The following is a 72,089-nucleotide window of genomic DNA, read 5'->3' on the forward strand; positions in this document are numbered from 1 at the left end:
TCTGTGGTGCTCTATTTCTCTCCCAAACTCTCCGTCCCCTTCTCTGCTACCCCAGGATGATATTTATACTCAACAGGCGAAGAAAATCCTCCGTAATAACTCACAGTAATCTCTCTTTATTCGGCAATGAAGGGTAATATTCTCGGAATATTTCATTTCCAAAAATCCTTCTCCTACACGTCTGCTGCTATTGAATCTACCTTATTTACCTCTGACATGCTCCAAACTGTTGTTCGAGTCACCTAACATGTGTATAACACGCTCGAATTCTCCAAAACTCAAGCAAACCCGTGAACTACTCCGCCGGTGAACGTGTTGCTCTGTTTCACTCCATGACACGATTGAGCCAATTCTGATTCAAACGAACACCCATACCAGCTTTCTATTGTCATATCACGTCTACCCATGAAGTTTCAGCGATTGAGTTAACCTCTAACCCCTCCAAATTCCGATCGAAAAATCCACAGTTTGAGAATGAAAATTTCCCTCCAAAACAAATTTAAACGAAGAAAAAAGGGTTGTCCCTTATCCAACAGCTGGGGTGCGAATAACAAAGAAGGTGCCCCTTAGTAAGTGAGGTGCCCCTTAACCAACAGTGAGAGTCCGAATAACACGTGTCCTCCAAGGGTGCCCCGGGAAACTTTTCGAGCCGAAATTTCCAAAAATATTTATTTCCAAAAAATACCTACAAACACACAAAACACCATAATAAGGACGAAAACGAGTACTAACAATACGAAACATTGAGGACAAATTAGACACATAAATGCGTCTATCAGGTACCAAAGACCAATGTTCAAGTATCAATCAATTTCAATCAACAACCAAAGGTTGGATTTACCAATTGATCGATTCAACGCACAACCTGTGATATTTCAATTATATAACAAAATATAATGCGGAAAAGAAATAACATAGACACCAGAAGTTTTGTTAACAAGGAAACCGCAAATGCAGAAAAACCCCGGGACCTAGTCCAGATTGAACACACACTGTATTAAGCCGCTACAGACACTAGCCTGCTACAAAATAACTTCGATCTGGACTGTAGTTGAACCCCAATCAATCTCACACTGATCCAAGGTTCAGTTGCTCTCCTTACGTCTCTGATCCTAGCAAGATACTATGCACTTGATTCCCTTAGTTGATCTCACCCACAACTAAGAGTTGCTATGACCCAAAGTCGAAGACTTTAATAAACAAATCTGTATCACACAGAAAAGTTTACATAAATAGATGAATATGTCTCCCGCATAAATACCTACGAGTTTTGTTCCGTATTTTGATAAATCAAGGTGAACATGAACTAATCGATGACCCGGACTTATATTCACGAAGAACAACCTAAAATTATCAATCACCTCATAATAATCTAAATCGTATGATGGCGAAACTAGATATTATGGAATCACAAACGATGAGACGAAGATGTTTGTGACTACTTTTTATCTTGCCTATCAGAGAAATTAATCTCAAGCCAATCTTATGATTGTACTCAAATACGATAGAAACAACAAGATCAGATCACGCAACTACAGAGAAAATAGTCCGGTCTGGCTTCACAATCCCAATGAAGTCTTCAAGTCGTTAACCTACAGGGTCTTGATAGAAACCTAAGGTTAAAGGAGAGCCGACTCTAGCTTATATAACTAGTATCACACAGGAGGTGTGGAGATTAGGTTTCCCAGTTGCTAGAGTTCTCCTTTATATAGTCTTAAAATCAGGGTTTGCAATCAATGCTACCTTGGTAACTAAGCATTCAATATTCACCGTTAGATGAAAACCTGATTAGATTCAAGCTAATATCTTTCAACCGTTAGATCGAATCTTAGCTTGTTATACACACATGAAATGTAACTTTACTTAGGTTTGAGTAACCGTACCTAAACGTGTACAAGTTGTTGGTTCAACAGTAGTTAACCATAGGTTAGCCATATGAGCACTTTCATATCAACCTTATTCTTCTTTACCATAACTGGTTCAAATGAACTAGTTAGAGAGTTGTTCAATTGCTTAGATATCATAAAAGTATACAAGACACAATCGAAACAAAAACAGTTTTGATTCACTCGAATCGATTCATGAACATTATAGGCACGGTTTGCAAAGATTGCATTCCTTAAAATATAAATCTTAGTTCACGAATTAAACTGTTTTTATAAAATAACCTACTTAAGTACGCATACTGGTACGCAGACTTAAGTACTCGGAATAAGTTTGTTTTCAGTTCACAAACTCCAGCAGAAATTCACGGGATGTGAATTTCTGACAGTACGTGTACTGGTACGCGGACTTTAGTTCTGGTTATCCTGAGCAGCAAAGTACGCATACTTTGGTTCAAAGATATTGGACTTACACACATATGAGTTGTCTCACAATGTTTATATCCAACCATGGTTATGTATTCTAAACTCTCATTTCAATCATTGAAACATTCTTAGAGAACGTTATATAGTTGTTGTTCACAAACTATTTTTCGTCAAAGCAATTTTCAAGTGATTGAAACTAATATGACTTTCGTCACTAGTAAATATGAACTTGGCCAAAGCGAAAGTTTACCAACACATATTTCGATAAATAGATAAGCGAGATAAACTCAGCTCGAAATAGTACATGTGTATAATCATAGTCTATATAGCAATACGACTTTTGTCTCAAGATAGGAGATAAAGTAGACTCTTGAGTGATAGATAAGTTCAAGTCTCCACATACCTTTTGTCGATGAAGTTCCACCAGTTCCTTGAGTAGTTCTTCGTCTTTGCATGATGAACACCGTGGAGTCTAGAGCTCAACTACACTTTCTATCCTAGTCTGAGACTTAGCTATTAGTAAACTAGAAATCAAGACTTATAGTTTTGGCAACTAAACTTGACAAACAAGCTTGAGATAGCAACGCTTGCGAGTTCGACCGAGCGTGCTCTAACAATCTCCCCCTTTGTCAATTTTAATGACAAAATTATCAATACATATGGAATACAAAATGAATAAACTTTGCAACTTCTCTTCCACATGCATGATCTCCTTGGTTCTTCAACATTACTCGAAATCTTCGTCACTTCCAAGTACTCCAATGATTCCAAAGGTTGTAAGTTCAGCATCATCGTTGTTGAAAATCCGTAGCCATAACAATGAGAAAACAAAAGCTCTCAATCATTGTTATATAGTGTCATAGTATTATTACACAACATCAAAGTTCAATTATATCACAACTTCGACAACAATACTATGGTGATATGTATCACTCCCCCTTAGTCAATACTAGAGTGTCATCCAGTGAACATAAAACCGTGTAGAACCGCTGGTTCGATGGTGGAACCTTGGTTGGTTTAGGATTCACGGGTCGGGCCCAAAAGGGAAATCCTTATGGAATTAGGTTTTGGAAATAAAATTAGGTATAAAAGGAAATTAATCCTTTCCCTTTTTTTTTTATTTCTTCCCACAACCGACCACCATCTTCATCTTCCTCCCATCTCACGTCCGAGAAGCAGGAGAAGTTCGCCGGAATTCCATCGCCGGCGCCGTCTGTTAACCATCTGGCCGAATTCCGGCCGGTAACATCCAGGTAATTTTTTTTTTTACTTTTACTGGCTGATTTCATGAGTATTTCATGCTTCCATCATGTTAAAATTCTATACATGTGTATATGTTGACGTGAGTTTTGTAGAAAAACCCTTGTTTTATCAAACGTATGTTCGTTCGATCGTTAGTTTTGAAAACTAATAAAAAACCCTGATTTATGGGAGAGTTTTTTTATATATATGTACTTAGGTCCAGTGATAAAACTTAGTGTATGAGCTTTCATGTGAACCAAAATTTTACCTTAACAGATGTGAGCTTTCACAAAACCGAAATAAATCCCGTTTTAGAAGACGATGCTCATTCGAGGAAAATAGATATATATTTTTGTGTATGTGAACTTATATCCAGTGATAAAACTTTATTTATGAGCTTTCATGAGAATTAGTATTTTATCACAATAGGTGTGAGCTTTCAAAAAACTAGCATAAACCTTCGTTTTTAATAAAACACTAATACGAAGGAAAATAGATTTTTTATATATATGTAGCCGTGACACATTTTATGTGAAACATGATGACATATTTTATTCACATGCATTTGTTCTTATTAGATAAATTCTGAAAATTTATATGAACAAATTGCATTAATTATTGTTTTGTAAAATCAAGACATGGGTTTTGAGTAACCTTTAAACTATACAACTTATTTGTGATGAAGTCATGTCTTATTTTAAATATCATAGTTCAGTTGTGCGAATGTTCACATTATGAAAATTATGTACATGATTTTATGAGAAAATCATTTTCCATGAACTAATGAAGTGTTGTTCGTTATTGCAGGTTTCAAGGAACAAATTGATTTCGTGTGTTAACTCTTGTATTGCAACCACTATTGCTAGTGAAATTGAAAGAGGTAAGATTCAAGAATTACCATTTTGTGGATGAATTTATCTGCATGTCGATAACTCCATGCTCCTGGTTTCAGAAAATTTCGGCTTCCAGCAGTCGTAGTTATTCCTCCGGTTCTGACGAAGATCCCAAAGCTCTCATAGCTAAGTCGAGAGCCAAGGTAATTCGCGATGAGGGAGCAAAGCCCAGCGTACCCTCGAATGAGCGGAGAGTTACTTTCGCCGAACTCATGAAAACAAAAGCCGAAGACGATGATAAAGATGCTCGTCAGCGCACAAAGGATCGAATCCGGCGCAAAATACAGAGAGCCGAGGAAAAACGCTAATTCTTGGACGGGGTACCCTCTGATTATGATGCTGATGCTTCCGAAGAAGAAACCGCCTGGGGTTTGCCTGATCAGTGTGCCAGAGAATTCGAAAGTCCCATGAACATTGCAGCTGAAGCGGAAGAAGATTCAGATTCAGATGATAATTTTTATGTTTATCCAGACGTCACCAATAGTCATGACAGTGATTCCGAAGAAGAGGATTCCGAGAAGGATAGTGATGAAAAATCTGAGAAAGACAATGATGACGAATCTGACAACTCAGATGGATCTGACGAGTAGCTTTACTTTCGATCTCTTTTTTCTTTTTTAGTATTTGAATACTCTCAATCTTCGTAGTAGATGTCTTCATTCGAACAACTTTATTGAAGTATTTAGGTCTTCCTTTTGAACGAGAGATTTTATTAATGCAAGTTCTTCTTGATTGAATTAAGCAAACCGAGCCACTCTTCATGCCGAACTCATTGTAATCTCCCTTAACCCTTGTGGTTCTTCATCTTATGAAAATATCCAAACATAAGATGTATAGTACATGGGGCCGTGTGACTTGCCGATCACAATTAACCTTGGTCAGTCCCCAATGCACTATTTTACTTCCGCATCTCCAGTTTGACCTTGTTCAAGACTTAGGGTTCAGTAAAACTCGTAACTGAATCGGAGATAAGTGCCTGCCTTATCTTGTATATATCTTTGTAGATTTAGGATTTATCACTTGCGCCAATATTTCCTCCATTCCTAAGTTAGTTTCATTACAAAAGAAATTTCAATCATCATACCTCTCATATCATGTCTGCTGATAATACTTCTCAAAACGGACTTCAGTCGAAACATGGAGTAGAAGCGCCCATCTTGGTAAGTTTCACATCTTTTCCATCTCGTTCAGTTGAGGTTACTGATCGTAGAAGATGATTTGTTGCAGGATGACCAGAAGAATCTTTCTTCTCACAATTCAAGGCCCAAGCGGAATGCTAGAACTCCTGCCCGGTATAGGTCGGCTCCTGCTGATACTGGATCATCTGTAAGCAATCTTATAATCCTTGAAATTTTACCATGTCTAATTCAGGAGAAATTAAACACTTCCTCGTTCATCACAGGCGGATGTTCGTGTCGTTTTTGATGCTAGAAGGAGAAGAAGTGGAAATTCCGTGACTGTGGTCGAGGTTGAAGACAATGTCAATCGAGCATGTGAAGATTCTGCAGAATCCGTGGAGACAGAAGATAGTGTTCTCGCCTGTGAATACCCGACAGCTGGACTCTCGTTTGAAGCTCCATTGGTTAACACTTTCTCAGACAATGAGATGGTTGGTGGATTTGTCATTCCCAAGTGCCATGCACCTCTGTATACCAAGATCTGGAAAAAGTATGGGCATATTGCTACTACGGAAGTGTGGAAAGGTTTTCTACCCACTCTCTTGACTACAGTTGCAGGACTGCTACCGATCATTGAAGAAATGAACCAAATGCACCTGGGAGACGTCAAGAATCAGGAACTGCACAAGTGGGATGAGATGATTTCTAATTGTGAGATATTGCGATTCAATGTGAGCTAGCTTCGTCGTCGTCTTGAGATAATTAAGATCCATAAGGCGGCGGAGGCTGCTGATGCGATTTCCATGACCACTGCTTTACTGGAGGAGGAAAAGATACTGGCTTTGGATTCAGCAAGGGTTGAGAAGGCGGTTGAGGATTTTAAGGCAAAGACTAGGATCTTTCAGAAGAAACTCGACAGGGTTTCCTATAGGGATTATCTATTGCTGGATGGTTTGCTCTGAGTGAATGTTCAGGAGAGTTGTAATGTAGGTTTCTGACAAGGTAGAATAATCTGATAGCATGAGGAGTTTTTGTTCAATTGATGAATATTTGATGAACGAATGAGCATCTTGCATGCTCTTTGAAGGAAATAAATTACATTTGAGATGTATTTGAAATAAAGATTAATTATCTATTGTTGATCAAGCGTAATAGGTTTTGAGCCATTTGTCGTTGATAATATTTCCTTCCTTTCCTCCACTGAGTGCTAAAATTTTGTAGTATCCACTAGACACCGCTTTGATGATAACATACGACCCTTCCCATTTCGGAGAGAATTTTGGAGCAGACATGTCTTGTTGAATGTTCTTTGCTGTCTTTAATACCAAATCTCCTACTTGAAAAGTTCGGGGTTTTACCATTTTGTTGTAAGCCCTGGATACCCTCTGTTTATAAGCCTCCACGTGCTTTTCTACTTTAGTTATCCTTGATTCAACCATGTCTAGTTCAGCAACTCTTGACTTGGACACTTTAGCTTCATCCAATTGTATTCCGCTAGCCGCTGCAATCCTTGTTGAAGGAATTTTTATCTCGGCTGGGAGTATAGCATCAGCCCCATAGACGAGCAAATACGGTGACGTCCCAATTGAGCTCCTTGGTGCAGTTCTCCAAGCCCACAAAGTCATGGGAAGTTTCTCATTCCACGATCGTGGATTGTCATGAATTGTTCGACTAATAATCCGGATCAAATTGGTACTCTCCACTTGGCCGTTTCCTTGGGGATAGTATGGTGTGGAGAAGATCTGTTTAATCCCGTACTCCTTGAGTAATTTCTCGACATCTTGATTGGCGAAAGGAGTCCCATTATCCTCACACTTCTTGATGCACACTTTCGAGTTTTTCTTGCGCTTCTTCATCACCGAGGCATCGTGATAGAGAGGCATCCGGGTTACAATGGTATAAGGCTCCATGGAGCAAGAAGAAGTTCTTCATTTCTTTAAGGCTAATCGTCCCTTCTGTAATGGAGATGCTCAGTTCATGAATGATAGGTGCTCTCCAGTCATTTGCTTGAGCTTCTTCAGTTTGATTAAGCCACGTGGATGACAAAGCTCGTCTTTGCACTATGATGGATTTCTATGATCCTTCGAATTGCAACTTGGAGGCAAGAGTTGCTAAGAAATCAGCATGCCTATTGTTGGTTCGGCCAGTATGGGTGATGGTCGCGTCGACGAAATGAGTCAGGAGTCGTTGTGCTTCAGCCCTGAATGGATCAAGTGTTATCTCTTTGAGAGAGTACACCCCATTCATTTGATTGACTAGTAGTTTTGAATCTCCTCTGATCTCCAGATGCATTGCTCCTGCTTGTTTAGCTAAGTATAATCCTAGCAAGAAGGCCTCACACTCTGCTGAATTATTTGTACAGTGGAAATCCAGCTTGAATGAGTGTGAGAATACCTCTCCTGATGGCGAGACCAAGACTATGCCCGCTCCTCCAGTATCATTACCAGAAGTGGAGGATCCATCAAAGTACAACAACCATGTTTCTTCTTTAACGACTGAGATTCCTGTAAGTTCTCCTGGTACATCATCTGGTAATGTGGCGGAATCTTCTCCTGGGAATGCTGCTAGTAAATCTGCTACTGCTTGACCTTTGATTTCTTTGGGGGAAACACATACTATGTCGAATTCCGACATCTGAAGCAGCCACTTTCCAGGTATTCCTATCAGAGAGGTTTTGAGAGTAAAAACTTTATGGGATCAGCTTTGGATAGAAACACAACTCTGTTGGATAGTAAATAATGCCTGAATCTTTGTATTGCATGAGCTAACGCCAGGCGTGCTCTTTCAGATTTCGGGTATCTGAGTTGAGCATCCTTCATGGTTCGGCTGAAATAGTAAATTGGATTCTTCTTCGCCTTCTTGAGCCAGTAGTGCTCCAATAGCAACATCACTGGAGGCTGTGTATAATATCAACGGTCGACCCTGCACTGGAGACCTCATGACTGCAGGTGATAAAAGTATCTGTTGTATTTTCTGAAATGCTTCCTGCTGAACATCCGTCCACGTGAAACTCGCTCCCTTCTTCAGCAGAGGGGTGAACGAAGCAATAAGTTGAGCCAATCCTGGTATGAAGCGTCTGATGTAATTCACCTTACCCATGAAGCTCTGCAGTTCCTTCACAGTGCGTGGAGGAGGCATGGTGGAGATGGATTTCGCTTTGTCCGGATCGACTTTGATCCCTTTGGCAGTGACCAAGAATCCCAGAAAATTTCCAGAAGAAACTCCAAAAGCGCATTTTAGAGGATTCATCTTCAACTTGTATTCTCTGCATCTTTCAAAGACTTGTCTCATAACTTCTAGATGGGATGTTCGAGATTTCGATTTCACCACGACATCGTCAACATAATCTTCTACTTGCTTGTGCATCATATCATGAAATATTGTTGTCATGGCTCGTTGGTAGGTGGCGCCAGCATTCTTCACCCAAAGGGCATCACAGTATAATGAAAATTCCCAATGGGAGTGCGAAACGCGGTCTTGGCGGAATCATGTTCGAACATTTTGATTTGGTTGTACCCACTGTAACCATCCATGAATGAGAACATACCGTGGTTTCTGGTCGCATCAACGAGCATATCAATGTTGGGTAAAGGAAAGTCATCCTTCGGGCAACATTTATTTAGGTTTCTGAAATCTACACAACATCTGATTTGGCCATTTTTTTTCTTCACTGGGACGACATTAGCCAGCCAGGTTGGATACTGAATAGACTTGATAAATCCCGCTACCAGCAATTTTTGAATTTCGGCCTTGATTTGTTCCTCGACCTCGTGCCTGAACTGCCTGGGCGGTTGTTTGACAACCTTTGAGGCGGGAATGATATGTAGACGGTGAGTGACCAGTTTTTCACCCAGGCCATGCATTTATTCATACGTCCAAGTAAATATATCCCGATACTCCTTCAGTAGCTCTACCAGACCTGCACGCTCTTCCGGTGATAGCACAGAACTGACCAAGATCGGTCTTGGATCTTCCTCTGTGCCGATGTTAACCGTCTTAAGATCATCAGTGGTAGAGTTCGTGCCATCTTGCAACTGTTGTGGAGCTTCCTGAACTTCATCCTCGGGTAGTTGTTCATTCTGACACGATTCACCAGTGCGGGGAGCTCTTGATCAATCTCCCCTATTAATTGCTAATCTTTGTGTCGCCGGTAAATGAACCTTCCTTCTGCGTCATGAGTGGTCATAAGATTGGATCCTGAGATCGTAGTTTCATCTTTTCGGCGGTTGAACGATGTAGCAGGCGATTCGACTGGTTCCGCTTCCGAAGATGGTGATGATGCGGATGCCTCAATAGCCTTCCAACTTGGAAGTGGAGTAGTATAGATTTTATTAGGAGGTTCAAGGACGCTCTGGAATTCGATGAATTCAGCATCGTAAGACAGAGCATAAGGAGATGATGAAGCAGCTATGCGGACGATCTTGTTATTGAGTAATGCCTTCATGCATTGATGGTAGGTTGATGGAACCATCTTGTTGTCATGGAGCCAAGGTCTCCCAAGTATCAGGTGGTAGTCAGGATCTTGCTCGATCACGTGGAATTTCACATTTGATTGAATTGGTCCTACCCTCAAATCTATGTACGCGTATCCATATGTGTGACTTTGGCTTCCTTCAAATCCTGTCATTAGGATGGGATGGCGAATGATTTTACCTCGTGGGAATCTGGCCATTCTAAGAGTCTTCATAGTGACAATATTGCTGGAAGCACCGGTGTCGACAAGAGCCCTTCTAAATTCGGTGCCTTTGATGAAGCCAGTCACATACAACGCGCGATTATGCCCTTCGTCTGCGATGCGATCCTCCTCTCCAAAAGTGATGTTGTCGATTGAATGTTCAGATACCAGGGATACTTCTTCAATTGCTGGGGTTGGTAAAGTTATTTGTACGTCGGATGATATCTGGTTGAGTGCGGCAAACGTGTCCGTACGCTGTTCCCGTGAAAAGTGTAAAAGTTCACACAAATTTTCAATCAATTGTGCAACCTCTTGATCCACCGGCTTTTCATAAGTAGTGAAACTGTTGATTTGAGGGTCAGGCGTTAAACCAGTCCCCAGTGTTGGGACCTCCGAAGCAGAGACACCGCCCAACTCAGATGTCAGCTTGATGAAAAAATCGAGTATGTGATCTATTGTGTTCTTCATCAGATCCATGTTCCTGGTTTGGAATTCCCCAGAATTTGAGATAGCTCTGCCAGAGTCGGGGTTCCTCTGCCTTCCGTGTCGTCAGGTGTAACATGAGGAATCCTGCCATTTGAAAGATTTTGGATTGGGTCTGGATCAGTTGAATTAGTCCTAAGACCAACCATCTTGTGAAAATGAGATTGCAACCGAGAGATTGATCTCCCACTGTGGTCGCCAATCTGTGAGTGGGGAAAAACGGTTTGCTGGTTTTTACGGAATTGAAGAGTCGACGGTGTGGAGACTCCTTGAACCAAGCGAAATGTTGAACCTCACAAAGATGCTCTGCAATAAGGGAATGCTTTAAGTTCGAGAGATCAATCTGTAAGACCCCGACCTAAACCAAGAACAATGGCCGTTCCAGAGTCAATTCCGTCACAAGAGAGGATGGGTTGATCTGTAAGAGGGAAACTGAGAAATGCGTGAGATCAATGGTGATCTGAGATTGTAGGTGTGTTGTGAATTCAGTGTGAAAATGCTATGAATGATTCAATTTTTCTCAATTGAGAGTAATTTCTGTGAGTTCGTGTAGACGAAAGATTGTCTGTATGAACTTTGATGAGAAATTGCTCATTTTGGCGAATGTTGTTCGATTGTTCGAAAAACCTCTGTCTTTTCAATCAGGATTCAGAGACATTTTATAATGCCGTAGTTGAAAACACCATGATCCCATGAAGTGTGACAGTTGCTGGAATCAGAGAGTGGGAAATGGGGAAATCGTGTTAAAACCAATTACTCATCGTGCGGAGACTTGGTTAACTTTCCACCCACTACTTTGCTGACTCTTCCAACTGATTGCACGACTTGCTTACATTCTCATCGTGGGTGAACACACGTGCCGTAGACCGCCAGATCAAAACCCTAGTTAGTATCCCCCCATGTGACATGATTGAAATCTCGTGATTGTAGAGTCAGTTGCTGACTTTATGGGACGATGAGTCCATGTATTGCTGAGTTGAACATGTGTGCAAATGTTTCGGAACTCATGAATTTAATGTGTCTGCTGAGACGAGGTATCATTATAACCTAAGACGAGCAAAACTGTGTTGCTAAATTGTTGAATATTGACAGTTGAACCAATATTCTTTGATTTGAGCAAATATTGCTAGTCTGAGCGAATATTGTTAATTGAGTAAATATTGCCGGTTCGAGCGAATATTGCTAGTTCGAGCAAATATTGCTAGTTTGAACGAATATTGTTCTTTTGATGAATTGTTGGTAGATGGACCAAAGAAAATGTTAATTTAAGTTACTGACTGCTGAGTCGAGCAAAATAAATATGAATATCAATCATGGAATCAACATAAAATTATCAGAGTGTTCGAATTTGCACAGAATCACGTTTCTGCAGAGCTCTGGATTCAAAACCCTAATTTTACCGAAATGATGATTTATTGCAAATCAACACGGGACCGGCTACATGGGATAACGGGTTCACCATATAACGCCCAGATGCTCGAATGAGCAAAAAATACCAAAGTCTCTTGAGGACCAGTTGGTGAAAGAATGATTAAATACCGGTTTAATCATTTACTGAAATAATGCTCGTGTGAGCAACAAATCATAAAACCTGATGTAGAAAATATGAGGGGCCGACCAAGAGGTCGTGAGATCGTCTCTTGATGGTCATGGGACCAGTAGATGGTCGTTTGAGCGAACTTCCAATTGTTTGGAAAGAATTCGAACCTAATATGAGCAACTGAGCAAATTAGGTTAAAATCATTAAAACATGCGGGACCAGCTGTTTGCAAGCCTCAGGGTCACCCTTGGTCGGTCAAGGGGATGTGCCCGTGTCACCATAGTGTCCGTGCTTCAGTCCTGAGAATTTTGATATTTTCTGATGCACGTTTGAGCAACATTTGGAGAAAATATGCAAAATCCATGGTTTTGCTGAAACCGGCAAAAATACATGAGATGATGAAAATATTAAATAAACAAGGAATCACAAAGTGTGGGACCGGCCATGGATAGGGCATGGCCGGACGGCTGACACGTGGTCCCACATGCTTTTCCCAATTTTATGTGATTTTATATATTTTTAAGGGAAAATCCATGAAACTGGAGAATTTGGAGAAATTAGGGAACTTCCATGAGATGAGAGACATAAATTAAAATTTAAAATAGGGAATGGGAGTGTGAGACCGACAATGGCCGTGGCATGGCGTGCCGGCCAATGGGAGCGGGCCCCAAGGCACACTTCCCAATTTTATGTAATTTTGATGATTTTAGATAATTTTTCATAAAATCAAAGGGATTTTTTGAAAACCAAGATATTTTGTTGAAATCAGGGAGTTTTCATGAAATCAGGAAACCAAACACCAAATAATAATAAAATAATAGGCGTGTGGGACCGACTAGGGCATGGCCGGCCGAATAGAGCTTGGTCCCACAAGTTTTTCTAATTTTTTAATATTTTCCATGATTTTAGAGAAAATACATGAAATTAGGTAATTTTAGGGAAAATTCATAAAATCAAGGAATTTTCATAATTTGAGAAGGAATAATAAAATAATGAGACGTGAGGTGTGGGACCGGCCATGGCCAAGGCATGACCGGCCGGTCGGCGGTCCCGCGACACCTTTCCCTAATTTTACTATTTTTTGATAGAATCATGTGATTTAGATAAAAATACATGAAATTAGGTAATTTGCATGATTTTAGGGAAAATTCATAAAATCAAGGAATTTTCATAATTTGAGAGAAATAATAAAATAATTGAGACGTGAGGTGTGGGACCGGCCACGGCCAAGACATGGCCGGCTGGTGCTCGGTCCCGCGACACCTTTCCCTAATTTTATTATTTTTTGATAAAATCATGTGATTTAGATAATTTCTCTGAAATAAATGAAATTTGCTCGAACGAGAGGATTTTCATGAGATTGTGAAAATAGTAAAAATATGGAAAAATATAAAATTGGGCGCGGGACTAGTCAGGGCATGACTGGTCGGCTGGTGAGCCTAGTCCCCTGGCGCTTTTGTTTAATATTTTATTATTATTATTTTCCCTTCCTATTTTGCATAGGTTCCTCGTTCGTTCGTATTTTTGAAATGCTCGTTCGCGCATTCAAAATGCTGGTCTGTGCACTATCTGCTAATTACACTTGCACCATTTTTGTCATGGCTTATTCGATGCTCAGATGCCTGTTCTGTTGAATATTTATTACTAACCTGTGGAATTCTGCTGGGAAGAACCACAGATTGAAGTAACGAAATATAACGAGGAATCGTAGAATATTGTTGAATATTCAGGCGATTAATTGACGACTCGTAGAATATTGCTGGATATTCAGACGATGGCTCGTAGAATATTGCTGGATATTCAGACGATGGCTCGTAGAATATTGCTGGATATTCAGACGATTTAAGATAATTAATTGTTGGCTCTATACTAGAAGGGCTTCCTGTCTAGGAGCATTAATTATCTGAGGGTTGAGCAATATGAACTTGCTGGAGTGTCATATTCCTCTTGCATAGTCGGGGAAAATCTGGTTACATCCCGAAGATGTTGTCGCTCTATACTAGCAGACATGTTGTCTAGGAGCCGCCCAATCTTTCGATTCTATACAGTATGAGATGTGTCTTGGCCTCAGCTGAGAGACTGCACATCTTCATCTTCTCTGAGAGACTTTCTCCATCAGAGGTGGCATGAACATTCATGCATAGAGACATGAGTCTCGATACTCATCTGATTGTCGGATCCGGAGTAATTACTGAAATTGTTCAGTATTCATGAGATGTGTCGTGGCCTCAGCTGAGAGACTACACACCTACACGTACTCTAAGAAATAGCCTTCTCGGTCAGAGATTTATGACATGAGCTTTCATGCTTTAATGAGAGACAGTAGTCTCAATACTCATCTGGTTGCCGAATCTGGAGTATAGTTTTACAATTCTACCCTTTGTCGAAAATCCACCATCTACAAAGGATTAACTTGAATGGTACCAAAGACCAATGTTCAAGTGTCAATCAATTCACTCAACAACCCTAAGGCCATATACAAGAACTGATTGATCTTAACATACAACCTGTGATATTTTCTATTATATAAATAAAATATAATGCGGAAAAGAAATAACACAGACACCAGAATTTTGTTAACGAGGAAACTGCAATTGCAGAAAAACCCCGGGACCTAGTCAAGAATAAACACACACTGATAATAAGATGTTACACCAATTTCCTACTACCTATTCGGACTAGATGTAATACCTTCTTCAACACTTGTAGAACTCTTAGCAGAATACCTATTCTCTTTAGAAATTCTTCACATAAATCTTCTAGCAGAACCCAAGGTTCTCTTTAGAAGATACACCACCACGATTGATATGACTCGAAATTTTGTTTGCACAAAACACCGGTTTCATTTCCCTTAAGATGTAAATCAAGGTTTTGGAAATCTTGTGTTTATTTTGATAAAAACAATTACTAGGTAAAAGTAATATCAAAACAAACTTGTAGATTAGGGTTTTAACTTACAATCAGTATGCGTACACACAAGGAGTCCGTGAACCTGATTTCCGTAAGTAAACTTGGGTGATTCCAAAGATCAATTTCCAAGTTAAGAAAACCCTAATAATTCTACAACAAGAACAACTAGAATAAATCTAGAGATATCTTGTTTAAAACTTCTCAAGGATTTTTACGAGATGCCTCAATAGAAGTTTTTCTTTCTAGTCTCCGATTTCGACTAACAAGTGTTGGTATACGATCGGAAACTGAAATCTATCAAAATCTAGGGTTTATGATCAACAACTCTTGAATGGTTTTATATCATAAGAGAAAACCTTAGAATAGACAAGAGGTGAAAAACCTAGATTACAAGTTGTATGATCAATCACGAAGATTAAATCCAACTTGGCTTTGTGATCCCTAATACAAAGACTTTTATCTCACTCTCGTTCTCGAAGAACGAAAGACGTGGAAAACAACCTGCAGAGCTTACGCCAATTTTCCAAAGGGATGAAAAACGTGTTAATTCACGAACTCCTTATTTATAATGAACAATAGCTTGGAAGCTAAGCAAACCTATTTTCCTTTTTCAAGACTCTCCTAAAAAAGGGAGTCTTTCCTAAGTTACAACTCTTATCAAAATAATTAAATAAATAATTAATTTAGCAAATTGTATTTTTGTGAATAAATCACAAATTAAATTAGGAAGGAATCACAAACACTTTAATATGGTAATCAAAAATGTTTGGACCAATCTCCATCTTGCCTAGATAAGGAAACATCACCAATTTAACCAAAAATGCCTTTTAGTCACGTAATTGGGCCCAAATCCGTGAACTGTTGCAAACAGCCCATGCATTGTTTCCTACTAACGAATTGTAACAATCACAACACTTATAATTGTTACTTTAATAAATCACTCATAACTTCATCGTTATAACTCGGAATTGAGTGATTCTTGGCTCGTTGGATTCATAAGCTCATTCACTATAACATGGAATTCTTTATAAGGATAAAGGTTATTGTCTCATAGGTCATGAATCAAATAACCTCAAGTATATATACATAAATGTACATTTACCGTCATTGGAATTGTTCCATGGAGTGAGCATTAATATTGATAGATTAGAAAGGTAGAATTGAACAAGAATCCAAATGAAATCAATCACATACCTTTGTTGATGAAGTACTTGTTGATGCCTTCTTGAAGTCTTTCAATCTTCAATCTTCACCCTTTAAGGATAGCTTCGATTCAACTTCTTAGACCTAATTTAGTCCGAAACTATCTTTAGTATGCTAAATCAAGAATGCATTTTGGCAGCTAAAATTGAAAACTAACTTGACATACCAACGCTAGTGGGTTCAACCGAGCAGTGCTCTAACACATCTCACTATCAGAAGAATCAAAACGAATCTTCTTAGAGGGAAAGAGAACAGTCCAAACATCACCTTCTTTGCTAGAAAGACTTGATGAGGACATGATAAAATAAAAATGAAAAGCTCTCATCAAGGAGAAATCTTCATTTTTAAGAAGGATTGAAGATAGGGGATAAAATTTCCAAAAAGACCTTTGACCAAAACCCTAACAGAATTTGGTTTTCCCCAAGAAAAAGTCTTTACAAGCGAAACTGTTTAGATTTTTGTTAAAGGGAGAGCAAAAAACGATCAGAGGAGAGCGAAAATCGGGGTTGACTCACCAGCTAGAACCTATTCAATATGATCTTCTAAATAAGACCAAATTATCCCTTCTTAATATGATTTCCAAAACTACTTTTCCACCCTCATGAACTCCATTGGGAATGGATTTGGATCAAAAATTCGATTTGATTTAATAATTTTATAAAATAACTTATTTCATCAATTTGCTTTGTTCACCTGCAACACAACAGCTCCAACTCAAGTTCGATTTGATTTGATTTAACCACCACTGCATCACAGCTCAAGTTCACCTGCAACACAACAGCTCCAACTCCCATCTGCTCATCAGCATCTTCATCTGAATCTCAAGAACACCAACATAACCATCATAACCCAGTCCAACCAACACCATAGCCATGACCTGACTTCAATTTATCTGTGTTGTTCTCACATGAAACAACAGAAACAAATCAAACTCTTCCTTCACTGCAGCGGGATCATCGACACCACCAATTTCATCTTAGATTCCATGTCGAAACCCACACAAATTCATGGCAGCATCTCAGCACCAACTGCACAGTTTCAGCACCAAGCAACACTGCCACTGCATTTTCATTTGTTTCAAGTTCACCATGCTTAAGTTCTGACCCATTCACAAACTCATTTCACTGAACCATTCTGCAAAAACATCTCAATCTCAGGCTCAGCTGCATTCAAAACTTCACCAGCTCTTCAATGCTTACCAGCTGCTACTTCATTACATAGCACCACTCATAACAACACCACAAATGAACAGCTACTGCAATACCAATCTTCTCAGTCATTCTCTAATTCATCACATAGCAGCACCAACACAAACCCTTAACATACATCTAAACAACCTTCATTCATTCAGTTCAACTTGCAGCTGCAATTCTTCACTTTCAGATCCATCAGTTCCCATTATCAACATCACCAAAAACCCATCTGATATGAGCTATAATCCATCTGCTAAAACCCATTTTTGCTTCCGTTTTAATCTTCACCAAAGACCACCAGATTTAATTCCTTTTCCTCAAATCGACAACAGCAACGGCCCCAAACCTTATCTGCAATCCAAGAACATCTCAGATCCCCTTTTGATTTTAAACCCTAATTTCATTCTTCAGCTTCACAAATCTCTGTCAAAACTCGTAACAAATTCGAATCCAGTTAACACCCATTAAACCTTATTGCATCAGGCTCAAAGCTCTCTTTATCTGCTCCATCTTCGCTTTAATTTCGTCTTCCATCAATCTCGATTTCAATTTCTTTATTTCGACAGCAACCGATTCTTCATCTATCTCCTTTCTCTCTGCAATAGACTTAATGGTTCTTCTCATTCTGATTTACTTCCATCAGCAGCTACATAAAATCTGCTCCCATCTCACTGTTTCTCGGTCTCTAACAGCCGCCATGGATTTCTCTCGAGTTTGAAGGGGATAATGATTGAGAATTCATTTTCTCTCAAATCCATGGGTGTAATAACAATAATTACTACAGACACCCAGAATCCAGATAAGGGTAACTCAGCTCATACTTGCCCTGTCGGTTCCATAAAACTGACATGCTCATTTTCTTTCTTGCTCAACTGTCAGTTACTCACAACTGACAGTTCATTCTTCGCCTCCTTGCACGACCTAACTGCCTCCACATAGAACATGCATGTGAATTGACTTTTTTTTTGCGTTTTATGCTCCAAATGGACGATTTCTTCTTCATTTGCTCCAAATGACTCCATTGCTCCTAATAACTCAAAACTAAACAGAAGAGATGCAATTCACAAGGATACTAGCAAAGAAAGCATAAATACTAGATACGAAATTAGGTGTTTTACAACACTATCACGTTGCTATGTCAAGCATGTTTGTCAATGTTAGTGATCAAAACTATGAGTCTTGATTTCTAGCCTACATAGCTAAGTCTCGGACTAGGATAGAAAAGTGTAGTTGAGCTCAAGGACTTCATGGAGATTCATCATACAACAACAAAGATCTACTCAAGGAACCATAGAACTTCATCAACAGAAAGGTATGTGGAGACTTGAACTTATCTATCACTCAAAAGTCTATCTCTTCTATCTCCTACTTCTTATGAGACAAAAGTCGTATGCTATATAGACTGGATCATACACATTTGATATTTCGAGCCGAGTATATGTCGCCTATCTATATCTCGAAATCATGTGTTGGTAAAACGTTTCGCTTTGATCATGTTTATCTTCACCTAGTGACGAAAGTCATGAAAAGTTTCAATTACTTTGAAAATTGCTCTGACGCGAAACGGTCTGTGAATAACGGCTATATAACGTCCTCTGAGAATGTCTCAATGATTGGAATGAGAGTTTAGATTACATAACCATGTATTCCTTAATCCGAAGTTTTTGAACTTCGTTGATTGAGAGAAACCGGAGGAATTGTCTTTGCCAAGTCCGCGAACTGACGGAAGTTCTTGTACCGAGAATTTCTGCTGGGATTTTCCAAAAACTCGTTTGCGTGTAAGTCCGCGAACTGGCGAAAGTCTCTTTGCCGAGATTTTCTGCTGAGTTTGGAAAACTCCATCGGTTGTCTTAAGTCCGCGAACTTGTTTGTGAGCTTAAGAGGTTATGATCTAAATATGTGCTCTGAACATGAAACTTAAATTACTAAGGAATGCTTTATGCAAACCGTGGCTATAACCATGAGCGGATTCAATCGAATCATCTTTGTTTCAATTATGTCTTGTGTAGTTACATAAGATCTCATAGCAATTGAACGACTCTTTAACTAGTTCATTTGAGTCAATTGAACTATTTATAGTGAAGAAGAACTAGGTTAATATGAAATGCTCATATGGTTGACCTTTTGGGTTACTATGTTGAACCAACATACACGTACACGTTTGGGCATGGTTTTCACAAACCCAGTAAACGTCTACCCAAGTGTGTGTGACAAGCTAAGTTTTCGATCTAACGGTTGAGAAATATTAGCTTGAATCTAAATCAGGTTTTCATCTAACGGTGAATATGGATTGCTTTGTAACTAAAGCAAAACCCTGATTTGAAGGCTATATAAAGGAGACATCTAGCATTGTGCAAAACTAATCCCCACACGTCTGTGTGATACTAGTGCGCTCGCTAGAGTCGATTCTCCTTTAACCTTTGGTTTTTTTCTCTAAAACCAGGTTAACGACTTAAAGACTTCATTGGGATTGTGAAGCCAGACCGATACTAGTTTTATCGTGGTTGTGTGATCTGATCTTGCATCTTCTATCGTACGAGTACAATCTTTGATTGGCTTGAGATCGTGAGAGTTCTCCGATAGGCAAGGTAAAGAAGTCACAAACATCTTCGTCTCACTGTTTGTGATTCCTCGACAAACCGCCTGTAGTCAGGAAGGATTGTAGAGAGGTGATTGATTAATCTAGGTTGTTCTTCGGGAATATAAGACCGGATTATCAATTGCTTCCTGTTCACCTTGATTTCATATCTTAAGACGGAACAAAACCTAGGGTTTATCTGTGGGAGACAGATTTATCCTTTGATAGACTTTTCAGTGTGAGACAGATTTGTTTATTATCAAGTCTGTGATTTTGGGTTGCAGCAGCACTTGATTGTGGGTGAGATCATCTAAGGGAATCAAGTGCGCAGTATCCTGCTGGGATCAGAGGCGTAGGAGTACAACTATACCTTGGATCGGTGGGAGACTGATTGGGGTTCAACTCTAGTCCAGTCCGAAGTTAGCTTGGAGTAGGCTAGTGTCTGTAGCGGCTTAATACAGTGTGTATTCATTCTGGACTAGGTCCCGGGGTTTTTCTGCATTTGCGGTTTCCTCGTTAACAAAACTTCTGGTGTCTGTGTTATTTATTTTCCGCGTTATATTTTATATAATTGAAATAATACATGTTTTGTGCGTTCGTGATCATCAATTGGAAATCCAACCTTTGGTTGTTGATTGATATTGATTGATCCTTGGACATTGGTCTTTGGTACCGTCCAAGTTATTCCTTGTATTTGATAAAGACTCGCTATTGATTTTAGCTTGAGTAAAAATCAAATCAAGAGAGAGATATTAACTCCTTGAGATACTTTTATCTAGATTGAGTCTGACTGTCTAGTTGATTCTCTAGCAAAGTATTTCGGAGTTAGTCCATACAGATTGCTAAGCGAAATATTGGGTGTTGTTGTTAGACCCCCGCTTTTTCACCAGTCACTAGGATCGGTTACACCATATACAAGGATCGGTTCCATCTACACATGGTATTACTTGTGATCAGTTACACCAGTTACCAGGACTGGTTACACCAATTACAAGGATCGGTTACACAACACTCATGATTTGTCACATCAATTACAAAAATCGATCATACCATCACATGGTGATTACTTAGGATCGGTTACACCAATTATCAAAACCAGTCATACCAAATCATAAGTCTAGGCATTGTGATCAGTTATATCAAGATACATAACCTGAGTTAAAATCGGTTCTACTAACTCACACATTGGCCATCCAAAGATTTGCAATAAATAGCCGAACCAATAATCCTATTTATTTCCCTTTCAATTCACGAAACAAGTTCATGAATGTACTTCCTTTAAACAAATGTAAAACATTGTTTCCTAGGATAAAATATTCACCATAACCTATTCACATAATCATAGCAATATATACAAGACTATGTCGATGTCATATCTACGAAGTTCAAAAGATAAGCGTTATACTTCGTAGTCTAATTCCTTAATACTATGATGATACTATTATGATCATGTCACATAACTAGAGTAATATACAATATGTACAGTATATAAAGCTTCGAGCTATGTTTTCAAGATAACACGACTTGAAAGATACGTTAGGAATGAAACATTTCAAGTCAATATTACTAACCTCAAGTGGAAGGATGATGTCGTCATTATAGTTCGTTACTTCTTCACATTCTTCAGGTCTTTAGAGTAATACTTATATGTCTCAACATTCCTAGACTTTCTAGTCTGACCTAAACAAAGTTGACTATAGTATTTAATCAAGCGACTCTAGATGAGTTTTGATACTAAAATATGACAACCAAACTTGACATACCAACGCTTGGTGAGTTCAACCGAGCTATGCTCTAACAGAATAAGATTCAACTCTTTCATCTAACGGTGGATATTGTTTGCTTGGTTCCAAAGCTATCTTAGCTTAAACTTAAAGCAACCTAGGCTTTGAAGTCTATATAAGGGTAACTCTTGGAAACTGGGATATTTGAATCCTAAAACTACTTTTTGGTGTGTCCTAGTTGTATCTAGAGTCATTCTCTCCAGAAACCCTTTTAGGGTATAACGACTACAAAGACTTCATTGGGATTCATGAAGCCAAGTACAATTATCTTTTATCTTGATAACTCGAGTATCCTGATCTTTATTTTTTGTAGAGCTTGCTCTAACGATCAAGATAGTTAGTAATCATCAAAGAACTCTTCGTCTCATACTTTGTTGATTCCGCAAGTTTTATAATTGTGAGGTGAATACTAATCTAGGCTGCATTTTGGGTTGCATAAGTCCGGATTTTGAGGATAACCAGACTTTTTTCAAGTTGTTATCGATTTCCATCACCTAGATATTTCGTTTGATCTGATCATCTGTTTAGATTGTAAATCAGGAAATCAATCATAGGCTTAATCTGTGGGAGGCAGATTTGGTTTAAAGTCTTCGAATGAGTTGAAGAAACTCTTAGCTGGTGTGAGACCGTCTAAGGGAATCAATTGCGCATAGCCCTGTTGGGATTCAAAAGGCATAAGGAGCGCGACTGTACCTGGATCAGTGGGAGACGGAATTTGGGCTTAACGACATTCCAGACCGAAGTTAATTGGTAGTAAGATAGTGTCTGTAGCTGAAAAAGCGGGGGTCTAACAACCACACCCAATATTTCGCTTAGCAATCTATATGGATTAACTCCAATATACTTTTAAGAGAATCAACTAGACAGTCAGACTCAATCTTAATAAAAAGTATATCAAGGAGTTATATCTCAATTTCTCGATTCAATACTTACTCAAGCAAATAGAATATGCGAGTCTAATTGAATACAAGACACATCACTTGAACGGTACTAAATACCAATGTTCAAGTATCAATCAATTTCAATCAACAACCAAAGATTGGATTTACCAATTGATCGATTCAACGCACAACCTGTGATATTTCAATTATATAACAAAATATAATGTGGAAAAGAAATAACACAGACACCAGAATTTTTGTTAACGAGGAAATCGCAAATGCAGAAAACCCCCGGGATCTAGTCCAGATTGAAGGCACACTGTATTAAGCCGCTACAGACACTAGCCTACTACAAACTAACTTCGGTATGGACTGTAGTTGAACCCCAATCAATACTACACTGATCTAAGGTACAGTTGCGCTCCTTACGTCTGTGATCCCAGCAGGATACTACGCACTTGATTCTCTTAGCTGATCTCACCCACAACTAAGAGTTGCTACGACCTAAAATCGAAGACTTTAATAAACAAATCTATATCACACAGAAAAGTCTACGATAATAGATAAATTTGTCTCCCACAGAAATACCTACGAGTTTTGTCCCGTCTTTTGATAAATCAAGGTGAACATGAACCAATTGATAACCCGGACTTCCCGAAGAATAACATGGTATTATCAATCACCTCACAATAATCTTAATCGACGCGACGAAAGAAGATATTGTGGAATCACAAACGATGATACGAAGATGTTTGTGATTACTTTTATATATTGCCTATCGGAGATATCAATCTCAAACCAATCGTTACGATTGTACTCAATACGATAGAAATAGCAAGATCAGATCACACAACTACAAGAAAGTAGTATCGGTCTGGAGAGATAGCTTGGAGGGTACCAAAGACCAATATCCAAGTGTCAATCAATTTAAATCAACAACCAAAAGGTCGTACATTCTAATTGATTGAACAACGCACAACCTGTGAAATTTCAATTATATAAACAAATATAATGCGGAATAGAAATAACACAGACACCAGAATTTTGTTAACGAGGAAACCGCAAATGCAGAAAAACCCCGGGACCTAGTCCAGATTGAACACACATTGTATTAAGCTGCTACAGACACTAGCCTACTACAAACTAACTTCGGTCTGGGCTGTAGTTGAACCCCAATCAATCTCACACTGATCCAAGGTTCAGTTGCGCTCCTTACGTCTCTGATCCTAGCAGAATATTATGCACTTGATTCCCTTAGTTGATCTCACCCACAACTAAGAGTTGCTACGACCCAAAGTCGAAGACTTTAATAAACAAATCTGTATCACACAGAAAAGTCTACAGAAATAGATAAATATGTCTCCCGCATAAATACCTACAAGTTTTGTTCCGTCTTTTGATAAATCAAGGTGAACAGGAACCATTCGATTACCCAGACTTATATTCACGAAGAAAAACCTAGAATTATCAATCACCTCACAATAATCTAAATCGTATGATGGCGAAACTAGATATTATGGAATCACAAACGATGAGAGGAAGATGTTTGTGACTACTTTTTATCTTGCCTATCGGAGAAATTAATCTCAAGCCAATCTTAAGATTGTACTCAAATACGTTAGAAACAATAAGATCAGATCACGCAACTACAGAGAAAATAGTTCGATCTGGCTTCACAATCCCAATGAAGTCTTCAAGTCGTTAACCTACTGGGTCTCGATAGAAACCTAAGGTTAAAGGAGAATCAACTCTAACTAATACAACTAGTATCACACAGTAAGTGTGGGGATTAGGTTTCCCAGTTGCTAGAGTTCTCCTTTATATAGTCTTCAAATCAGGGTTTGCAATCAATGTTGCCATGGTAACAAAGCATTCAATATTCACCGTTAGATGAAAACCTGATTAGATTCAAGCTAATATCTTTCAACCGTTAGATCGAATCTTAGCTTGTTATACACACATGAAATGTAACTTTATTTAGGTTTGAGTAACCGTACCTAAACGTGTACAAGTCGTTGGTTCAACAGTAGTTAACCATAGGTTAGCCATATGAGCACTTTCATATCAACCTTATTCTTCTTTACCATAACTAGTTCAAATGAACTAGTTAGAGAGTTGTTCAATTGCTTAGATCTCATAGAAGTATACAAGACACAATCGAAACAAAAACAGTTTTGATTCACTCGAATCGATTCATGAATATTATAGCCACGGTTTGCAAATATTGCATTCCTTAAAATATAAATCTTAGTTCACGAATTAAACTGTTATTAGAAAATAACCTACTTAAGTACGCATACTGGCACGCAGAATTAAGTACTCGGAATAAGTTTGTTTTCAGTTCATAAACTCTAGCAGAAATTCACGGGATGTGAATTTCTGACAGTACGCGTACTGGTACGCGGACTTTAGTTCCGATTATCCTGAGCAGCAAAGTACGCATACTTTGGTTCAAAGATATTGGACTTACACACATATGAGTTGTCTCACAATGTTTATATCCAACCATGGTTATGTATTCTAAACTCTCATTTCAATCATTTAAACATTCTTAGAGAACGTTATATAGTTGTTGTTCACAAACTATTTTTCGTCAAAGCGATTTTCAAGTGATTGAAACTAATATGACTTTTGTCACTAGTAAAGATGAACTTGGCCAAAGCGAAAGCTTACCAACACATATTTCGAGAAATAGATAAGCGAGATAAACTCAGCTCGAAATAGTACATGTGTATAATCATAGTCTATATAGCAATACGACTTTTGTCTCAAGATAGGAGATAAAGTAGACTTTTGAGTGATAGATAAGTTCAAGTCTCCACATACCTTTTTGTCGATGAAGTTCCACCAGTTCCTTGATTAGTTCTTCGTCTTTGCATGATGAACACCGTGGAGTCTAGAGCTCAACTACACTTTTTATCCTAGTCTGAGCAACTAAACTTGACAAACAAGCTTGAGATAGCAACGCTTGAGAGTTCGACCGAGCGTGCTCTAACAATCTCCCCCTTTGTCAATTTAATGACAAAATTATCAATACATATGGAATACAAAATAAATAAACTTTGCAACTTCTCTTCCACATGCATGATCTCCTTGGTTCTTCAACATTACTCGAAATCTTCGTCACTTCCAAGTACTCCAATGATTCCAAAGGTTGTAAGTTCAGCATCATCGTTGTTGAAAATCCGTAGCCATAACAATGAGAAAACAAAAGCTCTCAATCATTGTTATACAGTGTCATAGTATTATTACACAACATCAAAGTTCAATTGTATCACAACTTCGACAACAATACTATGGTGATATATATCACTCCCCCTTAGTCAATACTTCATCTCACATGGAAACCACTCCCCCTTACATAATGATCCGAAAACCATATGTATTTGTAGTGTGAACTACACATTAATTCTCCCCCTTTTTGTCAATAAAATTGGCAAAGGTACGAAAACTAGTGGGATCCTAATGAGATTTCCATAGAGACACTTCATGACAAAAAGAAAGTACATATTAACTTTTTAGATGCAATCATATAGCCGAAGCTAAATGCATTTATCAAGGAGTTTATAAAGATACAAGATAACTCCTATAATATTCCACACCCGCACTCCCCACAAAGATTTGGCAATTAAGCACAAGTTCAATTAAGAACTCTCCCCCATAAAATGTCATTCCTAAAAGAACAACAAGAGCGACCTTACTTTCACAAGAAAAGAAGGATTTATTTGGACAACATAAATCACATAAAAATATGAATTTGTATCCAAAATACTCAATTAAGTTAACCACAAGAGAACCCATGATTAATTTAATCGGAAATGCTCAACATAAGAGAACTTACGGAGCCGCACAGTACATACATAAGAAATATGGATCTGGGAAGATCAATATTGTGGAATAGACAAGGATTCATTCTATTTTCCATTACTATTTGCACAATGACATACAATAGACATAATCCTTGTAAACAATATTTTTATCCTTTCTTCCATCAAATAATGACATAAAGGCTTTAACTTTTGTAAGTCAAAAGTTCATTCAATCTTTTATCAATACTTCCATATCGACATATGAAGGACTTTAACTTTTGACCACGTATGGGACAATCATAGTTCACGGACGCAAACACACATATCCCATAACAAATAGCAATATATAAAACCATAAAGATTAATACTGCAAAAATCATCTTCCAAACAAACTTTAGAATTTAAGCAAATAAATCTAAAAACATTGAAGATGAAAAACGTTGGACATAGCTATGTGTAATCACAATAATGGCTATTGCAAACACTATTTATTCTTCCTAAAAACACAAGAATAAAATTCTCATAAGAAGATTTTCTAGACAAAACGAAAACAACTCTTAGAGAACATTTCACTTACTTTGAATACTCTTCTCGTATTCCCTATATTCATCAAGCTCGTCCTCGATTAGATCAATCCTGGATTAGATTATCCATCTTTTCTTCAAGTCTTTTGGAAGAGGATTTAAGTTCAACCTTCAGAGCACGAACTTGTTCCAAGACAAGATTCAAGGTTAAAGCGAGCTTATCAAAATGACAGATCAAGGGATCCCCATCAGGAGAGGAGTCACGCTTGTTGGAGCACATCTTGAAAAAACGGGGGTCTAACAACACCACCCAATATTTCGTTTGGCAATCTGAATATACAAACTCCAATATACTTTCAAGAGAATTAACTAGACAGTTAGACTCAATCTATAAAAAGTATATCAAAGAGTTTTATATCTCTATCTCTTGATTCAATCCGCAATCAGCAAATAGGGATTTGCGAGCCCGATTGAATATAAGAGGATGTAGATGGTGGATTTTCGACAAAGGCTAAAATTGTAAACTCATAATTATACGAATCTCTGATTCAGCAATCAGACGTGAGTATCGAGACACGGCTCTCTCATCGAATTCTCAACGGAGAGTACTTTCTCTCAGAGTACATGTAGATATGTAGTCTCACGACTGGACAACGGCATATCTCATGAATACTGAACACTTTCAGTGATTATTTCTATATAGTATCACGAGATGGACGGCTCCTAGACAGCTTGCTCTGCTAGCATAAAGTGATAAGGTCTTCAGGAACAAACAACGAGTTTACCCTGACTATATAAAGGATATGACTTACCAACAAGCTCATATCGGGATAATTAATGCTCCTAGACAGCTTTCCCTGCTAGTATAGAGCCACAAAGTTAATTATTCCTAATTGCTCCTATTCCATGGTCGAATCCACGACTGGTCCCATGGAATGGCAATAACGATTGTTCTGATTCTATGATCGAATCCGCGAGTTGATCTCATAGAATAGCAATAACTATATTATCTCATTACTCCGATTTCATGATCGAATCCACAGCTGGTCTCATAAATGGTAATAGATAAATCTTAATTACTCTGATTTTATGGTCGAATCTACGATCCCATGGAATGGTAATGCTCACTTTATTATTCTGAATTCGTAGTCAAATCCTCAGCTGATCCTATGAATTAATAATAAACATCTTATTACTCAGTTTTGTGAATTATTCTCCGCTGAATTCCACAATTAGTAATAAATAATCAACAACCGGGCATCTGAGCTACCTTTAAGTAAGCCCCGATTCAAATGGTGAAGGTGTATTCAACGACGATACACTAACAGTCACCGCACGAACGAGTATTTCAAAAATACAATGAAACTATGAACCTATGCAAAATAGGGAAGAAAATAATAAATAATTAAAAATATTGATCAGGAGGCCAGGAGCACGGACACATGACCGACCGACCGTGTCGTGGTCAATCCCATGCCAGTTTTATATTTTTTATGCATTTTATTATTTTCCATGATTTGATGAAAATTCTCTCATTTTATCAAATCTCCTTCGTCTCGAGGAAACTCCTCGGTTTCATGGTGCTTCCATAAATCCATAAAAAATAGCATAAAATTAAGGAAAGGAGTGTGGGGCGTGACTATTGGCCAACCGGACATGCCTTGGTCCCAACCGGCCCCACACCCCACGGTTCCTTATTATTTTATTATTATTATTATTATTATTATTATTATTATTATTTCTCTAATTTTATGAAAAACTCCTTGATTTCATGGTATTTTGCACAAATCATCAAATAATAATAATAAAAAATAAACTATGAAAACTTGTGGGACCGGGCCTCGGCCGGCCGGCCATGCCCTAGCCGGTCCCACACGCCCCTTTGTTTTATTATTTTATTAGTAGTTTTCCTTGAATTCATCAAATTCCTTGATTTCATGGTATTTCTCTCAAATTAGGAAAAATTCTCTCAAATCATCAAAAATACCTAAAAAATATTATAAAATTAGGGAAACTCGTGGGACCGGCCCTAGCCGGCCGGCCATGCCTTCCACGGTCCCACACGCCCTTGTTTTTATTATTTTAATATTTTTTGCTTCCCTGAACTCATGAAAACTCCTTCAATTCATGGAAACTCCCTAAATTCATCAAATTTCTCAAAATTCATGAATTTTTCATAAAATCATCAAAATATTATAAAATTAAGGAAAAGGCACCACATGACCGTGGTCACGACCGTCCGACCATGCCTTGACCACGGCGGTCCCACGCCTCCTCATCCCTTATTTTATAATTATTTTTCATCATTTCATGGTGTTTTCCTCAGTTTCGTCGAAATCCTAATTTTGACATATTTTCTCGAATGGATGCTCAATTGCACACCAGAAAATATCAAAATTCTCAGGACTGAGACGCGGACGCCTTGGGGACACGAGCTTGCTATCTTGACCGACCAAGATTGGCTCTTTGGTTCACGGAAGCCCGTCCCATCAATTTTCACAGTTTTGACCTGATTTGCACAATTGCTCGTATTAGGTCCAAAACTCTTCCAAACACTTTGGATTTTCATGAAGTGATCGTCAGGCGGTCACGTGACAACCCAGGGCCGGTTTCATGATTCCATGGTCGGTCCCTCACCTCGTCATAATTAATTAGGTTTTCTCACCTAAGGCTCAGATGAGCATTTTTGAATAAATGATTAAGCCAACATTTAATCATTCTTCCACCAACAAATCGTCAACTCTTCAGGAGTTCTTTGTATTTGCTCACGTGAGCATATGGACACTACATGGTTGATCCACGGTCCCATGTAGTCGCTCCCTCCTTCGTCCCATGGTTAAAATTCTGACGAACCATGAATTGATCATCAATTGATCAAATTAGGGTTTCTGAATCCAAGGATCATCATTCCAGATTCCAACCTTAATAATTTTACGACGACCTCATGGTCATTAATTTTATTAATTATGCTCGGTTCAACGACCAGTATTCTGATTAATATTTTTGGTACGCTGCCAATAATCCATCAGACGAGCAACACATGCTCAGACGATCAAATATTCAACAATTCATCACATGAGGAACACTTGCTCAGATGAGGAATATTCGCTCAATATTGGTTCAAAAATCAATATTCAACGATCCATCGAATGAGCAATACTTGCTCACTCCATCGTAAGAACTACACCTCTGTCTCATGACATGTTCAATTCATGAGTTTCAGAACATCGTGTTCAACTCAACTACTACATGGACTCATCGTCCCATCAAACCACGAAGTCATCAATTGACTAACAAACCACGAGACGTCAATCGTGTCACTTGAGGGGATATCACTTAGGGTTTTGGTCTGGCGATCTACGACACGTGTGTTCAAACACACGATGGAATGTGAGCAAGTCGTGTAATCAGTTGAAGGAATTCACGAGGTAGTGGGTGGAAAATCGACCAAGTCTCCACACGTTGAGCAACTGGTTTCAAACACGATCTCCACTTCCCCACTCCTTGATTCCATCAACTGTCACACTTCATGGAATCATGGTGTCTAAAATTCCAACAATATAAATAAGTCTTTGAATCATGATTGAATCATCAGCATCAACAATATCATCAATCTCACGTCTCATCGACAACACGAGATCATCAACTCATCATTTGAGCAACTACTCTCAATTGAGCAATTTCAATCACTCAGAGCTTATCGTATTCGGAATTCACACACCCACAATATTTGATTACCATTGATTCCACACATTTCTCAGCTTTCCTCCTACAGATCAACCCATCCTCTCTTGTGATCGAATTTACTCTGGAACGGTCATTGTCTTGATTTAGGCCGGAGTACGACAGATTGATCTCTCGAATCTAAAGCACCCCCTTTGCAGCAGTGCATCTGTGTGAGGTTTAAAATTTCGCTCGGTTCGAGGAGTCTCCTCCGCACGGTCGTCTCCTCAATTCCTTAAAAACCAGCAAATCGTTTTTCCCTATCTACAGAGGATTAACTTGAACGGTACCAAATACCAATGGTCAAGTGTCAATCAATTCACTCAACAACCCTAAGGCCAGATACAAGAACTGATTGATCTTAACGTACAACCTGTGATATTTCTATTATATAAATAAAATATAATGCGGAAAAGAAATAACACATACACAAGAATTTTGTTAACGAGGAAACTGCAATTGCAGAAAAACCCCGGGACCTAGTCCAGAATAAAGACACACTGATAATAAGATGTTACACCAATTTCCTACTACCTATTCGGACTAGATGTAATACCTTCTTCAGCACTTGTAGAAATCCTAGCAGAATAACGATTCACTTTAGAAATTGTTCACACAAATCTTCTAGCAGAACCCAAGGTTCTCTTTAGAAGATACACCACCACGATTGAAACGACTCGATATTTTGTTTGCACAAAACACCGGTTTGATTTCCCTTTAGATGTAAATCAAGGTTTTGGAAATATTGTGTTTATTTTGACAAAAACAATTACTAGGTAAAAGTAATATCAAAACAAACTTGTAGATTAGGGTTTTAACTTACAATCAGTATGCGTACACACAAGAAGTCCGTGAACCTGATTTCCGTAAGTAAACTTGGGTGATTCCAAAGATCAATTTCCAAGTTAAGAAAACCCTAATAATTCTACAACAAGAACTACTAGAATAAATCTAGAGATATCTTGTTTAAAACTTCTCAAGGATTTTTACGAGATGCCTCAATAGAAGTTTTTCTTTCTAGTCTCCGATTTCGACTAACAAGTGTTGGTATACGATCGGAAACTGAAATCTATCAAAACCTAGGGTTTATGATCAACAACTCTTGAATGGTTTTATATCATAAGAGAAAACCTTATAATAGACAAGAGGTGAAAAACCTAGATTACAAGTTGTATGATCAATCACGAAGATTAAATCCAACTTGGCTTTGTGATCCCTAATACAAAGACTTTTATCTCACTCTCGTTCACGAAGAACGGAAAACGTGGAAAACAACCTGCAGAGATTACGCCAATTTTCCAAAGGGATGAAAAACGTGTAAATTCACGAACTCCTTATTTATAATGAACAATAGCTTGGAAGCTAAGTAAAGCTATTTTCATTTTTCAAGACTCTCCTAAAAAGGTAGTCTTTCCTAAGTTACAACTCTTATCAAAATAATTAAATAAATAATTAATTTAGCAAATTGTATTTTTGTGAATAAATCATAAATTAAATTAGGAAGGAATCACAGACACTTTAATATGGTAATCAAAAATGTTTGGACCAATAGCCATCTTTCCTAGATAAGGAAACATCACTAATTTGACCAAAAATGCCTTTTAGTCACGTAATTGGACCCAAGTCCGTGAACTGTTGCAAACAGCCCATGGATTGTTTCCTACTAACGAACTGTAACAATCACAACAACACTTATAATTGTTACTTTAATAAATCACTCATAACTTCATCGTTATAACTCGGAATTGAGTGATTCTTGACTCGTTGGATTCATAAGCTCATTCACTATAACATGAGATTCTTTATAAGGATAGAGGTTATTGTCTCCAAGGTCGTGAATCAAATAACCTCAAGTATATATACATAAATGTACATTTACTGTCAATGGAATTGTTCCATGGAGTGAGCATTAATCTTGATAGATTATAAAGGTAGAATTGAACAAGAATCCAAATGAAATAAATCACATACCTTTGTTGATGAAGTACTTGTTGATGTCTTCTTGTAGTCTTTCAATCTTCAATCTTCACCCTTTAACGATAGCTTCGATTCAACTTCTTAGACCTAATCTAGTCGGAAACTATCTTTAGTATGCTAAATCAAGAATGCATTTTGGCAACTAAAATTGACAACTAACTTGGCATACCAACGCTAGTGGGTTCAACCGAGCAGTGCTCTAACACATCTCACTATCAGAAGAATCAAAACGAATCTTCTTAGAGGGAAAGAGAACAGTCCAAACATCACCTTCTTTGCTAGAAAGACTTGATGAGGACATGATAAAATAAAAATGAAATGCTCTCATCAAGGAGAAATCTTCATCTTTAAGAAGGATTGAAGATAGGGGATAAAATTTCCAGAAAGACCTTTGACCAAAACCCTAATAGAATTTGGTTTTCCCCAAGAAAAAGTCTTTACAGGCGAAACTATTTAGATTTTTGTTAAAGGGAGAGCAAAAAACGATCAGAGGAGAGAGAAAATCGGGGTTGCTCACCAACTAGAACCTATTCAATATGATCTTCTAAATAAGACCAAATTATCCCTTCTTAATATGATTTCCAAAACTACTTTTCCACCCCCATGAAATCCATCGGGAATGTATTTGGATCAAAAATTCGATTTGATTTAATAATTTTATATTTTTATAAAATAACTTATTTCATCAATTTGCTTTGTTTAAATTTATCAACCCTTGCCCTGACCAATTTATTAATCTTCTGAAATTGAACACGAAACCGATGATAATCAAATATCCACGAAAAACTTTTTCCAAATCTCCGCATTTAGTATTAATTAAAAGAAATTCAATAGTATCTTCGCATTAGTTGTTCGTTTACCTAGCTGGTTTATCAGGTAATTACCATTTGATTCTAACATATACCGGGCATCAAATCAACTTCTGATTATATGAGGGTTAATTTTAGTTTAAATCAATTGATAGAGGGGTTTAACAAGAAAAGTTTGATGAGCGAAATTTTATGCCTAATTTAATTAGTAAATTAATGATTGTTTTTGTCTAGATGGGGTTTATGAAACCAGAACATTTGTCTCCATATAAGTAGAGTTATCATCATTGAGTATCGTATGTTGTTAATAATGGTGAATATTGCAGACAGGATCGACATGTCACATGCAATGAAGTTATTGACCGTTCAGTAAATAACTGATGTTGTTAATAATGATGGTGGTGTTTCGGCAGAGAAGACGATTCGTGGAGGAAGAAGATTTAGGTTAAAGAAGTAACATTAGGTATAATCAACAGGGGTAGTCTGGTCTGAGTTGGAGCAAAATTTCGACTAGGTCATGATTAGAGCGAGTCAACAACGATTTTCGCTCTCCTCGGATCCATTTTTGCTTTCCCTTTAACAAAAATAAACTGTTTACGTACACAAACGGTTCTTGACTAAAAAGAGTTAAAAGCAACAAAAGAAACAGAACTAGAGAGACAAAGATAGGGGATAAAATTATGATTCTTTCCCAAGAGAGACAAACAAGAATCATCTTAAGTAGAATTACAGAATGTAATTTCTCTAATCCACAACAGGACTAGAAGATTTCTTACGAGGGGATGAAGTATTCGTCATTCCTTGTTTCTGTTTTGTCTTTAGGAAAGAAGAGTTATGCACATCATTCTTCCCCCTTTTTAACACAGTTTCTAATACCTTGTTTGTTGATTTTTTTCAAGCTATGACAGGCTTTGGAAATCCTTTTTGAAAGAGGTAAGGATTTCATAGGGGATTTCCTTTTCATCTTCAGAAAACAAGGTTTAACAGAAGATAAATATTCTTGATCTTCAGTGCATACAAATTCACGATGATCCTGATTTTCACACAAGAAGACCAAACTATTTGGTAAGACCTTGTAATTTTCCACATCATTCTTTTCAGAGTGATTTGAGAGTGACATATAATCAGGAGTAATTTGTTGATAGTGCTTACCAGAATTAATCGAAGAAGTTCGATGTTTCTTGTTAGAGATAGCAACTTCATGTCATAAGTTAAACAAGTGACATTCCAGATCTTCAATCTTTTTAATCAAAATTTCCTTTTCCAGTTAAAACATTTCTGGAAAAGTAAGATTGTGTATCATGGAGTAATCAGAACTGTTAGGAGGACAGGTGTGATTATCAGCAAAGAGGTTAAGAGAACTTTCACGGATATCGTCCTCAGGACAGTACTCAAGAGTAGCCATCCATGCTTTTGTTAATTCACTAAAATTCTCATCAGAACTTTTGGAAGTATTATGGATACTTCTATAGCACTTAGAACAAGCTTTATATTCATAGTTTTTCTGAACTTTTCTATCCCTTTTTCTGACTGACTGGGCTTTCTTTTGAGACTTTATTTTATTCTGTCTAAGAGTTTTCTTAAGTTGTTGTATAAATAGTGACAGAGTTGAATAAAGAAATTCTCATCCCTTTTATCAATCAATTTAGGACTTCGAGATTTTTTATCAGATGAAGCAATATGATTGCTTAACAAGTGACGTTTTTCTCTTTGACAAAGTTCAAGATCGAAAATTTTAAGCTTTCCGACAAGAGTATTTCTAGAAAGCGTATCAAGGTTATTTCCTTCAATGATGGCATGCTTTTTAGAATCGTATCTGGATGGCAATGATCTGAGAATTTTCATCACAATGTCCTTTTCAGGAATAATATTACCCAATGCAAAAGATGCATTAACAATTTCAGACACTTTGTGATTAAACTCATCAAATGTTTCTTCATCTGCCATACGAAGGTTTTCCCAATCAAAATTTAAGTTTTGAAGCCTAGCTTCTTTTCACAGGTATTCCCTTCAAATACGGTAAGATTGTTGATGGTGGTTTTTAGCTTAGGGTTAAAATTGTAAAACCTTACATCTGATGTAACGTCACTCTGTAAGGAAACATAGCCATGAGTGTAACCTCTTCACTGGCACATTTATTAAGCAACTCAATATTTTCTTATGAAATTTACCCAGAATGGTGCATGTGGCAACAATCCCAAGTATTCTGTAAATTTTGGCACCTTGCCTACATTCGATTAATATAAGTTTATTTGAATGATTTCTATGCTATGTTCCCCGGCTAAACCCTTAATGTTGATATGGCATGACAATTTTTGTTCACTCGCAGCAGAGCAGCACGAATTTCCAAGTATCAAGGATGAGGTCTTTGCATAAGATATTCAAATCAGAAAGCATGCTGCTCTCTGGCAATGAACTTTAAAGAACTCTGTGGCAACACATAAAATTCAATCAATTACTTTTGCGCCTTGCGCAGTATACCATACCTTGCTTGTCGAAAGTAAGCCTAGGAAAACTAGGTAACTAATCCGTTATGGATTAATAGTTGCAAAACCTTGTCCGGAATTAGAAAATAGGGATCCGCAACAGCAAAGGGAGGCGTGGACATGCCTTAGGCCAGATAGCGCCACTTGTCATTGGCCACGCCCCATCCTAAACCGACACTACTTCCCTCGACCAATCATGTCACCTTAATACCGCCACGCTCACACGAGTTGTGGTTGGGCCCATACCTGTCGGCCCCAGTTCCAATCGACCAATCAGGTCGCTCTAAAGCCTCCGCACTCACGCTGGAAGTGTGGCCACACCACGTTTGGCTGGCCCTCCCTTTTTCGACCAATCAGGTTGCTCTAAACCTTCCACAGCTATAAAAGAGGTGTCAAGATGTCGTCGTACCATGTTGGGCTCCCAAAACCGCGCCAACATACTAACAACATGCCAAACACGCCAAAAAGCATGCCAATCGCACATGCCAAACGGGCATGCCAAGTGCACGTGCCAAACATGCCACTTACCGCGTCAACATGCTAACGGCATGCCAAACCTGCCAAAACGCGCCAACGCGCCATAAATAGATCCCTACGTGCTAACGTACCTCATGTTCGGGGCCAACGCCATGATAAGTTCAAATTAGGGTTTTCTAGTCAGAAGCACGACCCTGCATTAACCAAAACCCTAATTTTTGCAACACAAATTATGCCGCTTCGGCCCCACAACATGCCACGAGCCGCGTGGGCCCTAGGAATCCCTAGGAAGGGCGCCATATCATAGCCACCCGCGACAATCCTTACTCATGTGGCCGTTTCCACACTACGGCCTTGCCATAGTTCCGTTGGCATAGATATGGAACCGTTTGCACAAAAAAGTGTCGCCATGCCGCTGCCGCATTTCACACGCACCAATTAGGGTTTCGACATGCCAAACCCTAATTTAGGCAAAGTTGTTACGCCAACCAAGCCAAGTAACATTTCCTAGAGCATTGGGATTGATGTGGCAATAGGGACAATGTTTCCACGCCGCATTTGGGTCTAACACCGATGTGCCAAAGTCTAGCGGCCATGGCTACGCCAGGCGCTACTTCGTGCCACTGGCATGTGCTAACTATGCCAGCCACACCACCATGCCACAGTCATGCCGGACGTGCTAAATAGAGTTCAGATACGCCAAACCCTAATTTAGCTAAAAGTTGCCATGCCAACTAGGTCTAGTGACTCTCCCGAGACCTCAAGATTAACTTAGCAACAGGGCCAATGTTGCCAGAAGCCATATTTGGGTCTAACACCAATATGCCAAAACAGCTGCCACGGCTACGCCACTGGCATGCCGCTATGCCATGGCTCCGCCGGGCGCCACTATGACAATGGCGCCACTTCGCTATACAACAAGATGCATCCATAATCAATGGTCGTCCTTCCTCATGAGATGCAATCTCAGCCATCCAAGTTCGCCACTGAACTGAAAGACTTGTGGAAAGTTTCAGGCGACCAGCTGCCTAAATCAAGTGGCCATGGCTACGCCAGGTGTCACTTGCATCACCGTGCCACTGGCATGCACGAGCCATGCCAGCCATGCCACATTGCCACTGGCGTACACCAAAATACCATCGCGCCATTATCAGGCGCCAACACAAGGTAGCCATAATCAACGACTACCGTCCTTCATGAGATGCGATCTCAGCCATCGAAGTTCACCACCGAACTGACAAACCTGTGGCAAGTTTTAGGCGACCAGCCAAAAAAAGCCTAATAGCATTGCATGCTATTTTCCTGCGGTAAGTCCCTTGACTTTGACTTACCACACGTAAAAAAATGCTACATGTTTTTCACGAAAACACTCGAGACATCAAACATGTCACAAACTGGGGGATGCTCATCAGGGTATTGGTCTGGCGGTTTACAGCGTGCGGCGTGCAATGCGCCCGTTACAAGAAAGTTTCATGAAGCAGGACAATTAGTGGTGGTAAAAAGTAACGGTGTAAACAAATTCACTTCCTTCATCATGGAAGCATAATGACTGACGGTTACACGTTACTCTATTCTTCCACCATTCAATCGTTTCCACTTCCTACGAGACCAGGGTACATTTCAATATGACTTGTATAAATAGGCTTCACCTATTTTCACCGAACAACAAGTTTTGGTAGGCAACAACATGGTATCTAGAAATCACCTGGTAGTAGAGCTGTCAATTTCTAACCCGTCTTGCGGGTTGGACCTAGCTTGGCTTGTTTCAACCCAGCTCGGCTTGGCATGTTGTCTAAACAAGCCGGGTTAGGGTTGTCATATATAGCCCTAGTAAAAACAAGCCGGGCTAGGGTCAATCTGCGGGTTACCCGCAAACCCGTCAATTTCGTGTGAGTTACTAATTTAGGAATTTTAATTTACTAGTTTAGGAATTTTAGGATGATTTTAGGGTTTTTTTTTGTTAGAAATCAAAGTTCATATATTCCTTAAATGATTTAATACAATCAAAATTTCATTTGATTTAGGGTTACGGAGTAGTGGGTGCTTTCTTAGCATTTTGGAAAACATTGACCAACACAAATATATCATTATGTATAAGATAACAAGCAAAAGTAATCAACAACCACGAAATGGAAGAATGGCTAAAGTTTTCATATATGAACCAAGATGAGATGAGTTCGAATCCCTCTTCCCACTGAGTTTTTTATACGTTTAAGTGATATTACGTTTCAGCCACCCCATTTTACAAGCCAACACGCAACCCGTCAGAGCGAACCCGTCTAGGGATAGGGTTGGGGTTTTGGGCTTGTACATGAAAAACACTAGGGCTAGGGTTGACCCTAACTTGTCCATGGATTGTCAATATAGGTCCGGGTTGACCCTAGCTTGCCCCGTTGACAGCTCTACCTGGTAGATTTCCATTCTGCTAGCCAGTTATACTTTCAAATACAAGTCATAAACAACCACACCTTCAGAATCAACTATTCTGGTCTCAACACTCTATTCGCTTCCCTCCCTAAGACCAACCCTTCTCCTTCACTTTGTGACCGAAGCAAGCCTGGAACGGCCATTTGTTGGTTTAGGCCAGGATTGTACAGATTGATCTCTCGAATCAAAAGTACTCCCGTGCAATACATTGTTTAGGGTTTAGATTCGTTTCTCACCTACACACCCAAATTTACCAAAATCAGCAGAAACGGTTTTCACCCATGTAGGATCAGAATCTCGCAACGACAATGTTTCAGAGAAATTATCAATGACACAGTACAACAGCGTCGCAGAACAATTTCAGGAATGATAAAATAAATGACGTCAGCAAAGATCACGAGAAAGATATGATAGTTCTGCGAAAATTAGAGAGTTTGCGAAATTAACATTTGTAAGGTTGCGAGAATGTCGCAAACCATACCCGAAAATAAAGGACAGATTAGCTGTCATCCACTATGTATTTTTTTATAAATAGTCGTTCGAGTTGTAAAGAAGGAGAGATCTTTTTTGGGTAAGAAACAAGTAAATAGGAGAGAGAAAGTTCAAAGCAGAGATCATTCTTAATTTCTTTATCTTTTCTTGTAAGAACATTCGAAGATTACTCAATAAAATTAAGAGTGTAAACCTAAAAATGAGTTGATGAACAATGAAATCATATGAGGGGTGTAGTGTAGGATTTCCTGCAACTACATAATGGCGCTAGAAACAGGGACCTGAAGATCAAAAATTGAAGATTGTTGTTGAGAATATTCAAATCAAGAAAGTGATTAAATAAATCAGTGGATCGGTTAGAAGAAAGATGAATAGAATTAATGTAGATGACAAAAGATTGGAGTGTAATATGATAACAAAAACGATGATCAATGAATTCCATCAAAACATCAAAGGAAGAATACATAAACGAAATTTTGAAGGAAGGAAAGTTATGGTGGTAGAAAAGACATTACCCTTGAAAGATTGGGAAAAGCAAAAAATTACATTCATGGCGGCAGAAATACCAAAAGAAAATTTGAACCACACATCTCCGTTGGTTGTCACAGTGCCTATTACGCGAAAAAAGATAGAGACAACGGCAAAATCCACAGGAGAATGGATATTGAACAGAACCTTAATCGATACAGGAAGTTCAGTGGATATAATATTTTATCACGCATTCCGAGGAATGGGATTTAAAGATGAAGAAATGTCCAGTTCAACATATTTTGTTCACGGCTTTGGAAAATCCATAACAAAACCTAAAGGAGAGATAGTGGTACGAATTCCACTTGGAGAAATCGAAACACATGTAACGTTGTGCGTGGTGGATATGGAATCGCCATATAATATTTTATTAGGAAGACCATGGATACATGCGATAACATATTATACTGCCGCAGAACCAACAAAAGAAATAAACGTTGGGACTATAGAAGAACCTCTAATATTGAGAATTGGAACCAAAATGGATATGGAAGAAGAAGAAAGAACTGTAAACTTGTTGCGAGAATATAAAGATGTTTTCGCAGGAAACATGGATGAGATACCGCGAATAGATCCATCAATTGCATGCCACAAGTTGGAGATTAACAAAAATGTGAGACCATTTAAACAGAGAATAAGAAAATTGCAACAACTTATCATTCCCAAATAGAAGAAGAATTACAGAAAATGCTTGAGGCGGGAATCATAAGAGAAGCTAAATACCCAGAATGGATAGCGAATATGGTCATTGTCCCAAAGGAAAACAAAGGAATCAGGATTTGCATAGATTTCACTGATTTAAATAAAGCTTTCCCCAAAGATAGTTTTCTGTTACCAGACATTCCTCAAATGGTGGAATCCGCAGCGGGAAATGATAGGGTATCATCTTTAGATGGATACAAAGGGTATAACCAAATCCCTCTCGCTGAAGAAGATCAAGAACATACTGCTTTCTTTGTTCCTAGAGGTTTATATTGTTACACAAAAATGCCATTTGGTTTGCGAAACGCAGGAACGACATTCCAAATAATGGTAGAGAAGGTGTTCGCAAAATGGATACACAAAACATTAGAAGTATACGTGGATGACATGTTAGTAAAGAGTAAAGAAGCTAAAGACCATGTACAAGACCTGAGGGAGATTTTTGAACAAATGCGGCAGTATAACATTAAATTGAATCCTGAGAAGTGTACTATTGGAGTTGCATCGGGAAAATTTTAGGCTACATTGTATCAAAGAAGGAATACAGGTTGATCCGAAAAAGTGCAAGCAGTTCGTGACATGCCAACACCAGCAACAATAAAAGATGTACAGAAGTTGAATGGGATTCTAGCTTCGCTGGGGAGATTCATTTCGCGATCATCAGACAAATGCAAATATTTTTTCGATATACTCAAGAAGGGTGCGAAATTTAAATGGACTGATGAATGTGAAAAAGCTTTTCAAGGAATCAAAGAACATCTTATGAATACAACTATTTTACAAAAAGCAGAATCAGGAGAAGAATTATTTGATCTATCTTGCGACGACGTCGCATGCATTAAGTGTGTGTTATTGCGAGTAGACGCAGGAGTGGAGAAACCCATTTATTACATTAGCAAAACTTTTAATACTGCTGAGAAGAATTACTCAAAGAAAAGTTAATCTTAGCATTAGTTTATGCATCATTTAAGCTCCGCATATACTTTCAAGCACACAAGATAAAGGTATTAACAAAAGTACCAATTGAATCAGTGATGAAGAATTCTAAAAGATCAGGAAGAGTGGAGAGATGGAATGCACAAGTAGGCCACTTTGATATTAAATATGAAATTTTGTCTTCACCAAAATCACAAGTTGTTGCAGATTTCTTGGCAGAATTTCCTTTAGAAGAAGATGAAGCAGTAGAAGAAATGATGGATGTAGAAGAAGAACATGGAGATCCAAAAGATTTATTAACAGAACCAAATAGATGGGAGATATTGGTAGATGGATCATCAAATGGAGAAGGAAATGGAGTTGGAATTGTTTTAATTTCGCCAGAAGGAAAAAATGGCTTTTTCATTCAGATTGGAATTTGCATCCACTAATAATGAAACAGAATATGAAGCTGTGATACATGCCTTAAAATTCGCAATAGAAATGAAACTAGAAAATGCCAGGATAACTAGTGATTCGCAACTAGTTATTCACCAAATAAAGGGAGAGTATACTACAAATGAACCATCCTTGAAGAAATACAAGAAGCTGGTTGAAGAATTTTCAGCGAAAATCCCAAAAATAAAATGGAGGCACATTTCAAGAAAAGATAACAGACTCGCAGATGCTTTTGCTTTCATCTCAAGCATGATGACAGATCCAACTGCGAGATGCATAAAAATAAAAACACTTCTGCCACCACCAATCAATAAAGAAGAAGAAGACGCGGATGTGATGATAATAGACAATGAAGAAGAAGGACAAATGAACAATATCGCAGACTGGAGAATGGAACTTCATGCATATTTGGCGAAAGGAGAAACACCAAGAAATAGATTGGAAACACACAAGTTAAAAAGTCGTGCAACGAATTATGAATTAAGAGATGGGTTGCTATACCGAAAATCCTTTAATGGACCATCACTCAGATGTTTGACACGAGAGGAAGGAGAAAAGGTGCTAAAATTTTTACATAGTGGGGATGCTGGCAACCATAGTGAAGGAAGATCTTTGGCACATAGAGAAAAAATGCAAGGTTATTACTGGCCATATATGCATGAAGATGCAAAACAAATATCAAGACGTTGCGAAGATTGTCAGCGGCATGGAAAGAAAATACATGCACCTGGAGCACCATTGTCATCTTCAACTAGTGTATGGCCTTTTGGAAAGCGGGGCTTAGATATTGTGGGGCCATTTTTACCAGGTTCTGGACAAAGAAGATACTTAATAGTCGCAACAGATTATTTCACGAAATGGACAGAAGTGAAGGCAGTACAACATATTCGCGACAAAGATATCTTTACATTCATATTCGAAAATATCATTTGCAGATTCGGAATTCCTGCACAATTGGTATCTGATAATGGGAAACAATTTGAGGGACAAAATATAGAAATGCTACTTAATGCATTCAAGATAAAATGTGGAAAATCTACTCCTTTGTATCCACAAGCTAATGGGAAAGTAGAAGCAACAAACAAAACAATTGCAGATATATTAAAGAAGAAATTGGAAGGACATCACAGAGCATGGTGCGAACAAGTACATAATGCAGTATGGACTTATAATACAACTAGAAGAGAAGCTACTGGAATGTCACCTTTTTGTTTAACATACGGAGTTGAAGCGGTGTTACCAACAGAAGTTGTTATTCCGACAACAAAAAGAGAAACTTGGGAGAAAAATCTTAGTGCGGGCTTGATTTTAAATAAACTTGATGAATTAGAAGAAATAATAGAAAAAGATTTACAACATATGGAGAATTATCAGCGAAGATTAGTAAGAGAATATAACAAACGTGTCAAAATACGCGAATTTCAACCAGGAGATTTAGTTCTGCGAGAAACACCAATATATCAGCGAGAAAATGGTGGAAAATTAGCGAAAAAATGGGATGGACCTTACATCATTAAGGAGATAGTTGGAACAAGAGCTTAAAGATTAATGGATCCAGAAGGAAGAGATGTTGGTCAAAGATTAGACAGACCATGGAACAGGTTGTATCTAAAAAGATATTATCAGTAAGAAGCTTTGAGAAGTTATGAATTCTAAAAGAATAATTGCAGGATTACTCATATCAAAAGAAGATCATGATGTGCGGAATTTTCGCAGAGATAATCACATAACAATGACATAAAAGAAAGGGGCGAACCTTTATGGCGTACACCCTAGTTCGCGAATAAAATTTCGCAAGAGGCAAATGTAAGACCTAAAGTACGTCATATTAGGGGGTACCTATTACATGGCTCAGGGAAAGGCTACACCGCCACCGGAACCTGAGTCATGGATATTTGGGGTCAATAAAGCCCATCCGGAAGAGGCACCTTGGATTCTCAACCTAAGCGTATGACTTGGGTTGGGCGACTAAGGTAATAAGGACTCTCCCAAGGAGTGCAGATCTGATCAAGGCGCCGAGGTACACGGTTGAGTCAAGAGTGCCAGGGACGTTTGAAGCGTACCTTGCCATTCTTGACAAGTCTTGGCTTATACACTCGGCCTGAAGAAAACCCCACTTAGGGTGCAGTCTCGTAACCATAAGCCCTATAGGTAAAAGGGATAAGAGGCTTCGAAAACAACGGTTGTTGTTAAGACTAGATGAGAGGAGCTAACCTTGTATGGTAGAAGTACGCCTCCTTGAAGGGGCAACCAGGGGGGAGATAAGGGCGGCACCCTCCATTAGGGAGCTGATAAGTGTCTTAAGACGCAAATGTCATGAGGCTTTTTATTCGCAAGGATATTAAGGCTTTTCATATTTGTGCAACAATCCTGAAGAGGCAATAATACAAAAGAAAAGGATAAGACGAGATCAATGGGTTTTCGCATGAAAGTGCGAAATCGCAAGACGACAATGTCATGGGGATTCATTTTCGCAAGAATATTTAGGCCTATCATATTGTCGCAACATTCCTGAAGAGGCCATAATACAAAAGAAAAAGTTAAGGCAAGATCAATGGGTTTTTGCATGAAAGTGCAAGGACGTCCTACGATTTTGTCGGAATGACGAGAGGTGGCATAATAAGACCTTTAATTAGGAAGGCAAAATAAGACCATATGATCAAACAAAATATTTATAAGTATTCGTAACAGATTATTTTTTGCGGGAATCAGTACACAAGAAGCACTATCTTTCTCATCAACAAAATATTAAAAGGAAAAGTTGACTCCAAAGTTGGTTGAAAAATGTAACTCGCAAAAGTGATAAAAATAAGATAGTTCAAGAAGACAAAGCTAAATAAGAAGCTCAAATTTCAGTATTAATTTCAGTAGCAGGAGATAACAGAAATTCTTCGCCAACATTCTCGCAAGCCTCTCCTTTATTTCGGTTTGGGTCTTCGCCTTGATTAGCATCTTGATTATCGCCAGCAATTACTTCTTCAGGAGAAATTTCTTTCTCATTCTGATTAACACCAGCAGATGCTTCTTTAGAAGGAACCTCTTCTTCATTTTCTAAGAAATTATCCTGTGCACCGCTTTCGTAATCATAATCACTATCAGCAGGACGAGAAACTTCATCATCATATACTTCTAAAGGATCAATTCATGTAGGAGGAAGAGAGTTGGATAGTAAAATTTCATTTACAAGGACTTCAGCCCGAAGATGAACTTGGCGAAGAAGTGCTCTCTGATGATTCCTATCTTGAATATCCTTAAAATAAGCAAGATAATCAAGTCTTCTTTCTGCTCGGTCGCGAGAACCAGTAAGGGTAGAGACGAGCAATGCATTTTCTTTGTGAATTTTAGCAGATTTAGCCTCCAAAACAGAAATAGAAGAATGCAGATTCTTCTCAGACTCTACGAAAAATAGAATACAAAATTTTATTAAGATAAGGAATTCAGAGAGATATGACAAAGAAAAGATAATTAAGGCAGTCAAACTATTATGACTACCTTCCTTTTGCGAAATAAGGTGTTGAATCAAGGACAAACAACTATTCTCCCAACGGTCCATTGCGTCATCAAATTTATCTCCAACTAAACCTTTAAGTCGAGACTGAAGATTTTTCTCTTTAGAAATAAGAAAGCATTTTTCTTCGCAAGAGAAGAATAAGATTCTTCTAATTTGGAATATTGTTCTTTAAGCTGATTCGCTTTTACACTTAAAGATATTCTACCTTGAATGAGTGTATCTCTTTCAGCAGATGACTCTGTTACTTCTTTAAGTTCATTTCTCAAAGAGCGAAGAGATTTCTCTTGGTCATCACATACTTTTTGAAGAATACTAAGTTGTTGCGAAGATATTGCCATCTTGTTTAAATAAGTTCTCTTCTCTTGGGACAAGGTTTTATTCACATCTGATAAAGTTTCCATCCCTAAATTAGCTTTAGTTAAAGAATAAGAAAGACGAGATACTTCATTACTTAATAAATCTTGTCTTTGAATTAATTGGGTATTTTCATTGGTAAGGTTATTTATATGATCAAGAGAATATGAATAGAGGTTATCTAATTGGTTATATTGATCCATCAAGATTTCTTATCACACGGCTTCTTCAAGCAGATTCAAATTGATATCTCTCCATTATTCGTTTCTGGTTTAAAGCTTAACATGCGAAAGAGGGATTTCAAGGATAATTAAATATGGGAAGGATAAAACCATTAAAAGGAAATTAAAGACACAGATAAGAAAATATACCTCTCAATTCATCATTCTTCTTGCGAAGATTGTCACGATCCAGTAAAACATTCTGAAGCTTCTGATTTCGAGACGAAGAGCATTACATTCTTTTTCCAAAGCTGTCTGCGAAGCAGCTCTGTCAGAACCCAAATGCTTGCTCAGAATTTCGCAAACATTAGACTTGATAGGATCATAGAAGACTTCTTGACATCATCCAGAACTTCAGATAAAACTTTGAAGGCAATATCTATCCCTTCCACGGTTTCTTTCGAAAGAGGAAGAGACTTAGGTAAAGAACGGGTAGAGATAGAAGGTTGAGAAACATTCTCAATGGGAAGAGAAGAGGTTTCATTACAGCAAGGATCAACAAGGGGGTTTCAATCATTGAAGGTCAGCTGAAGAAATGAAGTCTGAGGCAGCTTTTTCGCGAATTGGAGATAAAGGTTTATCTTGCGAAGATGTCGCAGGAGATTTAGAAGAATGAGTAAGTGGAAGGGAACAGAAGTTGGAACAGTTTTAAGGTGGCGAGATTTCTTGAGAGGTTTATTAACATCTTTATCACCCTGCGAATTACAATCCAGATAAGAAACAGAGGCAACAATATTGTTATTAGAAAAGGATAGTGTTTCTTACTACCTTCTCATTCGCAGACTTTCTTTTATGCGCAACAACCTTATGCTGCGATTGGGAATGTTAGGGTTCTGAACTGTAAATCTAGTGTTGGAGCGCTTTTGCTGAAATAACAAGAGTATGGGAATCACATAAACAACATCAAATAAGGCAATAAACAAGTTCAATTTCAGCAAAACTCATAAAGAAGAAAAAAGAAAACTAACCTTGATGAATCCATGGAAGATAATAGCAGGGAGATCGTTTCGAATAAAATTATGAACTATGAAGATTTGCAGAAGAAATAATATGAAGATGAAGAAGAAAGTAAAAAGATTAAAGAAGAAAGAAGAAAAGTTGCAATAATGGAATTTGCGGAAGAACGATGAAGTTGCAGAGAAGATAAAAAGAAAGAAGAAGAGAGTGAAAAGGAATATATATAGAGGGAATTTATCCTCGAGAAAATAAACACGATTAATACGGAAAGATATAAGCGGTTAAAAAGTAACGGTTACAAAAGACGTGTCGAGAAATAAATGGAAGAAAGAATACGTGTGATAAATGCGGAATATGAAAAGATAAGCAGCTGTGGCATTTCTCACATCATTCTCTACTTTGCAGAGAAGATATGAGAAGAGGCAAGATGTAGGATCAGAATCTCGCAAGGACAATGTTTCAGCGAAATTATCAATGACACAGTACAACAGCATCGCAGATCAATTTCAGGAATGATAAAATAAATGACGTCAGCAAAGATCACGAGAAAGATATGATAGTTCTGCAAAAATTAGAGAGTTTGCGAAATTAACATTTGTAAGGTTGCGAGAATGTCACAAACCATACATGAAAATAAAGGACAGATTAGATGTCATCCACTACGTATTTCTTTATAAATAGTCGTTCGAGTTGTAAAGAAGGAGAAATATTTTTTGGGTAAGAAACAAGTAAATAGGAAAGAGAAAGTTCAAAGCAGAGATCATTCTTAATTTCTTTATCTTTTCTTGTAAGAACATTCGAAGATTAATCAATAAAATTAAGAGTGTAAACCCAAAAACGAGTTGATGAACAATGAAATCATATGAGGGGTGTAGTGTAGGATTTCCTGCAACTACAACCCACAAACAATTGGCGACCACAGTGGGAGATTATTCTCTCGGTTGCAAGTTCAACTCTCAATTCCATCATCCTACCAGTAAAATGCAATGCTTCGAAGCGCATCGTCCAAGAAAAGATGAATTCAGGAGAATTACGTCTGGGGACTAGAGATTCTCTGCCTTACCACGGATCGACATAAATATGTTCCACAGACGATAAAGAATGACTGGGGACTTCTCGCGGCAAGAAGGGCGTCACATAAAGACTCGTATTTACTCCCTAAAGATTCAGTTTTGGTGAAAGACCCTAAAGTGAGTAAGTTTTGTCAGACAATGTTTACACGATCTATTGTTTGGGTTTTCACAGTTGCAATGGAAGCCGATAACCCAATCATCCCAAGATTTCATATATTTCCTTTTCTCACGCAACATTCACGGTTTCACAATTTTCCCGAATGACTTTGCTATCTACATTCGCAATTCAGATTATGACATATTGATAGATCAAAGGGCCATTATTCCAAAATAATCCAAAAATTCTTATAAGAAACAATCATCTATCAATCCAAAAACCAGAAAACCAAACCATAAACTAGGCGTTGCTTTTTCCTTTCAAAAATAAAAAAAAAAACTAAGAAAATGAAGTTCAGAAAATAAAAACATTCAAGGAAAATTGCCTAACAACGACTCGTTCTTCTTGGAGAAAATTTCCTTCATGCTTTGAAGAGCCGCCTGTTTCAGCTTCTACTCCTGGGATAAATTCTCTACTTCTGCCTCTTGTTGATTAATCGAATCCGCTGAAGGACCATCAACCACTTCAGCCTGCAACCTTTGGATCTCAGAAAGACCTTCACAGAACCAGGAGACGTTGAACTCAAAACCTACGCACATATCCCGGTGAAACTTCCAGCTCGAGATTATATCTCCGGAGACGGTATGGCCAGTCACGTTACACATGTCATGAATTGAAGATAATGTTTCTTCCACCCGCTTAACCAACGCAAACCTGTTGGTGATCTTTTTGGTTGTTGCGATATGACCATACCTTTCCCATATTCTGGTATACAACTCCGCATACTTAGATGGTACACTGAAGCCTCCGATCAGCACATGATCTTCATGAGGAGTTAAAAATGGAGGGTCGAAAGTGGCGCCTGCAACTGATTCCGCGACCAGCAGAGATTCCTTGGCAACAATCGCACCTGCAGCCATGGGAGCGTTTTCCGTCATCTGAAATGTAGCAGCATCTTCACGACGATCAATCTCCATCTTCGGGTTGATAGCAGGTACGACTTCCACGATTGGAGACAAAACCACATCTTCATTACGACGAATCTCCATCTCAGGGTTATCTTCGATGGATATTTCCTTTGATAACACGGATTGAGTATTTATTCCGAATAAATAAATGGCATAAAAAAACGTGGAAAACTCACCGACTCATTTGTGGGCCCACTGGAAGAAGACTCGCTGTTATACTTAGAAGTGCTCCTCTCGTCACCGGATCTTGAGCTTTCTTCCTCTTCGGATTCTTCTTCAATAGATTCAGTATCGTCGCCTCATTTCTCAAGAGGCGTCGTCTTTTAGATGTGGGAAAGTCTAGCGAAGATATTCGAGTTGTCAAGAACCTGAATCAAAAAGAAAAAAAAAAGAGGAGTCAGTGACGAAATGGAAAATTTGTGTAATACAACCAAGTCAGTGAGGGAATCATACACACCTGCGTGTTGAAGGAAGTGAAAGTCACAAGAGCCGTCAAATCCGATTGGAAGCCACCTGCACAATTTTTCGACCTTTGCTCCTTTTTATGGGGACTGTCTGCATCCGGGCTAGAATATTTTCGCTTGCCCGAAGGAAGCTGTTTCAATAATTTATGCTTTGCTAGAACCTTAGTGGAAGGTTTTCCACGTGGCTTTGTCACAACATCCTGCACGAACTGATGAATGGCGAGAAACTCATCTTGCCAGAAGACATTATATTTGGGAGTCGTCACGGGTTTTTTTTCTGAGAGCAGGAAGGGAAACTTTTATCCGGTGCAAAGACGTTGTAATCAAGGATGGCGGGTAACGATCCATCAGGAGTTGTCAGTGGGCGACGGAATGGGACTCCCTGATCAAAGCCCATATGTCGAGCAGCCCTGTCAATGTTGTAAGAGACTACTCCACAAGATCCTCTGAATAAAGATGGCACATACCCGGTATGCAGCTTCGCAAGAACACAATTTCTCCAATGCTTATATTCTCGTCAGCAGAATGCAATATCATGTTTGGTGCGGAAGCAAAAGTGTTTGGTTGCACTATGGAGGTGTGAACCAGAGCCCAATGACGAAAGTTAACTGCATGCGCGTTGTCAAGAAAATCAATGAGCTTTGAGCTAGGCCTTGGACGCATATCCAACCAACGGAGTATCCTAGAGCCGCCATATGTATCAGGAAATAAGGTTTTCGGGTTAGAGGCGTAATGTTTGAAATGCTCCCATAACCATGCTTGGAGAAAGGCGACATGGATATACGAGTCTACTTTCATGTACCCATTAGAGACATGCATGTCCGCTACCAAGTGATCCAGATGGGTATACAAAGAGCCAAGAAAGAAACTACAGATGGGAAGAGCAACGCCTTTCGCTAGTTTGATAGCAAATTTGATGAGCTTATGCCTTATCTCCTTCTTGCCAGAACCATCATCAAAAATGTCTCTGGATAGCCACAGAATTAAAAATGCAGCAACATGGAGTGTATCATCCAGCACTTGATCCAGCTCCGGCTCATCAGGGAACCACTCATACACCCACCAGTTATAGAAACACTTTTCCTCATAATTCTTTCGAATATATCATGCTGCTTTCGTAACCAAAATGGCATGTATTTCTTCTTCTTCCTCAGACATGACAACGTCAAGTTTCCCAATTATTGGAAGACTCAACAGGATGGCCACGCTTTCCAAGGAAATAGTCACCTCACCCCATCTACATATAGCCGTGTGAGTTTCCGGACACCATCTGCAGATGAAAGTAATCAAGCCTGCAACGTCTTTCCTGATTTGAAGTGTTGCAGAAGCCATGACAACATTCACGATTTGCGCACCAGTCAGATTAGCTCTTACATGGTCTCGTCTCATCATGAATTTCATCCATTTGTCATAAGAGCGCAATGAACTATGACAGATTTTGAAGTCTATGGGGGAAGCCAGATACTCTTTCTTCTGAAGGCAAAACCTCATTATACGCCCTGGATAGACTGATGGGACTTCTCCATCATTCTCTGAATCAGTCAGAAGAGTTGCCACGAATTTGGGATGGGTCCTTGTAACCGTAGAAGACTTCATAAAGAACTCATCATCTGTGTTCGGCTTGGAGTTGTTAGCACTTCTTGGTGCGGCGGCAAAACTGCTTTCAGGTGACATCTTAACAAAATTCCTTATACTACTTCCACTTTTGAGGTAACTACAACAAAGCAAAGCGAAAGTTACTACTTTGAAGAGAAATATACATGGAGATTTTGTCAAGATCTGGGTACAATAATCAAGAGCCAACAACAAATTTTCTATGGGAAGATTTTCCTTTGGCCATATGTCATGTGTAGTTGCAGGAAATCCTACACTACACCCCTCATATAATTTCATTATTAATCAACTCATTTTTAGGTTTACACTCTTAACTTTATTGCTCAATCATTGAATGTTCTTACAAGAAAAGATAAAGAAATCAAGAATGACCCCTGCTCTAGACTTTTTCTCTCCTATTTACCTGTTTATTACTCAAAATAGATCTCTCCCCTTTCTTTACAACTTGAACGACTATTTATAGGGAAATACATAGTGGATGACAGCTAATCTGTCCTTTATTTTCGAGTATGATCTGCGACATTCTCGCAACCTTACAAATATTAATTTCGCAAGCTCTCTAATTTTCGCAGGACTATCACATCTCTGTCGTGATCTTAGCTGACGTCATTTATTATATTCTTCCTGAAATTGTTCTGCGACGCTGTTGTATTGTGTTGTTGATAATTTCGCTGAAATATTGTCGTTGCGAGATTCTGATCCTACATCTTGCCTCTTCTCATATCTTTTCTGCGAAGTAGAGAATGATGTGAGAAATGCCGCAGTGTTCTCCTTTCATATTCTGCATTTATCACACGTATTCTTTCTTCCATCTATTTCTCGACACGTCTTTTGTAACCGTTTTTTTAACCGCTTATATCTTTCCGTATTAATCGTGTTTATTTTCTCGAGGAGAAATTCCCTCTATATATATTCCTTCTCACTCTCTTTTTCTTTCTTTTTATTTTCTCTGCAACTTCATCGTTCTTCTGCAAATTCCATTATTGCAACTTTTCTTCTTTCTTCTTCAATCTTTTTAAGTTCTTCTTCATCTTCATACTATTTCTTCTGCAATCTTCATCGTTCGTAATTTTCTTCGAAACAATCTCCCTGCTATTGTTTTCCATGGATTCATCAAGGTTAGTTTTCTTTTTTCTTCTTTATGGTTTTGCTGAAATTGATCTTGTTTATTGCCTTATTTGATGTTGTTTATGATTCCCATACTCTTGTTATTTCAGCAAAAGCGCCTCCAACACTAGATTTACAGTTCAGAACCCTAACATTCCCAAATCGCAGCATAAGGTTGTTGCGCATAAAAGAAAGTCTGCGAATGAGAAGGTAGTAAGAAACACTATCTTTTCTAATAACAATATTGTTGCCTCTGTTTCTTATCTGGATTGTAATTCGCAGGGTGATAAAGATGTCAATAAACCTCTCAAGAAATCTCGCCACCTTAAAACTGTTCCAACTTCTGTTCCCTTCCACTTACTCATCTCTTCTAAATCTCCTGCGACATCTTCGCAAGATAAACCTTTATCTCCAATTCGCGAAAAAGCTGCCTCAGACTTCATTTCTTCAGCTGACCTTTCAATGATTGAAACCCCCTTGTTGATCCTTCTGTGAATGAAACCTCTTCTCTTCCCATTGAGAATGTTTCTCAACCTTCTATCACTACCAGTTCTCTACCTAAGTCTCTTCCTCTTTCGAAAGAAACCGTGGAAGGGATAGATATTGCTTCAAAGTTTTATCTGAAGTCTGGATGATGTCAAGAAGTCTTCTATTGATCCTATCAAGTCTAATGTTTGCGAAATTCTGAGCAAGCATTTGGTTCTGACAGAGCTGCTTCGCAGACAGCTTTGGAAAAAGAATGTAATGCTCTTCGTCTCGAAAATCAAAGCTTCAGAATGTTTTGCTGGATCGTGACAATCTTCGCAAGAAGAATGATGAATTGAGAGGTATGATTTTCTTATCTGTGTCTTTAATTTGCCTTTTTAATGGTTTTATCCTTCCCATATTTAATTATCCTTGAAATCCCTCTTTCGCATGTTAAGCTTAAACCAGAAACGAATAATGGAGAGATATCAATTTGAATCTGTTGTTGAAGAAGCCCGTGTTGATAAAGAAATCTTGATGGATCAATATAACCAATTAGATAACCTCTATTCATATTCTCTTGATCATATAAATAATCTTACCAATGAAAATACCCAATTAGTTCAAAGACAAGATTTATTAAGTAATGAAGTATCTCGCTTTCTTATTCTTTAACTAAAGCTAATTTAGGAAACTTTATCAGATGAGAATAAAACCTTATCTCAAGAGAAGCGAACTTATTTAAACAAGATGGCGATATCTTCGCAACAACTTAGTATTCTTCAAAAAGTATGTGATGACCAAGAGCAATCTCTTCGCTCTTTGAGAAATGAACTTAAAGAAGTAACAGAGTCATCTATCGCTGAAAGAGATACACTCATTCAAGGTAGAATAGCTTTAAGTGTAAAGGCGAATCACTTAAAGAACAATATTCCAAATTAGAAGAATCTTATTCTTCTCTTGCGAAGAAAAATGCCTTTCTTATTTCTAAAGAGAAAAATCTTCAGTCTCGACTTAAAGGTTTAGTTGGAGATAAATTTGATGACGCAATGGACCGTTGGGAGAATAGTTGTTGTCCTTGATTCAACACCTTATTTCGCAAAAGGAAGGTAGTCATAATAGTTTGACTGCCTTAATTATCTTTTCTTTGTCATATCTTTCTGAATTCTTCATCTTAATGAAATTTTGTATTCTATCTTTCGCAGAGTCTGAGAAGAATCTTCATTCTTCCATTTCTGTTTTGGAGGCTAAATATGCCAAAATTCGCAAAGAAAATGCATTGCTCGTCTCTACCCTTACTGGTTCTCGCGACCGAGCAGAAAGAAGACTTGATTATCTTGCTTATTTTAAGGATATTCAAGATAGGAATCATCAAGAGCACTTCTTCGTCAAGTTCATCTCCGGGCTGAAGTCCTTGTAAATGACATTTTATTGTCCAAATCTCTTCCTCCTACATCAATTGATCCTTTAGAAGTAGATGATGATGAAGTTCCTCGTCCTGCTGATAGTGATTATGATTACGAAAGCGGTGCAGAGGATAATTTCTTGGAAGATGAAGAAGAATTCCTTCTAAAGAAGCATCTGCTGGTGTTAATCAAAATGAGAAAGAAATTTCTCCTGAAGAAGTAATTGCTGGCGATAATCAAGATGCTAGTCAAGGCGAAGATCAAACCGAAATGAAAGAGGCTTGCGATAAGAATATTGGCGAAGAATTTCTGTTATCTCCTGCTACTGAATTAATACTGAAGCTTGAGCTTCTTATCTAGCTTTGTCTTCTTGAACTGTCTTATTTTTATCACTTTTGCGAGTTACATTTTTCAACCAACTTTGGAATCAACTTTTCCTTTTAATATTTTGTTGATGAGAAAGATAATGCTTCTTGTGTATTGATTCCCATACTTGCCTCTCATTATCTTTCTTGCAAAAAATAATCTGTTACGAATACTTATAATATTTTGTTTTATCATGTGGTCTTATTTTCCTTCCTAATTAAAGGTCTTATTATGCCACCTCTTGTCATTGCGACAAAATCGCAGGACGTCCTTGCACTTTCATGCAAAAACCCATTGATCTTGCCTTAACTTTTTCTTTTGTATTATGGCCTCTTCAGGAATGTTGCGACAATATGACAGGCCTAAATATTCTTGCGAAAATAAAGCCCCATGACATTGCGTCTTGCGACGAAATCGCAGGACGTCTTCGCACTTTCATGCGAAAACCCATTGATCTCGTCTTATCTTTTTCTTTTGTATTATTGCCTCTTCAGGATTGTTGCACAAATATGACAAGCCTTAATACCTTGCGAATAAAAAGCCTCATGACATTTGCGTCTTAAGACACTTATCAGCTCCCTAATGGAGGGTGCCGCCCTTATCTCCCCCTGGTTGCCCCTTCAAGGAGGCGTACTTCTACCATACAAGGTTAGCTCCTCCCATCCAGTCTTAACAACAACCAGTTGTTTTCGCAGCCTCTTATCCCTTTTACCTATAGGGTTATGGTTACGAGACTGCACCCTAAGTGGGGTTTTCTTCAGGCCGAGTGCAGTATAAGCCAAGACTTGTCAAGAATGGCAAGGTACGCTTCAAACGTCCCTGGCACTCTTGACTCAACCGTGTACCTCGGCGCCTTGATCAGATCTGCACTCCTTGGGAGAGTCCTTATTACCTTAGTCGCCCAACCCAAGTCATATGCTTAAGCTGAGAATCCAAGGTGCCTCTCCCGGATGGGCTTTATTGACCCCAAATCTCCATGACTCAGGTTCCGGTGGCGGTGTAGCCTTTCCCTGAGCCATGCAACAGGTACCCCCTAATATGACGTACTTTAGGTCTTACATTTGCCTCTTGCGAAATTTTATTCGCGAACTAGGGTGTACGCCATAAAGGTTCGCCCTTTCTTTTATGTCATTGTTCTGTGATTATCTCTGCGAAAATTTCGCACATCATGATCTTGTTTTGATATGAGTACTTGCAATTATTCTTTCAGAATCCATAACTTCTCAAAGCTTCTTACGGATAATATCTTTTTAAGTACAACCTGTTCCATGGTCTGTCTAATCTATGACCAACATCTCTTCCTTCTGGATCCATTAATCTATAAGCTCCTGTTCCAACTATCTCCTTAATGATGTAAGGTCCATCCCATTTTTTCGCTAATTTTCCACCATTTTCTCGCTGATATATTGGTGTTCTCGCAGAACTAAATCTCCTGGTTGAAATTCGCGTATTTTGACACGTTTATTATATTCTCGGGCTAATCTTCGCTGATAATTCTCCATATGTTGTAAAGCTTTTTCTCTTCTTTCTTCTAATTCATCAAGTTTATTTAAATCAAGCCCGCACTAAGATTTTTCTCCCAAGCTTCTCTTTTTGTTGTCGGAATAACAACTTCTGTTGGTAACACCGCTTCAACTCCGTATGTTAAACAAAAAGGTGACATTCCAGTAGCTTCTCTTCTAGTTGTATTATAAGCCCATACTGCATTATGTACTTGTTCGCACCATGCTCTGTGATGTCCTTCCAATTTCTTCTTTAATATATCTGCAATTGTTTTGTTTGTTGCTTCTACTGCCCATTAGCTTGTGGATACAAAGGAGTAGACTTTCCACATTTTATCTTGAATGCATTAAGTAGCATTTCTATATTCTGTCCTTCAAATTGTTTCCCATTATCAGATACCAACTGGCAGGAATTCCGAATCTGCAAATGATATTTTCGAATATGAATGTAAAGATATCTTTGTCGCGAATATGCTGTACTGCCTTCACTTCTGTCCATTTTGTGAAATAATCTGTTGCGACTATTAAGTATCTTCTTTGTCCAGTCCTGGTAAAAATGGCCCCACATATCTAAGCCCCACTTTCCAAAAGGCCACACACTGGTTGAAGATGACAATGGTGCTCCAGGTGCATGTATTTTCTTTCCATGCCGCTGACAATCTTCGCAACGTCTTGATATTTGTTTTGCATCTTCATGCATGTATGGCCAGTAATAACCTTGCATTTTTGCTCTATGTGCCAAAGATCTTCCTCCACTATGATTGCCAGCATCCCCACTATGTAACATTTTTAGCACTTTTCTCCTTCCTCTCGTGTCAAACATCTGAGTGATGGTCCATTAAAGGATTTTCGGTACAGCAACCCATCTCTTAATTCATAATTCGTTGCACGGCTTTTTAACTTGTGTGTTTCCAATCTATTTCTTGGTGTTTCTCCTTTCGCCAAATATGCATGAAGTTCCATTCTCCAGTCTGCGATATTGTTCATTTGTTCTTCTTCTCCATTGTCTATTATCATCACATCCACGTCTTCTTCTTCTTTATTGATTGATGGTGACAGAAGTGTTTGTATTTTTATGCATCTCGCAGTTGGATCTGTCATCATGCTTGAGATGAAAGCAAAAGCGTCTGCGAGTCTGTTATCCTTTCTTGAAATGTGCCTCCATTTTATTTTTTGGATATTCGCTGACAATTCTTCAACCAGCTTCTTGTATTTGTACTCTCTCTTTATTTGGCGAATCACTAGTGATCCTGGCATTTTCTAGTTTCATTTCTATTGCGAATTTTAAGGCATGTATCACAAATTCTTATTTTGTTTCATTATTAGTGGATGCAAATTCCAATCTGAATGAAAAATCCATCTTTATTCCTTCTGGCGAAATTAAAACAATTCCAACTCCATTTCCTTCTCCATTTGATGATCCATCTACCAATATCTCCCATCTATTTGGTTCTGTTAATAAATCTTTTGGATCTCCGTGTTCTTCTTCTACATCCATCATTTCTTCTACTGCTTCATCTTCTTCTATAGGAAATTCTGCCAAGAAATCTGCAACAACTTGTGATTTTGGTGAAGACAAAATTTCATATTTAATATCAAAGTGGCCTACTTGTGCATTCCATCTCTCCACTCTTCCTGATCTTTTAGAATTCTTCATCACTGATTCAATTGGTACTTTTGTTAATACTTTTATCTTGTGCGCTTGAAAGTATATGCGGAGCTTAAATGATGCATAAACTAATGCTAAGATTAACTTCTCAATCTTTGAGTAATTCTTCTCAGCAGTATTAAAAGTTTTGCTAATGTAATAAATGGGTTTCTCCACTCCTGCGTCTACTCGCAATAACACAGCACTTAATGCATGCGACGTCGTCGCAAGATAGATCAATAATTCTTCTCCTGATTCTGCTTTTTGTAAAATAGTTGTATTCATAAGATGTTCTTTGATCCCTTGAAAAGCTTTTTCACATTCATCAGTCCACTTAAATTTCGCACCCTTCTTGAGTATATCGAAAAAATATTTGCATTTGTCTGATGATCGCGAAATTAATCTCCCCAGCGAAGCTAGAAGACCATTCAACTTCTGTACATCTTTTATTGTTGCTGGTATTGGCATGTCACGAACTGCTTGCACTTTTTCTGGATCAACCTGTATTCCTTCCTTTAATACAATGTAGCCTAAAAAATTTCCCGATGCAACTCCAATAGTACACTTTTCAGGATTCAATTTAATGTTATACTATCACATTTGTTCAAAAATCTCCCTCAGGTCTTGTACATGGTCTTTAGCTTCTTTACTCTTTACTAACATGTCATCCACGTATACTTCTAATGTTTTGTGTATCCATTTTGCGAACACCTTCTCTACCATTCTTTGGTATGTCGCTCCCGCATTTCGCAAACCAAATGGCATTTTAGTGTAACAATATAAACCTATAGGGGCAAAGAAAGCAGTATATTCTTGATCTTCTTCAGCGAGAGGGATTTGGTTATACCCTTTGTACCCATCTAAAGACGATACTCTATCGTTTCCCGCTGCGGATTCCACCATTTGAGGAATATCTGGTAACGAAAAACTATCTTTGGGGCAAGCGTTGTTTAAATCAGTGAAATCTATGCAAATCCTGATTCCTTTGTTTTTATTTGGGACAATGACCATATTCGCTATCCATTCTGGGTATTTAGCTTCTCTTATGATTCCCTCATCAAGCATTTTCTGTAGTTCTTCTTCTATTTGGGAATGGTAAGTTGTTGCAATTTTTCTTATTCTCTGTTTAAATGGTCTCACATTTTTGTTAATCTCCAACTTGTGGCATGAAATTGATGGATCTATTCTCGGTATCTCATCCATACTTCCTGCAAAAACATCTTTATATTCTCGCAACAAGTTAACAGTTCTTTCTTCTCATCCATTTTGGTTCCAATTATCAATATTAGAAGTTCTTCTATAGTCCCAACATTTATTTCTTTTGTTGGTTCTGCGGGAGTGTAACTGGGTTTAGGTTCTCCCATTGGTGTTGGTTCTTTTATCGTTTTCATAGGTCCTTCTCCTTCTTCTGAAACTTCGCTGGGTATTCCTTTGCCTTCTTTTGCCCTTATCATATATACTCTAAATTCTTCTTCTTTCTTTGCTTCATTTGCCAACTTTCTGCGAAATTGTTTCTTTTTTGCTTGTCCTTCATAATGCTTTACTTCAATTTGATGACATAATTTCGCATTGTCAACGTCTCCTCTGATTTATCCTATTCCATTTGGTGTGGGGAATTTAATACATTGATGCAACGTTGATACTAAAGCTTTTATCGCATGTATCCATGATCTTCCTCATAACATATTATATGGCGATTCCATATCCACCACGCATAGCGTTACATGTGTTTCGATTTCTTCAAGTGGAATTCGTACCATTATCTCTCCTTTAGGTTTTGTTGTGGATTTTCCAAAGCCGTGAACAAAATATGTTGAACTGGACATTTCTTCATCTTTAAATCCCATTCCCCGGAATGCCTGATAAAATATTATATCCACTGAACTTCCTGTATCGATTAAAGTTATGTTCAATATCCATTCTCTTGTGGATTTTGTCGTTGTCTCCTTCTCTTTTCGCGTAATAGGCACTGTGATAACCAATGGAGATGTGTGGTTCAAATTTTCTTTTGGTATTTCTTCCGCCATGAATGTAACTTTTTGCTTTTCCCAATCTTTCAAGGGTGATGTCTTTTCTACCGCCATAACCTTCCTTCCTTCAAAATTTCGTTTATGTATTTTTCCTTTGATGTTTTCATGGAATTCATTAACCATCGTGTTTGTTATCATATTACATTCCAATCTTTTGTCATCTTCATTAATTCTATTCATCTTTCTTTTAACTGGTTCACTGATTTATTTAATCACTTTCTTGATTTGAATATTCTCAACAACAATCTTCAACTTTCGATCTTCAAGCTCCCTGTTTCTAGCGCCATTATGTAGTTGCAGGAAATCCTACATTACACCCCTCATATAATTTCATTATTAATCAACTCATTTTTAAGTTTACACTCTTAACTTTATTGATCAATCTTTGAATGTTCTTACAAGAAAAGATAAAGAAATCAAGAATGAACTCTGCTCTAGACTTTCTCTCTCCTATTTACCTGTTTCTTACTCAAAATAGATCTCTCCCCTTTCTTTACAACTTGAACGACTATTTATAGGGAAATACATAGTGGATGATAGCTAATTTGTCCTTTATTTTCGGGTATGATCTGCGACATTCTCGCAACCTTACAAATATTAATTTCGCAAGCTCTCTAATTTTCGCAGAACTATCACATCTTTCTTGTGATCTTAGCTGGCGTCATTTATTATATTTTTCCTGAAATTGTTCTGCGACGCTGTTGTATTATGTTGTTGATAATTTCGCTGAAATATTGTCGTTGCGAGATTCTGATCATACAAATTTTCTATGGGAATATTTTCCTTTGGCCATATGTCATGGCAGTCACGGCTAAAAGGAATAGGGACTGATGCCCACTCAACAGGATACATGTGATGTCGCGGGGGATACGCTCTTGGCCGAAGCTAGATAATGCCGTGGGGAATATGTAAAGCCGCGGGAAGCATACCCCTGTCCAAATTACGCTTGATCATGGGAATCATGTTCATGGACAAAAGGAAACCCTACATCTAGGTTTTGATGGAGAAAAGAGCAAACGAAGTCGTCCGCCCACACATGTTTACCTAACACAATGATTGGTTTCGTTTCTGTGGCTAACGCTACTACAATACTACTAGTAAAGAGGAATAATTCATATTGAAGAATTTTTTTCACAAGTTCATGGAGGTCATGCCAATGGCTAGGGTTTACACCAACACGGAAGAGAAAACAAAGGAAGAAACGTTGGAATACATACCTGAAATATGCTTTCTTCCTCTTGATGTTGTTTTCCTTCCAATTGATTGGCTCACGATCGACACACCTTACTTCCAATATGAAGACGCTCAAACAAAGCCAACGATACAAAAAATAAATAAGTTAGGCAGCACCTTTTATATGCAAAGCGTTTTGGAGTTTGAGTAGGAGACAGTTTCCTTTTTTTTTGGGTCATGCGTTGAAGAAGGCAGTTGGGCCCGCGGAGGCGACACTCCATGACGCCAACAGTCCGCGTCCAAGCCAGTAGCCATCTATGTCATTCCTCGTCCAAACCAACAGCACCACGCCCGTGCCAGAAGCCCGTGCCCAAGTCAGCCGCACCATCCACCATTCCAAGATAGCAGCGTCATTCCAAGCTAGCCGCGTCATCCACTGTTCCCAAGCTAGCAGCGCCATTCCAAGCTAGCCGCACCATCCACCTTTCCAAGCTACCAGCGTCATTCCAAGCTAGCCGCGCCATTCACCGTTTCCAAGCTAGCAGCGCCATTCCATGTTAGCCGCGCCATCCACCGTTCCAAGCTAGCAGCGTCATTCCAAGCTAGCCGCACCATCCACCGTTCCAAGCTAGCCGCGCCATTCATCTTTCCTAGCCAGCCAGCGCCCTTTCCGCGGACCAAGTTGCAGTGCCATCTCTGTCGATCAGTAGCCAAAGCTGCAGCGCTGATGCCAACACCCCATGGCCAAGCCGAATTTATGCAAAGCCGCCAATGCAAGGGTCACAGATTCTTCATGCCTCCTGATAAAGGTTAACCAAATCTTCCTGAAAATCTCTTCATGACTTTCCGTTTCGATTCTATCCTTGTCTGTCACCATCTCATGCTTACCCCGCAACAATGTCACTGTTCCGAGCTAAGCAGGGGACTTAATGTTGATGGTGGTTTTTAGCTTAGGGTTAAAATTGTAAAACCTTACATCTGATGTGACGTCACTCTGTAAGGAAACGGAGCCATGAGTGTCCACCTCTTAAGTGGCACATTTATTGAGCAACTCAACATTTTTTTATGAAATTTACCCAGAATGGTGCATGTGGCAACAATCCCAAGTATTCTGTAAATTTTGGCACCTTGCCTACATTCGATTAATATAAGTTTCTTTGAATGCTTTTTATGCTATGTTCCCCGGCTGAACCCTTAATGTTGATATGGCATGACAATTTGCGTTCACTCGCAGCAGAGTAGCACGAATTTCCAAGTATCAAGGTATTTGTGGGCGAAAACTGCTTCTGCCGATTTGGGTAATTTTGTGTGGATGAGAAACGAGTCTAAACCCTAAACAATGCACTGCACGGGAGTACTTTTGATTCGAGAGATCAATCTGTACAATCCTATCCTAAACCAAGAAATGGCCGTTCCAGGCTTGCTTCAGTCACAAAGTGAAGGAGAAGGGTTGGTCTTAGGGAGGGAAGCGAAGAAAGTGTTGAGACCAGAATCGTTCGTTCTGAAGGTGTGGTTGTTTACAAGTTGTATCAGAAAGTAGAACTGGCTAGCAAAATGGAAAGCTATCAGGTGATTTCTGGATACTGTGTTGTTCTCTGACCAAAACTTGTTGTCTGGTGGAAATAGGTGAAACCTATTTATACAAGTCGTAATAAAACGTACCCTGATCTCGTAGGAAGTGGAAACAATTGAGTGGTGGAAGAGTAGAGTAACATGTAACACTAGAATTTATGCTTCCATGATGAAGGAAACGTTTACACCATTATTTCTTGCCATTACTAACCGCCCTTCTTCATGACACTTTCTTGTAACGGGCGTATTGCACGCCGCACGCTGTAAACCGCTAGACCAATACCCTGATGAGTATCCCACAGTTTGTGACATGTTTTATGTCTCGAGTGTTTTCGTGAAAAACGTGTAACGGGTTGCTATGTGTGGAAAGTCAAAGTCAAGAGTCTTGTCGCAGGAAAATAGCATGTGATGCTATTAGGCACGTCTTGGATGATCGCCGAAAACTTGCCAAAAGTCCGTCAGTTCGGTGGAGAACTTGGATGGTTGAGATTGCATCTTATGAGGAAGGGTAGCCGTTGATTGTGTCTACCTTCTGTTGGCGCCTAGTAATGGCACGGTGGCGTTTTTGGTGTATGCCAGTGGCACTGCGGCATGAATGGTATAGCTCGTGCATGCCAATGGCACAGTGGTATAAGTGGCGCCTGGCGTAGCCATGGCCACGAGATTTAAGCGACTGGTTGCTTAAAACTTTCCACAAGTCCGTCAGTTCGGTGGCGAACTTGGATGGCTGAGATTGCATCTCAAGAGGAAGGATGGCCATTTACTATGGCCATATCTTGTTGTATAACAAAGTGGCGCCATTGGCATAGTGGCGTCTGGCGTAGCCATGGCGTGGCGGCATGCAAGTGGCATAGCCGTGGCAACTATTGTGGCATATTGGTTTTAGACCCAAATATGACTTCGGTAACATTGGCCCTGTTACTAAGTTAATCTTAAGGACTTAGGAGAGTTACTGAATTCAGTTGGCATGGAAACTTTTGGCTAAATTAGGGTCTGTCGTATCACAACCCTATTCAGCACGTGCGGCATGATGGTGGCGTGGCTGGCATAGTTAGCACATGCCAGTGGCACGAAGTAGCGTCTGACGTAGCCATGGCCGCTAGATTTTGGCACATTGGCCCTGTTTCCACATCAATCCGTATGCTCTGGGAAACATCACTTGGCTTGGTTGGCGTAGCAACTTTGCCTAAATTAGGGTTTGGTACGTCAAAACCCTAATTAGCGCAAACGCGCGTGCAGCATGTGGCATGTGGCCATTGCACATCGATGTTTTGTGCAAATGGTGCCATAGCCATGCCAAAGGAACCATAGCCAGGCCATCATGTGTAAATGACCACAAGAGCATTATTCCCACGGGTATCCATGTCATGGCGCCATTATTATGGTTTCTTGGGTCCTGTATGGTTCGTGGCATGTTGTGGTGCCCGAAGTGGCATGATTTTCACCACGACTGGAAATTAGGGTTAGGACTAACGCCACTAAAGCAGAGACGTGTTTGGAATACCCTAATTGAATATGTTATGGCGTTTGTCCATGAACAAGGAGTGGGTTAGCACATTGGCGCGCTATTTATAGTAAGTTGCCACGTTCGGCATGTTTCTGTGGCAAAGTGGCGCATTCGGCATGTTTGGCATGCCGATTAGCGTATTGGCGCGACTTTTGGAAAGTCAATTTGGCATTGTGACCATCTGGCACAACTTTGCCTCTTTTAATACTGTGGCAGGTTTAGAGAGACCTGATTGGCCGATTAAAAGAGGGGTCGGCCAAACGCGGGCGTGGCCATACTTCTGTTGTGCGTGTGGAAAGTTTAGAGTGACCTGATTGGTCAATGGGAAGGGGTACGGAAATCAAGGGCGTGGACACACTTCCAGTGCACCGTGGCGAGTTTAAAGGGATCTGATTGGTCGACAAAGGAATAAGGGTCATTTGGGTAGCACGGGCAGTGGCCAAGTGGCACCGGCTAGCCTATGGCATGGCCACGCTTCCCTCGTTTTTGCTCCTACTCCGCGGCTCTGTTTATTCTTTGCTTTCTGACTGAGTATTTTGTGCAAAGTCTTTAACCTTGGTACTTGGAGGTCTGTGCTACTCTGCTGCGAGTGAACACAAATCCGTCATACCATACAGATATTAAGGGTTCCGCCGGGGAACAGTACTCAGTGAATCTTATATTAATAAGTAATATAGGCAAGGCGCCGAAATTTACACAACATCTGGGATGGTTGCTACATGCGCTAGTCTGGATAAATTTCATGTAAATATATTGAACGGCTCAATAAATTTGCCAGTGAAGAGGTTAACACTCATGGCTCTGTTTCCTTACAGAGTGACGTCACATCAGATGCAAGGTTTTACTATTTTAACCCTAAGCTAAAAAACACCATCAACATTAAGTCCCCTGCTTAGCTCGGAACAGTGGCATTGTTGCGGGGTAAGCATGAGATGGTGACAGACAAGGATAAAATCGAAACAACAAGTCATGAAGAGATTGTCAGAAATATTTGGCTAACCTTTGTCAAGAGGCATGAAGAATCTGTGATCCTTGTATTGGCGGATTTGCATAAATTCGGCTTGGCCACGGGGTGTTGGCATCAGCGCTGCAACTTTGGCTACTGATTGGCAAAGGTGGCACTGCAACTTGGTCCGCGGAACGGGCGCTGGCTGGATAGACTAGGTAGATGGCGCTGCTTTGGCTGGCTAGGAGCAAGCGGATATGGAGCATTTCAACACTAAAATGAAGATGTGTTGAGGCAGTGACTTCTGACAACACGGTAGTGAGTGTTGAGGAATTTGCACGTCTCAACACTAAGAGAAATGATGTGTTGAGGCAGCATGCCTGGCAATACACTGGTGAGTGTTGAGGAATTTTCATGTCTCAACACTAAGAGAAAGGATGTGTTGTGGCAGCATTCCTGGAAACACAATAGTGGTGTTGAGGAATTTGCACGTCTCAACACCAAGAAGAGGGTGTGTTGAGGAAGAATGCCTAGCAACACAGTGGTGAGTGTTGAGGAATTTGCACATCTCAACACTAAGAGAAAGGATGTGTTGTGGCAGCATGCCTGGCAACATAATAGTGGTGTTGAGGAATTTTCACGTCTCAACACCAAGAAGAGGGTGTGTTGAGGAAGCATGCTTAGCAATACAGCGGGGAGTGTTGAGGAATTTGCACGTCTCAATACTAAGAGAAAGGATGTGTTATGGAAGCATACCTGGCAATACAATAGTGGTGTTGAGGAATTTGCACATCTCAACACCAAGAAGAGGGTGTGTTGAGGAAGCATGCCTAGCAACACAGTGGTGAGTGTTGAGGAATTTGCACGTCTCAACACTAAGAGAAAGGATGTGTTGAGGCAGCATGCCTGGCAACACAATAGTGGTGTTGAGGAATTTGCACGTCTCAACACCAAAAAGAGGGTGTTGTAGGATCAGAATTTCGCGACAACGATACGCTCGAGAAATTCTTATCAACGCATTACAAAAATGTCGCAGAGCACTTTGAGAAACGACACAATAGGTGATATTAGCTTAAACATAAGAAAAATGTAATAACTTTGCGAAGATTGGAAGATCTGCGAAATTAACATTTGTAAGCTTGTGAAATCATCGCAAGCCAGATCCGAAATTAGGGGAAATCTTAGTTGTATATGAGATGTCATCCACTAGGTACTATCCTATATAAAGAGAAAGGTAGGAGAGATAAAGGTAACTGGTATTATTATTATCTTCTTATTTTTCCCCAAAAACCAGAGAGAGAGAGCTCCAAATACTCATTAATGAAGTCTCAATTGTAATTCAACAATCATAGTGAATATCCCTAACCCCGTGGATGTAGATCATATTGATCGAACCACGTAAATCTTGTGTCTTATTTTCTATTTTCATTATCTTTATCTTTATTTTCATATCAAATAAGTTTAGATATAGAAATTATCATCATGATATTATAGAGGGTGTGTTGTGGGATTTCCTGCAACTATATTTTTGGCGCTAGAAACAGGGAGCGAGTAAAGGATTTATCCTTCCTGTAACTTGTTGGTTCAAGAAATTTCCATAAAGATTAGCTACTATTCATATTTTTCTAGATCTACAAAGTTTAGGTTCAAAAATGGAAATTTTATGGAAGAAATCACACTTTCAGGGAGTAAACATCATCAACAATTCAAAGACATGAAAAGAGTGAGAGAAAAAATTAGTTGTTGTGGTGAAATTTAAGGAAAAAATGGAAGTTTCAGTGGAAGATTTTCATGTTCAGGAGATGAAGGAAAATGTGAAAGAAGTTAAGGAAGGACGAAGAAAAGATAAGAGGCAGATGCTGCAATTTCTATCACAAACAGAAATTCGCACAGATGGTTCAAGGCTGAGTGAACAATAAATAGGTCACGGGTTCGAATTCGCAGAGACACATATTTTTAATTTTCTTCTCATTTGCATGGGAGAATAAAAGAATAAGGAAAAAAGTTATGCGTTAATTTCGCAGAGAGGTTCTTGCACAATTGGTCCAGAGAGCAGTATGTGCGTTCGTGGTCGCAAGTTCGAATTCGCCTGCGAACATAGTTTTCTTCTTTTTTACAGATAGCGAAAAAATGAATAATTTCGCAATATTGTTTCATTATTTTGCAAACAAGAGGCATCACAATTGGTCATCTGCGAAGTTAATGAGTTCATGGCCGTGTGATCAAGTCCCAACACATGCGTATTTTTTCGCACATATATTTATTTGATTATTTCGCAGATAAGAGAGTTGATGATAATTTCGCAGAGATGTTTTTCGCAAAGAAGAAGCTTGCACAGTTGGTCAGGAGGCATGAATGCAAGCAGCAATTCGCGAGATCAATTCTTGCTTCTCGCATGATTATTTTTGTTACGCGAAATTTATACAGAATTGTCTCTCACACAGTTGGAATTTGATTACTTCGCAAGAACTTTGATTATTTCGCAAGAGAGGCTTAGCACAGTTGGTATGGTGCAAGAAAATCCAAGAAGCAGGTCAAGGGTTCAAGTCTCACTTCTCACACTTCTTTTTGTTGCGCTAAATTCATACATTTAAAGGCATTTATTCACTTCTCTGACAACAATAACGACTCACATGAAAGATAAGTACCACCTCCTTGAACATTTTACTTTATACTAGGAACGAATAAAAAGATTATTGATTTGATTTACAAAAAGCGATTCAATCGCACGATTACAAAGATTTCAAGATTTCAAAGATTATAAAGATTACTAAGATTTCAAGATTACAAAGACTTCAAAATTACAGAGATTTCGAGATTTCAAAATTACAGAAAACTGAGAAAAATCAATTTGTATGTTTCTCTAGAATATTTCTTTTGCAGAGAATAAAAAGATTTTTGATTTGATTTACAAAATGTAATATAATCGCAGAATTACAAAGATTTCACAACTACAAAGATTTCAGAGTAACCATGTATTAGAATTTCTCTTGAATATTTATTTTGATTCAAATGATATGATATTATGAGAATGAATGAATGAATGAAAGAGATGACAGAAATGAAAGAATGAATGAAAGAGATGACAGAAATGAAAAAGATGAATGAGAGAATAAAGAAACACGAACATTTCGCAGAAACAAAGAGACGCGAACATTTCGCAGAAACGCGAATAAAATTTCGCAGATAGAGGCGAACCTTTATGGCGTACACCCTAGTTCGCGAATACAATTTCGCAAGAGGCAAATGTAAGACCTAAAGTACGTCATATAAGGGGGTACATGTTGCATGGCTCAGGGAAAGGTTACACCGCCCCCGGAACCTGAGTCATGGAGATTTGGGGTCAATAAAGCCCATCCGGGAGGGGCACCTTGGATTCTCAGCTTAAGCTTATGACTTAGGTTGGGCGACTAAGGTAATAAGGACTCTCCCAAGGAGTGCAGAATCTGATCAAGGCGCCGAGGTACACGGTTGAGTCAAGAGTGGCAGGGGAGTCTGGAGCGTACCTTGCCATTCATGACAAGTCTTGGCTTATACTGCACTCGGCCCGAAGAAAACCCCACTTAGGGTGCAGTCTCGTAACCTTAATCCCTATAGGTAAAAGGGACAAGAGGTTGCGAAAACAACTGGTTGTTGTTAAGACCGGACGGGAGGAGCTAACCTTGTATGGTATAAGTACGCCTCTTTGAAGGGGAAACCAGGGGGAGATAAGGGCGGCACCCTCCATTAGGGAGATGATAAGTGTCTTAAGACGCAAATGTCATGAGGCTTTTTACTCGCAAGGGTATTAAGGCTTATCATATTTGTGCAAAAATCCTGAAGAGGCAATAATACTAGAGAAAAAGATAAGATGAGATCAATGGGTCATTACATGAAAGTGTGAAGACGTCCTGCGATTTCGTCGCAAGACGACAATGTCATGGGGCTTTATTTTCGCAAGAATATTTAGGCCTGTCATATTGTCGCAACAATCCTGAAGAGGCAATAATACAAAAGAAAAAGTTAAGGCAAGATCAATGGGTTTTTGCATGAAAGTGCAAAGACGTCCTGCGATTTTGTCGCAATGACAAGAGGTGGCAAAATAAGACCTTTAACTAGGAAGGAAAAATAAGACCACATAAGAAGATGAGTAAGCAAATAAGCTTGCGAAAATGATTATATGTAAGCAAATAAGCTTGCGAATATGTATATGGAAATGAAACTGAGGCAGTGAAAATGCCGCAGACTTGATACTATGATCATATTGTTATGAGATACTAATAGTGCAGGAAAGATGAAACACAAGTAAGAACTTGTGAGGAACAATAACTACACGAAGAGGAATGCATACACTAAAGAAAAAGCCAGAGAAATGGAGAATGGAGGCAATTTAAAGCTACATCAATTTTAGCGTGCAAAATGAGCTAAGTAACACAAACATTAGCTATACATTGCAATAGATAAGCATTCTCATCATACAAGCATCATACTCGCATCATAAAAGCATTGCATAAGCATTTCATAGCATAAACATCGCATACACATTTCATAACATAATCATCACATAAGCATTATATTCGCGCAAGTACTTTACAAAATTGTGCAGAATAATATTACAGAATTTCGCAATAATATCGCAGAATTTAGCAGAATTATTCAGGATTACTCAGAATTTCACAGGATTATTCAGAATTTCGCAAGATTATTCAGAACTTTGTAGAATGATTCAGAACTTCGCAGAATGATTCAAAGTTCCATAGAATGTGTCAGAATTTCGCAGAATGTGATTATTTCGAATGATGTGATTATCTCGCTCAATTATTTCGCACAATTATAAGCAACTTGAAGAGATTATATTATCGCATGAGCATAAAACATGAGACAGAGGCAAGATAAGAATGAAGAAACAATTCGCACATTCAACATTTTCTCAAGGATTCTACCCTCATAGATAAAGAACAGAGGCAACTATGGATTACCAAGAAAAAATTTTATGTTCTTTATCTTCTCGGCAAGAATCTCCAAAAATGGAGTAATAATTTCGCATGAATAGAGGCAATACTTATTATTCTCATTCAAGGACGGATACTTCTTATATTTCGAGGATTGAATACTTCTTATACTTCTCAAAGGATACTTCATACTTCTTATATATTTCGAGGATTGACTACTTCTTATACTTCTTCAAGGATACTTCATACTTCGCATACTTCAAGAGATGATACTTCTTATTTACTTCACAACGCTCCGGAACTTCACAAAAGAATAGAGGCAAGTACGTACTTTTCAAGTCCAATATTCTTTCGCTCGTTCCTCCAACAACTACAACAAGGTGGATTTTTTCCTGAAGATCGCTCTTCAAGCAATATTCAAGAAAAAAGAGGCAAGATGTAGGATCAGAATTTCGCGACAACGATACGCTCGGGAAATTATTAACAACGCATTACAAAAATATCGCAGAGCACTTTGAGAAACGACACAATAGGTGATATTAGCTTAAACATAAGAAAAATGTAATAACTTTGTGAAGATTGGAAGATCTGCGAAATTAACATTTGTAAGCTTGCGATATCATCGCAAGCTAGATCCGAAATTAGGGGAAATCTTAGCTGTATATGAGCTTTCATCCACTAGGTAGCATCCTATATAAAGAGAAAGGTATGAGAGAGAAAGGTAACTGGTATTATTATTATCTTCTTATTCTTCCCCAAAAACCATAGAGAGAGAGAGCTCCAAATACTCATTAATGGAGTCTCAATTGTAATTCATATGTAATTCAACAATCATACTGAATATCCCTAACCCCGTGGATGTAGATCATATTGATCGAACCACGTAAATCTTGTGTCTTATTTTCTATTTTCATTATCTTTATCTTTATTTTCATATCAAATAAGTTTAGATCTAGAAATTATCATCATGATATTATAGGGGGTGTGTTGTGGGATTTCCTGCAACTACAGGTGTGTTGAGGAAGCATGCCTAGCAACACAGTGGTAAGTGTTGAGGAATTTTCACGTCTCAACACTAAGAGAAAGGATGTGTTGTGGCAGCATGTCTGGCAACACAATAGTGGTGTTGAGTAATTATCACGTCTTAACAACAAGAAGAGGATGTGTTGAGGAAGCATGCCTAGCAACACAGTGGTGAGTGTTGAGGAATTTGCTCGTCTTAACACTAAGAGAAAGGATGTGTTGAGGCAGCATGCCTGGCAACACAATAGTGGTGTTGAGGAATTTGCACGTCTCAACACCAAGAAGATGGTGTGTTGAGGAAGAATGCCTAGCAACACAGTGGTGAGTGTTGAGGAATTTGAACGTCTCAACACTAAGAGAAAGGATGTGTTGAGGCAGCATGCCTGGCAGCACAATAGTGGTGTTGAGGAATTTGCACGTCTCAACACCAAGAAGAGGGTGTGTTGAGGAAGCATGCCTAGCAACACAGTGGTGAGTGTTGAGGAATTTGCACGTCTCAACACTAAGAGAAAGGATGTGTTGAGGAAGCATGTCTAGCAACACAATAGTGGTGTTGAGGAATTTGCACGTCTCAACACCAAGAAGAGGGTGTGTTGAGGAAGCATGCCTAGCAACACAGTGGTGAGTGTTTAGGAATTTGCACGTCTCAACACTAAGATATTTAAAATTTATTGAATATACCTACTAGATATAAAACATTTAGTTTAAGGATAGTTACTTAGCTCTGTCTCCGCTAGGCAAGTCCTTCGCGCATGATTGGGCTTTGGGTATTTTAGGGTCCCCCATGAGTGAGCAGCATCAGGCGTTAGTGATAACATCAGGATGATGACGGGTTGATAGATGGACAAAAGTCCCCAGGTCTTTGATGGGATGAAACAAAAGGTGGCCACAACTATGAACCTTGGATGGCTGCGATCACGATCCTTGATAGGGAGGAGTGTGGTGGCTACGGGCACGAACCTTGGAAGAAAAGAGTGTTGAAGCGGTTTCGGATCCTGGAGAGGACTTTGAAGCTTC

This window comes from Papaver somniferum, chromosome 7 (genome assembly GCF_003573695.1).
Source record: "Papaver somniferum cultivar HN1 chromosome 7, ASM357369v1, whole genome shotgun sequence".
Classification (NCBI taxonomy): Eukaryota; Viridiplantae; Streptophyta; class Magnoliopsida; order Ranunculales; family Papaveraceae; genus Papaver; species Papaver somniferum.